The 72,089-nt window shown below is 41.1% G+C and overlaps 1 long non-coding RNA gene across 1 annotated transcript; it reads right to left on the bottom strand.

The window, feature by feature from the left end:
- Positions 1-24,912: 24,912 nt before the first annotated feature.
- LOC149803747 (uncharacterized) lies at positions 24,913-44,455 on the bottom strand. Its single transcript, XR_016419979.1, has 2 exons — positions 44,300-44,455; positions 24,913-25,294 (listed from the first exon to the last, which is right to left on the bottom strand). It is a non-coding gene; the product is annotated as an uncharacterized LOC149803747 (long non-coding RNA).
- Between the last annotated feature and the right edge of the window lie 27,634 nt (positions 44,456-72,089).

Raw genomic sequence — 72,089 nt, 5'->3', positions numbered from 1 at the left:
TGCAACATTAGTTAATAGGGGTATTTGACTATTTGTGTATACTTTGTAGGACTATAATGTGTAAGGATATCTCAGCGCATGGATATGTGGATATCTGTGTCCACTTTGTAGAAGTGTAATGTACAGAAATGCGTCTGATTATGTGATATTGTTCCGTATAATAAGATTGAGAATCTATATATACCCATGTAATGAAATCTATTGATATATGCATAATAAGCAGTTGATACCGTGCATACCATACCAAAAAGTATGGGTATTTCGATGTGCACGAATGCGTGACCAAAGAAGGTAATGGCTTATCTGATCATATATTGTTGTTCACTGTGAGACTAGATAGCTAGAGGAATATACTAATGTCCTTGTGTGTGTTCGGACAGGAAGCTTTTAGGGACCGGAGGAGTTGTAGGAGACAGAGAAGGGAAATACCCTGGTATCAGTTGGTCCCTAGTCTCTGGGAGACAAGAAAAGGAGAGAACGGAAGTGGAGGAAGTGGAAGGGTGAAGGACGTGGGTGTTGGACCGAAGGGGTACTGGGTACCAGTCAAGAAATACTACAGCTGAGTAGATACACAGGACAGGAGGAAAATCTATCACACTAAGTCAGATGATGAAATAGGCCGTCACTTGGTCGAGTGAAAGACGTGTGATAGGGTTTTGAATATTGAATTTCATTTGAGGAAGGACTATCTGTTTCGAATGGCATTAAATTTGTTGTTTATTTGAATTCCACCTTTTGTGTATTCAGTAATTTAGCTGTCGGCATCGCTGACTGGGGGCTCGAAGCTTTGCATCTCTATCACTACTTCAATTTCTAACCAAAACGAGCCAGGGTGGGTCTTCTGTAATAATTAAAGATAATACTGGGAGCACCCCACCCCAACCTAAGGTAGTCTACGAGACCTTTACACAAATATCGAATTTCCATACTCCAGGAGGTTCGGACACTGCTCCAAAAAGTAAAATTTTTTTCATAAATTTCACCATTTATCCAGTCTAACTAAAATTCGGAAGGAAGGAAATGATTTGTTAAAAATAGCTATCTGACATAAACCATTCTTTGAAATAATCACAATGATGGGTTTAAACGAAGTTCAAATGCTCACTTTAGAAAAAAGAGGTTTCACCCCTTAATTCAGTCACTAAAATCGCTCGTAATTCCGTTCTCTAAAAGCAGTCATGTGATACATTCAACGACTTCACGTTAGTGACTAATCTAATGACAACAACATTCGCATGTGCGCACAGATTGATTTGAGAGGGAAGGAAGAGACCATGTCTGCTAAAGTCTGCAAAAGGACTGAAATCCCACCAATAAAACAGCGTTTCTATTTTGTTTCAGTGACAACTAGGATAAGCTCTCAAAAGGATTCTTTTTATTAAATTTTACTTTCGTTATCAACCAATCCCGGCCAGCCAAACCCATATAAACACTATTTTTATGTTCACTCGTTTCTAGATTGGTTCCTATTCTTCATATCTTTAGTACTGCGAGTCCAGTAGCATCGTCATATGAAAAGGGTAACGTATCAAGGTTTGGTGGAATACAATATTTCGCCTACGGAAGGAGCATTGATGAAATGACTATCTGCCAACGCGGATAATATAGGAATTATAACACACCAGGTTACCAACTTAAGGCATACAGTAGTAATATATACAAGTTTCAGTTGAATAAATAACCATAGTGGCTCAACCATTAGCGTGCTGGACCCGTAATAAGAAGGAAGGGGTTCGAATCATGCGCATGTCATTGCTCTAATTGCCTCGACACAGTATAACCGTTGATGTGACGCTAAACATCAATCAGAGAATATAATTTATTTTAATAAAGCAACTTATATGCATTTGACATGACATTCAAAACCACTAATCCAGGTTCTTGACACTGACGCCTCCGCCAAGTAATAGATTCGTCTCTATCTGCCGAGCCACACTGTAAAACTGGACAGTCTGTTTCTGTGGATACGTGACAAAAGGTTCAATAGTCAGACGTGCCTGAAAGTTCTTGAATATCAATCATCGTTGTGTAGAAATGAGCTTTTATCAGGGTAACCACATCAGTTTATGTATTGTGTGTGTGTGTGTGTGTGTGTGATACGCTAAGTGAACAATGAGTGGGAAGTAACTGCCCTAAAGCATTCGTACTGTGCCCTTTAGATAACTCTCTGAAATTCCATTTGTCTAGTTTGCAAAAATGTTATTTTGAATACCAATGAAACAAGGATGAAAATTAAGTATATTTCAAGGAAATAAACATGATCCTGAATTAAGAAGGGCGAAAATGTGTGATTATATTCAAGACATATCTCCTGACGAAAAATTCTGCAGGTTGCGGAAGATCTGTAGGTGGTGGGGTCAGCCTTAAGGCTTATGAACGAAACATATTGAACTTAAGTTTCGCTGCACCTAATTTCCACGTCGAATTTACCTTACTCTTTATCTTCATTCAATTTTGATAAATATTTCATATAATGTATACGTGGGACCTAGCGAATTGGACTACTTTTCATGACTTTACCATTTTGGCGACAAAACTAAGGCGATACGGATTGCTGCTTGCATGTGTAAATGCGTGTAAGAATATACATATGACGATTTAATGCTTAAAAAAAGTTCTGGATATTTCTCCTCACTAAAATGAAAATCTGCAATGCAAACGTGTACTATTTTTCTCTGATTTATTCTTACACGTGGTGCTATAATAAAGATTAGGTACACTCTTGTTATGTACACTGTATTGTAATACATTTTCTGTGCACCGTCTTGTTACTTACGTAGTGTTGTAATAGATTTCATGTACATTCACACACAAATTATATATATATATATATATATATATATATATATATATATATATATATATAGAGAGAGAGAGAGAGAGAGAGAGAGAGAGAGAGAGAATTATAAATAAACACCAGACAGAACGGAAAGTTCTAACCTTGGATTCTGTAGAAGAATATTTGATAATAGCAGGCAGAATTTATATTTAATACAAATATTACTATCATACAGGTCAGATAAATTTTTTAATTTGTACTCTACGGACCCAGGCCCGCGGGTAAACGGCACTCATCTATTCTATCTTCTGCAAGCATTGTTTTTACTTCCTTGTTACTACATGTCATAAACAGAATAAGTGCTTTATTGTGTTCCGGGGAAAACACAGTTTTACCCAGGTCTCAACCCTTATTGTAGGAACCTGGATTGTGTAGATCAACAGGTCACACGAACAATTGTTGTTTTGGGTTTAATTCTATTCTCAGATCAATAAATGGCAGCAAATAAAACTGCTGGAGAAAGAACCCTGGAAAACCATGGTACCAACCACCCACGGGATGATGCTAGCATTTTTTTCCTCACAAAACCCACATTGGCCGAGCCCGAGACTCGAACTAGCGCGGACAGAGGTGATTTGGCAGTGATGGACAAAATAGATCTCTTTAGACCACCACCAGCCATTTTATTTGGAATATCTGATGCATTCAAAGGTCTGTTGTAGGTTACCAGTGTATGTTATTACGTTATTGTTTACAATCTGGGATAATACTGCGTATAGTTTATTTTTACCGATGGTTCTGTTGCAGCAAAGCTGTTCCAACATTTTTAAAGGTATTGAACTGTTTTCACTAAACTGCTTTTTTGAAAATTCAGTTAATTAGTCAAGTTATTAAGGGCTAGACCGAATTTGGAAATTTGTGTGTCACTATCTCAAACGATAAATAATTTGATGTATTTCTCTGAACTTGCAAAGCGTTTAATACTTGCAAGTAGATGAACCTATCGGATATTCTGATTATTTTGATTTTATTTTTCTTGTGGTAGAGTTTTTATAAAATATAATTATATTTTCACTGGGTATACACGTGTCTGGTCCCTGGCGATACATTTACGTTATTAAGTTGCATATCACAATGCATGAACTGCTAATGTCTAAAGGAGGACTATATCTACCTTGGCACCTGTTCTCGAGAAGTTTAATTATGTCCTTGTGTGGGAATCTCAGGCATCGTGATTCCTATCTTATCGCAACACGGGTGTTGATATACGGCTCAAGTACAACTTAGACACGAAATTTAGCTATTATCTAGGTATGTATTAACTAATATTTATAGAACACCAAAGCCATCTTAAGTGATCCGTTTTGAATACACGCTATTCAGATTACATCACATGATGTGCGTTCCTTATTATGTTCACTGCATTTATTATTAAACGTTGAACGTTGTTTATTATACAATACGCATTTATTATTAAACCTTGAACATCGTTTATTATACGATGCGTATTTATTATTAAACGTTGAACGTTGTTTATTATACAATGCGCATTTATTATGAAATGTTGAACGTTGTGTATTTATACAATGCGCATTTATTATTAAATGTTGAACGTTGTTTATTATACAATGCGCATTTGTTAAGTGTTGAACGTTGTTTATTATACAATGCACATTTATTATTAAACGTTGAACATTGTTTATTATACGATACTTATTTATTATGAAATGTTGAACGTTGTTTATTATACAATGCACATTTATTAGTAAACGTTGAACGTTGTTTATTATACAATGCACATTTATTATTAAACGTTGAACGTTGTTTATTATACAATGCACATTTATTAGTAACCGTTGAACGTTGTTTATTATACAATGCACATTTATTATTAAACGTTGAACGTTGTTTATTATACAATGCACATTTATTATTAAACGTTGAACATTGTTTATTATACGATACTTATTTATTATGAAATGTTGAACGTTGTTTATTATACAATGCACATTTATTAGTAAACGTTGAACGTTGTTTATTATACAATGCACATTTATTATTAAACGTTGAACGTTGTTTATTATACAATGCACATTTATTATTAAATGTTGAACGTTGTTTATTATACAATGCTGATTTATTATGAAATGTTGAACGTTGTTTATTATACAATGCTTATTTATTATGAAATGTTGAACGTTGTTTATTATACAATGCATATTTATTATTAAACGTTGAACGTTGTTTATTATACAGTGCGCATTTATTATTAAATGCTGTTTGTGTTTTACCATTTGAATATATAATGTGTAATTATTATATGCCGTACATTTGATATTATATGATGTGCATTTCTAATTATGTGATGTGTAATTTTAATTATATGTAATATTTTCATTAATATTCGGTCTGCATTATTTACCATATGATGTGGCAAAAGAAAATAGCTGTTCAGACTGTATTATGTGATGTGGATGTTTTATTATAAGCCGTGCACATTTTTATTATGAGTGAGTGATGGGTGTGAGGTGAACGTGTTTGCATGTGGCAACATGAATGCTGGCACACCTTAATGTTACTTCATGTACTGTGGCTGAAATTTCTTTTGATATTGTACTTTTGGACAACCACACAGCTGACCAAAACGGTTTCTCCAATATGCTAGTTGAAAGTACACTATTATTAACAGTTATTAAATTAGGGAAAACGAATGCTGCCAAACTAGACAATACAACTTTCAGAAAGTGCAATCATTGAATTACAAAGTATATAAAAGTTAAAGAAGTTATCAGACTCTTTTTTACAATTTATTTCTTAAATCCAGGAAGTATAAAAGATCAAGCCGATCTTGCAGTTTTTTTTTATATGTGCACATCTGAAGTAAGGCCAATCTGTATACTCTATATCCATATTACACCCATCAATCAAACATCAAATCAAAGAGATTAAAAGTTATTTTAACAATAACCAAAATGTACGAATAAACAAATAGCCAGTATAACATGTGACGAAAATCTGGGAAACTCTTTCTCTTTAAAAATCTAAACCCATGCAAAATTCAAAACCGTAGAGCGCCACTTTAAGGGGTGCTATTAGATACTACGTACTTCTGAGAGAATACCAGGTGTAAGGTGAGTGTGTGTGATCTGGATTTGTTTATACATAGCTTTAACAATTTTTAAGTCAGATCTCTACTATGCCTGCAGTGTGGCAATTTATTGTGATGCACTGGGGCATCATACCGCAGACACGTATAATCATGTCCCACCCAGTCACATTATCCTGTCACCAGGCTGAGTCTTAATACAAACCTCTTAGGGCTTAGCGAAGAAGCTGTTTGAACCATTTTTATAAGACTCTGGTATGGCTCGATCGGGGCTCGAACCCGCGACCTCCCGCATCCGAGGCGGACGCTCTAACCACTAAGCCACCGGAGTGGTCGGTGTAAGGTGTAGTTGTTTGCATATGCAATATGCACAAGGACAGAAAGTTGGCATTTTTCAAAGCTACTTTCAATTACTTTTGCTGAAATTGTTAACGTAGTGTACTTGTGAAAATTGTCAAAGAAGTAAGCATACAGCTGACTAAAATGGCCGCTAATATATGCTCGAAAAATCAGCCTGAGTTAGTCCAAGTTACACTAGCCGTAACAGGTTTTAGAATAGTGAAAATGGATTTGATAGCATATGCAATAACAACTTCTGAAAGTACAATCTGTGATTTATAAATATCAAAATGATCAAAACGGAGCTTGTATGTTTATTTTCTTCACAGGTGTATATCTGAAGTAAGGCCATACTGTATAACCCATATTACACCCATTAATTATGCACCAACATAAAGGTAATTCAAAGTTCTATTAAAATATCTAAGATATACGATATATTTTTAAATAGCCAGGATGACTAGTAAGAAGCATCTGGGAAATTATTTTTCTTAAGATATCAAGCTCTGTGCAAAATATGAACGTTTGGAGCGCCACCTTAACTTGTGCATTGCATCCCTTTTAGGCTGTATTGTAGTCTACGTTTTAAAACAATTTTCACGTCTGCCAAGGTTCGAATCGCATACTTTAGTATCCGTAATTCCTTGATATAGCTTTGTGTGGGTGGGGTGGGTGGGTGGTGGATATATATTTTTTGTTTGCTTGCGAATTGTCTTATGGTTCGACGCTGGCTGATATAAAAACAGATTAAACAATTAACTTTTATTTTGACATACTTCAGCCTGATTGGTCAACTAACTGTTAGAGTAGTTGATATATTGAGAAAGCTGGAATTTTAAATTTCTGCAAATTTCTCCATGTGTTTATTTATTTACGAACTGACAGTAGTAAGATGGGCCACTTTACGTACAATGGAAATTAGCATTACAGAGACCCCTGGGCCACTTTACGTACAATGGAAATTTAACATGGAGAAAAATCGTATACCACTTTACGTACAAGGGGAATTAACATGGGAATAAATTGTGGGTCATTTTACGTACAAGGGGAATTTAACATGGGAATAAATCGTGGGTCTGTTTAGCGACAAGGGAAATTAACATGGGGGAATAGAGTTTGGGCTTATCTAGGGACAATGGGAATTGAACATGGGGAATAGAGTTTGGGCTTGTCTAGGGACAAGGGGAATGGAACAGGGGACTATAGTGTGGGTCTGTCTAGGGACAATGGGAATTTAACATGGGGAATAGATCGTGGGACTGTCTAGGGACAATGGGAAATTTAACATGGGGAATAGATCGTGGGACTGTCTAGGGACAATGGGAAATTTAACATTACGGAAACCCCTGGGGGATATAGCCTCAAGGGAATTTAACATATGGAAATTGAACATGGTGGATCTGTATAGCGTCAAGGGGAATTGAACATGGTGGGACTGTCTAGGGACAATGATGGTAGAGGGTCAAACACAACAGAGACAGAAACATACATACACTAGTACAAGCGTGAGATTTATATATAAAGCATTACCAAGACCTGAAATCTTGCTGGGGTGTTCAAAAATTTGCATAATTGTAATGATGCTATAAATAGCTATAATCAAGGAAATGCTCAACGACAAAATGGATGTGACTAAAAGTAACGTTAAAATGACGAAATTGTCCCAGAATTTAAAGAAAAATAAACATATCCCCGAAAATTAAGTTACAATGGTTTAGACTAAAATGGATAAAATTAGTAACTACTTACAATATCAACTTCTGTGACGATCGTGGATATATACCTATGTATCTATAATCAGCTGAAATTCCTATGAAATCCCACTATCTATTTATAGCTCCAACTTGTGGGTTTTTCCTTTGGAAAATCCCACTATCTTTTTATAGCCTCAGCTTGAGTGACGTTCCTGTTTATGAATTCTAGTATATATGTATAGCTACAAAATGTGGAAATCCCCAAGTCGATATTTATAGTCTCAAAATTTCCAGCGTCAGTGACGTCAGTGTACTGAACACTAGGGGATAAATGGCAACAGTGTTGCAAGTGGCTGACCTGAATACGCGCTACTGTAGGTAGGTTGGTAGAGTGTATCTGATAGGGATAAAGTGAGTTTTATAGGGACAAACAGAGACCAATACACACAACATACGCGCGCAGACACACGCACACACACACACAGAGGGAAGAGGAAAAAACAAAATACTAATATACTATCAACACAGAGGGGAGATAATACAAACCCCAAATAAACTATCCACACAAACGTACGCGAACGCATACTAACCCCAAATATACTATCCACACAAGGTCGCTAACGCATACAAACCCCAAATATACTATCCACACTCGGGAGGAAGACATAAACAACCAAATATACGATCTACACAACGTACGCTAACACACACACACACCGCACACACACACACACACACACACACACACACAAACACACACACACACACACACGCACACCACAGAGGGAAGAAGAAGAAAACCATTATACACTATCCACACGGAGTGAAGAAATAACCCTTTATATATACTATCAACAGAGAGTGAAGAAAATAACCCATTATATTCCATCAACACAGAGTGAAGAAGAAAAAAGTTTTTTGAAAGCACCTAAGCCCTCACCTGCAATGACCAACTCTGCCAAACACCTACACCCCACCCCACCCCCACTCCCAACACTACAAAACCCATTTAACCCGTTATTTTATGGCATCAGTGTGTGCTTTAGGAAACATCAAGACACAAAAATGATGGATGAATAGACTGACTATTGTTTACGGACTTGCATGCCTAAAGAGCGTGCGTGAAGGAAAACATCCTTCCATTTCAATTCTAACTAAAACATGATCCTGAGGGATAGAGAGAGGTGAAAGAGCACAATTTCATAAAGTGTGAGTAAAAACAAAACACGCCATCCTTATTATACAATGTCAAGACCAAGAGACACTTGCGTTTTCTTTCTGGTCTATTCTCTTTTAGAAGGTAGTATGAAATTTCACATCAGGGCCAACGCATCGGCTCACATTGTCAATTTTTCCATTTCCATGTCTTTACTGGCACAAGTTCTTCATCATCTTCAATTTCTTCTTCTTCTTCTTCTGAATCCCTCTTCTCTGTTTCGCCTTGTTTTTTTTTTCTTCTCTTTTCTCGTAGGGCACTCTGAAGTCCAGTGTCCTTTCCCCTGACAACGATATTAGGTATCTTGACTTTTGTCTCTCTTTCTTAGACGAAGCAGGTATTTTGGAGACAAATACCCATTTACCTTTGCAGATATAGCAAACTTCATTAGCACACACTTTCGTATGACTCTCATCAAATCAACGACCAAAAGAGTAAGTTTTGTTGCCACTTTCGCCTGTGAATTATGCTTTCGTATGACTTTTAGCAAATATTTGACCAGCAGGTCGATCTGTGCTGACTCTTCCATCTTCGTGATCGTTTGAGAGCGGAATGAATACTCTGACGCTAAGACACTCTCCTTATATACAGGGACCTGCTGCGTATGAAACCTAGTCAAATGTAATTTTGCAATAAGATGAAACGATTTCATTGAAGAAGTAAAAGGCAATGATGTACCGTATCGCCTCACACAAAACCTGAAGTGTCAGCTCAGACCCGTGTCAGCAATTTCGAAGACGACATAACTGAGCTTTAATCAATGCTCTCCATTTATGCCACAAAACCACGAGTCCTGATTCACGCCAAAAGAAATTTCGTTCGGTCCATAAAAAATAGTATCACATCTGAGAAACGCAAAAACGAACTTCCAGAAAACTGAGAACGACGGCTTACACCTACAACGTAAATGTATGAGTTCAAGTAGTGCGTAAAACTTAGTCAAATTAAATTTTTATAGTCAAGAGGAAACGATCTCTTTTCGAACAAGAAAGCAGACACCAAGCGACAATGGCAATCCGTGTCACACAACACTTTTCAAAATGTATATTATCAGAGGTTTGTTCTAGCGATCTGCACGGTTAAATTAAATGTTGATGTATTTTGCAATAAGACGGACACAATTTCCATGGGATCGCCCATGGTAAGATTGTTCGTGCATTAGTTTAATTTTTAAAAATATTTTTTATATAAATCGCCTATAGGATAGACCCAGTAAAGCATGGCCATTCTCGTCACTGTCTGAATAGCTACTCAAGTCAATTTGAAGTGAACGCGGTAAGAAAATAAGTATAGCCAATGAAATGGCTTACAACGGGTGATGCATTGTTTTGTTCTAGGACTGTGTGGCATAATAATCCCTATGTTCTTGCGTTGTTACCATTACAGTGCAGACAGACTGAAATGTGAACTTACAAGCCCTCTTTGTCTGTGTTGTACCATTTCTTCTTACCACATCAAAATACTGAGCGTCACAGTATTGGTTCGCGTTTTCAAGCTGACCATTTTTTTTATATCTCACTTAAACATTTTTACATAAACACTCACACTCACATCGGTAGAGTCAGAACAGATGTGTTACAGTATTGAGGGGCATGTTATCTTTTTTTTTCAAACTAATAAATTTGGGGTTTGTATGAAGTAAAGAACCGAAAGTACAGTGAAACTCAAGGATGATGACCCAATCTGTCTGTCTATTGATGCGTGTATTTACTTAAGAAGAAATATGACCTCTAAAACACAAAGAGATACGGCAAGCATGATTAGAATGAACATAACGATGTTTTCCTTCACGCCCGTGTAATTTAGAGCTTCAATCCTCTTTGAAGACAAACTTGGTCTCCTTTTGTAGGGCTTGAAATAATAAAAAAACCTGAAAAAATCTTAAGCACTTTGCTATAGATAATTTCATCAACAGACTAAACAACATAAATACCGTTACAACACTAGAAAGCCTTAAATCTTCTATCAAAAAGAAATGCATCAAAAAATTAAAGATTAAGGATAACTAACCAATGAAACCGAATTTAACAAAGGCAGTGACATGTGAAGAAATGGCTCTCACTTTGGAAAGGTAGGCGAATGTACTCTGTCATGCACCATCAACTTGAAAAAAATTATAAACAGAGAGAAACCTGAATTCAAAATTCAGTTGTTTTTTCTTCAAAATTATTTCGTTTCTTTTTTACTTTTTTGGAACAAATCTAAGCACTAACATAGAGTGGAAAAGGGAAAATGCACATACAAGCTTTGATATTTCTGAAAAAATGAGGGGATATTCCTAACGTTCATAACCACCTATATATGCTTGGACTTGTCTGTGACTTATCCACAAAACAAGATGTACATATTTCTGGTCAAGCTGCAAGTGTGTGCGTGTTTTTGAAAATGGTAAAAATTGGATATACAATTTTCTCGTGACACTTATAAAGTGAAGAGTCTGTGCAAGTGTCAAAAGCCAAAGTCATATAAGTTTTGTATTTTGTACGGCTTGTAAAGATTTCCACTTTCGAAAATGTGAAGTATCACAAGTTATTATCACAAACAGAAGTGGAACATAGGGGCTTGCAAGAAAGAAAATAACCCAGACAGTTGGTGTCATCAAGAGTGCTAGAGACGGTACCCGAACTTGCTTGCTTGCTTACTTGAATTAAAGTGATTTTCGCTCTAATGGAGCATATATCACTGGTTTAATAACGCACCGGGTGATTTTTAATTACTCCTGGGGAAGGAAAGAGAGCCTCATCCCCCAGGCTTTTATGTACTCACAGACTACTTTTAAATTTAGCCACTCAGGTGTAGGACTAACTAGTCCTTAACAACCTGACTGAAAGGCTTTAAACATGAGTGGGAATAGTCTCACCACACACTCATTTTTCTGTCCGAGCGTGGTAAAGGAGGGAAAAGGTGCTCAGCAAGACAGCCATGGGTGTTAAGTACTCAACAAAACGCTAGCCCGTACTTATTTCAAATCAAGTCCCGTTTTTGCTAATGGACAGTAAAAAGTACCAATAATGTGTTAACCACTTGTGCAATTAGTTCAAATCTAACGATTCTGTTAAATTTCCTACTTCCTAACATATCTATCTAATATTAGTACTTAGTGTACATAAAAATAGCCATACTGATCTTATTTAAATTATTATGTCTAAGCGACATATACCAGTCTGGTCACTGTTAGGTTTAAAAAGTTAAGTTTGTTGCGGTGTTCCAATGGGTCAAGTTTGTTTCGAGAATAGTTTAGTCAAGGAGGGATACCAAGCCAAATATGGTTCCCTAGTTAATAAAAAGCAATCTTTTGGAGCCCTACAAAAGGCTGTTTTTTTCTGTTAGAAGGTAACACGTCTCTCTTTTGCTTTCACGTTCTTTCCCGCACTCCTAGTCTCATGATTCTTGATATCAGGAAATGCGTAGCCATGATGGGCGGCAATGTAAGCAGCGGCTTCTACCAGTTGACTGAGGGGGTATCCAGTGTAGGTTTGTCTGTAGAATTGGGGAAGAACTCTGACCCTAATCCCCATTGAGAAGGTCTTGGTTTAAAGGTGTCTAGAGATTTGTAGGCAACGTATTGTATGGCTCTAATAAACTACCCTGCTTTGTTGACGTCATACAATGCTTGATCTAGTCCCATTTCGGTGTACTTCTCAACGAGTGTCAGCGTCCCCCTCCTCCTCCTCCTCAACCGCCTCAATTTCCTCTTCTGGTTCTGATACTAATTCTTTAGTTGAGGTAGATAGTTTCAAATCCGCTGTTATGGTGTCTGTCGCTGTTATTGCTGCTGTGGTTGTTCTTTCAGCTGAGATTGCCTGTAGTATCGGAGTGAGAAAAGAACGTTGTTGTTGTTGTAGGGTTTAACGCCATTTTTCAGCACGCGATAGGCTATACATGGCGGCCAGTATTAATGGTGGAGGAAGAACCCGGGAAAAACCCGGAAAGAACCACCGACCCACGAGAAGCTACTGGCAAGCTTTCTCACATACCCACATTAGCCGAATCCGAGACTCGAACCCACGCAGACAAAGGTGAGATAACAGTGATCCGTAACGGAGAGCGCTTTAGACCACTCGGCCACTCGGGGCCCCAGAAAAGAACGTAGTGCCTCCAATAATTACATTTGAGTTTGCCATACCGTTTGTCTAACATAATTGGCCCTTTGTTTTGCCACCACTCTTTCCGGGGCAGGTTGTTTGTTAGGTATAGTCGGATGTTGACTAGATGTTATTTGTGTTCTCGAGGTGGGTGGAGTGCTAACTGGCTAGGTCTGCATTTCTTGCTCCCGCTACTGTTGCGTATATTTCTTCCCTCCACACCGAGTTCTGGGCCTAATTCTTTTAATTTCGTTGTACCCGAACTTACATTATCCATATTATCACCAACAAAAAAAAACGCACAAACCTAAAAGAAACACTCACTCACTTTTTTACAGAACGTTACTATTTTTAAAATTTTGATAAGCGACGGAAACGAAGGACTTAGAGTCGCACTTTCTAACCAAGATAAAGAAATCATGTGCTGATAGACTCACTTCTGTATTTTTTCTTCTAACTGACTAACATATCATAGGCAATGGAATGTTATTTCTTTTCGAGAGTATGGGGTAGCCCTGAATATTTTTTTTGGAACTTGAAGCTATGGCGGTCGCTTAGGTTATAAGATGGCGACCTTCTCTGACGACAGGCTTTCTCACAGGATAAGGTCTGCTTCTGCGGAAAAGAGAAGAAGAACTCTTTGGTGTCGATACAACTGTTGACAAAGCCTCTGTCATGTTCATGCTGCTGCTGTTGCTGCTCTCTCTGCTGTTTATGAAGTCTGTACTTCTCCATCCATTCTTCTTTCTCCTTCTTGAATTCCTCCTTGAAGAGCTCTTCTTTCAGGTGTTCAGTGACTTTTAGCATTCTCACATTTTCTATCTCTTCTGGCTTCGGTATCAGACTGTGTCTGACCCTATGCAAATTCACGTAGGCTTCGTTTAGCTTAGCTAGTTTGGAGCACATCTTCGTAGGAGGATGAGTTAACAATGGATGGGCAGACTGGAAACTTCCCCGGTTCTTAAAGTCAAAGCGCGAACGTAAAGGAAAACTTTACTACACGGTTTTCTAGCCGGAACGTTCAAATAGTGTTATGGGAGGGATAGAGAGAAGTCAAAGAGCATGAATCAACATTCCTATAGCCAAACAAACCACAAAGGCATTTTTTTCTTCAAAACACAACATTTTTTTATTCATACTAACAAACAACTCTAACATTTTTTAACAATTATCCAACACTATAACATCAAACATTTTTTTTAAATACCAAACATTTTTTTAAATTCACACTTTACTTCAAACAGGGCTGACAACGTTGTGAATGAAATTGTGATTTCCACTGTTGGAAGTCATTAGGCCATTGATGGACACTACGTTTCCTAGTTAGAGACAAAAGATAAGCATACTGGTCACAAAACCATCGATCTACTTTCACATCGTTTCTAGAAGAATGACGAGGATCAAAATGAGTCACTAAATGTTCTAAAGAATAGCCCAGGCTGTAATGATGCAGAAAATACACACAGTACTGTCCACACACCAAGGAATCTGTGCCTTGTTATTTCACATTATTGAATCGTGTGGTCTGAGCATTTCTTCTCATAAAGTCAATGATATCGTCTTCCAAAGGGGGCAGTCCATATGAATCAAAATATTCCACACATCCTTCTTGAGGAAAGTAGACGGCTACCCAGTGGGTTCCTGGGAGATGACTGTCGTCCGTGTTGATCACATAAGCTTGATGGTTTTGAGGTGTGCAATGAGGGAGTTCATCTTTAGCACAGACGACAGGATTCCAAGAAGCAGTGTACAATCTGTGGTTGAAAAGGTAATAAAGTTCTCAGGTATCCATTTTTTGTTTTTTTTTCTTCTTCACAGGTAATGATAAGTCATCAATTCGATCCTGATTTTTGCTTGAAAATGTCTGACAAATAACCGTTTCTTCACCTTGTCTCCTCACTCTGATCCAACAGAGCTTCGATGCGATGGATCTCTTGAGTTGTTAATGGAGGACAATAATGTTCACGCAAGCCTTTATACCACTGTTGTAACACGTCTTCTTCCGAGATGAGACTCCAAGCTTCGTCCAGATATTCGTCCAATTTTTCTTCTTGACTCAGCATCAGGCATTTATCGTGTTGAATTTCACTGGGATGATCGTTATGACATCCATAGCAATCTTTCTTGATCAATTCCTTAATTTTTTTTTCTGTCAAGACTATAGCATAACAGGAAACTAAATGTGATTCTTCTTCTGGCCATCTAGACTTCATCATGATGACTTCTTCGTCTTTGTCTTGGGGTTCTCCTTCCTCAGGATCTTCACATTCCATGTCCAAAGAATCCCTACTATACAAACATTGATAAAAGTCTTCCATGACTTCTAATAGTCTGGAATGACTTCTCTCAAACTGTTGGTTTATATCGTATTGTCCAATTCAGCATACAGGATGACGTTCACCGTATTATCTGCGCGTAGATTTTCTGCAAACTGAAATTCCACACGCATCTGGCCGGATTTTATAGGGTGAAAATGTCCCTCTTCGCTGTCTTGACTTACAATTCGTTAGAGAACCGTTTTCGAAAATGGAGTTTCACTGTAACTTTCCCTTTGGAGAATGGAATATTTTGTCCCAGATCTCCTTTTATAGCAATGTTGACAGTGTCTAAATACGACTTACTGACGGGCAAATAGTGAGGATGTACAAATTCACGGTGTACGTGATATGTGTTTGCACCTTCCTGGTCATTGTTTGTGGTACTATCCACTTTGAAAGGAATGACACGCAGTAACGGAATAGAGGTGTGTCCCACCACGTTGTACTCCACCACATCGGAATACACAAAGATCAAATTAAGTCCTTGGTTCAGTTCTACCGGGTTTCCAAAAGCTCTGTAAAAATCCATATTACTTTTGATCTTGGGGCTCATATTGTTTGCGACCATTTCTGCATGTCCACCCAAAATTTCAAACAAACTACCATTGAACCTGAGGGACAATGTGTTCGTATCTTGAAATTTGATCACGAGACGATGAGCCACTTTATGGTACTCAATCTTCACACTTTTTTGGGCTCTGTTCAGTGCTTTGCCAAAGGCTAAGTTGAACCTGTCCGCAATAGTGTCCACCAAATGTTCACCACTAAAATAATAACCTGAAGGAATTTTCAAGGTGTAGATAATGAAGGCTGGATTGCTGGCTGGTCTTGTGTCCCCTAAAAACCCGATTTTGTTGATTTCTTCCTCCAATTGGGCATTCAGGATTTCCACCTCGAAAGTGTTTTGCTTTTCGGTGATGTTTTTGATTTGTGTTGGGTGAATGATTTCCACTAAAGCCACTTCCCAAAGGGCTTCGTGATCTAACTGGATGGTCTGAGGTAATTTGACCGTGTAACAGCACAACGTGTTCTTGGGAAACACCTCCATGGAACTGTCACTGGGTAAGGTTAAGTAAAATTGGTTTTTATTGCTCATAATTCCAGAGTTTTGTGGCTCTCCGAGGCGATACTGGAAGTTAGAGGAGTGTCTCCGCCCAAAATGGGGTTGTTGTTGTTGTTGTGGTTGTTGTTGTTCGACTGGTGACTGGCACTGGCACTGGACACTAGGTTCCCGTGATTATTGTTAAAAAATGTTAGAGTTGTTTGTTAGTATGAATAAAAAAATGTTGTGTTTTGAAGAAAAAAATGCCTTTGTGGTTTGTTTGGCTATAGGAATGTTGATTCATGCTCTTTGACTTCTCTCTATCCCTCCCATAACACTATTTGAACGTTCCGGCTAGAAAACCGTGTAGTAAAGTTTTCCTTCACGTTCGCGCTTTGACTTTAAGAACCGGGGAAGTTTCCAGTCTGCCCATCCATTGTTAACTCATCCTCCTACGAAGATGTGCTCCAAACTAGCTAAGCTAAACGAAGCCTACGTGAATTTGCATAGGGTCAGACACAGTCTGATACCGAAGCCAGAAGAGATAGAAAATGTGAGAATGCTAAAAGTCACTGAACACCTGAAAGAAGAGCTCTTCAAGGAGGAATTCAAGAAGGAGAAAGAAGAATGGATGGAGAAGTACAGACTTCATAAACAGCAGAGAGAGCAGCAACAGCAGCAGCATGAACATGACAGAGGCTTTGTCAACAGTTGTATCGACACCAAAGAGTTCTTCTTCTCTTTTCCGAAGAAGCAGACCTTATCCTGTGAGAAAGCCTGTCGTCAGAGAAGGTCGCCATCTTATAACCTAAGCGACCGCCATAGCTTCAAGTTCCAAAAAAAATATTCAGGGCTACCCCATACTCTCGAAAAGAAATAACATTCCATTGCCTATGATATGTTAGTCAGTTAGAAGAAAAAATACAGAAGTGAGTCTATCAGCACATGATTTCTTTATCTTGGTTAGAAAGTGCGACTCTAAGTCCTTCGTTTCCGTCGCTTATCAAAATTTTAAAAATAGTAATGTTCTGTAAAAAAGTGAGTGAGTGTTTCTTTTAGGTTTGTGCGTTTTTTTTGTTGGTGATAATATGGATAATGTAAGTTCGGGTACAACGAAATTAAAAGAATTAGGCCCAGAACTCGGTGTGGAGGGAAGAAATATACGCAACAGTAGCGGGAGCAAGAAATGCAGACCTAGCCAGTTAGCACTCCACCCACCTCGAGAACACAAATAACATCTAGTCAACATCCGACTATACCTAACAAACAACCTGCCCCGGAAAGAGTGGTGGCAAAACAAAGGGCCAATTATGTTAGACAAACGGTATGGCAAACTCAAATGTAATTATCGGAGGCACTACGTTCTTTTCTGGGGCCCCGAGTGGCCGAGTGGTCTAAAGCGCTCTCCGTTACGGATCACTGTTATCTCACCTTTGTCTGCGTGGGTTCGAGTCTCGGATTCGGCTAATGTGGGTATGTGAGAAAGCTTGCCAGTAGCTTCTCGTGGGTCGGTGGTTCTTTCCGGGTTTTTCCCGGGTTCTTCCTCCACCATTAATACTGGCCGCCATGTATAGCCTATCGCGTGCTGAAAAATGGCGTTAAACCCTACAACAACAACAACGTTCTTTTCTCACTCCGATACTACAGGCAATCTCAGCTGAAAGAACAACCACAGCAGCAATAACAGCGACAGACACCATAACAGCGGATTTGAAACTATCTACCTCAACTAAAGAATTAGTATCAGAACCAGAAGAGGAAATTGAGGCGGTTGAGGAGGAGGAGGAGGGGGACGCTGACACTCGTTGAGAAGTACACCGAAATGGGACTAGATCAAGCATTGTATGACGTCAACAAAGCAGGGTAGTTTATTAGAGCCATACAATACGTTGCCTACAAATCTCTAGACACCTTTAAACCAAGACCTTCTCAATGGGGATTAGGGTCAGAGTTCTTCCCCAATTCTACAGACAAACCTACACTGGATACCCCCTCAGTCAACTGGTAGAAGCCGCTGCTTACATTGCCGCCCATCATGGCTACGCATTTCCTGATATCAAGAATCATGAGACTAGGAGTGCGGGAAAGAACGTGAAAGCAAAAGAGAGACGTGTTACCTTCTAACAGAAAAAAACAGCCTTTTGTAGGGCTCCAAAAGATTGCTTTTTATTAACTAGGGAACCATATTTGGCTTGGTATCCCTCCTTGACTAAACTATTCTCGAAACAAACTTGACCCATTGGAACACCGCAACAAACTTAACTTTTTAAACCTAACAGTGACCAGACTGGTATATGTCGCTTAGACATAATAATTTAAATAAGATCAGTATGGCTATTTTTATGTACACTAAGTACTAATATTAGATAGATATGTTAGGAAGTAGGAAATTTAACAGAATCGTTAGATTTGAACTAATTGCACAAGTGGTTAACACATTATTGGTACTTTTTACTGTCCATTAGCAAAAACGGGACTTGATTTGAAATAAGTACGGGCTAGCGTTTTGTTGAGTACTTAACACCCATGGCTGTCTTGCTGAGCACCTTTTCCCTCCTTTACCACGCTCGGACAGAAAAATGAGTGTGTGGTGAGACTATTCCCACTCATGTTTAAAGCCTTTCAGTCAGGTTGTTAAGGACTAGTTAGTCCTACACCTGAGTGGCTAAATTTAAAAGTAGTCTGTGAGTACATAAAAGCCTGGGGGATGAGGCTCTCTTTCCTTCCCCAGGAGTAATTAAAAATCACCCGGTGCGTTATTAAACCAGTGATATATGCTCCATTAGAGCGAAAATCACTTTAATTCAAGTAAGCAAGCAAGCAAGTTCGGGTACCGTCTCTAGCACTCTTGATGACACCAACTGTCTGGGTTATTTTCTTTCTTGCAAGCCCCTATGTTCCACTTCTGTTTGTGATAATAACTTGTGATACTTCACATTTTCGAAAGTGGAAATCTTTACAAGCCGTACAAAATACAAAACTTATATGACTTTGGCTTTTGACACTTGCACAGACTCTTCACTTTATAAGTGTCACGAGAAAATTGTATATCCAATTTTTACCATTTTCAAAAACACGCACACACTTGCAGCTTGACCAGAAATATGTACATCTTGTTTTGTGGATAAGTCACAGACAAGTCCAAGCATATATAGGTGGTTATGAACGTTAGGAATATCCCCTCATTTTTTCAGAAATATCAAAGCTTGTATGTGCATTTTCCCTTTTCCACTCTATGTTAGTGCTTAGATTTGTTCCAAAAAAGTAAAAAAGAAACGAAATAATTTTGAAGAAAAAACAACTGAATTTTGAATTCAGGTTTCTCTCTGTTTATAATTTTTTTCAAGTTGATGGTGCATGACAGAGTACATTCGCCTACCTTTCCAAAGTGAGAGCCATTTCTTCACATGTCACTGCCTTTGTTAAATTCGGTTTCATTGGTTAGTTATCCTTAATCTTTAATTTTTTGATGCATTTCTTTTTGATAGAAGATTTAAGGCTTTCTAGTGTTGTAACGGTATTTATGTTGTTTAGTCTGTTGATGAAATTATCTATAGCAAAGTGCTTAAGATTTTTTCAGGTTTTTTATTATTTCAAGCCCTACAAAAGGAGACCAAGTTTGTCTTCAAAGAGGATTGAAGCTCTAAATTACACGGGCGTGAAGGAAAACATCGTTATGTTCGTTCTAATCATGCTTGCCGTATCTCTTTGTGTTTTAGAGGTCATATTTCTTCTTAAGTAAATACACGCATCAATAGACAGACAGATTGGGTCATCATCCTTGAGTTTCACTGTACTTTCGGATCTTTACTTCATACAAACCCCAAATTTATTAGTTTGAAAAAAAAAGATAACATGCCCCTCAATACTGTAACACATCTGTTCTGACTCTACCGATGTGAGTGTGAGTGTTTATGTAAAAATGTTTAAGTGAGATATAAAAAAAATGGTCAGCTTGAAAACGCGAACCAATACTGTGACGCTCGGTATTTTGATGTGGTAAGAAGAAATGGTACAACACAGACAAAGAGGGCTTGTAAGTTCACATTTCAGTCTGTCTGCACTGTAATGGTAACAACGCAAGAACATAGGGATTATTATGCCACACAGTCCTAGAACAAAACAATGCATCACCCGTTGTAAGCCATTTCATTGGCTATACTTATTTTCTTACCGCGTTCACTTCAAATTGACTTGAGTAGCTATTCAGACAGTGACGAGAATGGCCATGCTTTACTGGGTCTATCCTATAGGCGATTTATATAAAAAATATTTTTAAAAATTAAACTAATGCACGAACAATCGTACCATGGGCGATCCCATGGAAATTGTGTCCGTCTTATTGCAAAATACATCAACATTTAATTTAACCGTGCAGATCGCTAGAACAAACCTCTGATAATATACATTTTGAAAAGTGTTGTGTGACACGGATTGCCATTGTCGCTTGGTGTCTGCTTTCTTGTTCGAAAAGAGATCGTTTCCTCTTGACTATAAAAATTTAATTTGACTAAGTTTTACGCACTACTTGAACTCATACATTTACGTTGTAGGTGTAAGCCGTCGTTCTCAGTTTTCTGGAAGTTCGTTTTTGCGTTTCTCAGATGTGATACTATTTTTTATGGACCGAACGAAATTTCTTTTGGCGTGAATCAGGACTCGTGGTTTTGTGGCATAAATGGAGAGCATTGATTAAAGCTCAGTTATGTCGTCTTCGAAATTGCTGACACGGGTCTGAGCTGACACTTCAGGTTTTGTGTGAGGCGATACGGTACATCATTGCCTTTTACTTCTTCAATGAAATCGTTTCATCTTATTGCAAAATTACATTTGACTAGGTTTCATACGCAGCAGGTCCCTGTATATAAGGAGAGTGTCTTAGCGTCAGAGTATTCATTCCGCTCTCAAACGATCACGAAGATGGAAGAGTCAGCACAGATCGACCTGCTGGTCAAATATTTGCTAAAAGTCATACGAAAGCATAATTCACAGGCGAAAGTGGCAACAAAACTTACTCTTTTGGTCGTTGATTTGATGAGAGTCATACGAAAGTGTGTGCTAATGAAGTTTGCTATATCTGCAAAGGTAAATGGGTATTTGTCTCCAAAATACCTGCTTCGTCTAAGAAAGAGAGACAAAAGTCAAGATACCTAATATCGTTGTCAGGGGAAAGGACACTGGACTTCAGAGTGCCCTACGAGAAAAGAGAAGAAAAAAAAAACAAGGCGAAACAGAGAAGAGGGATTCAGAAGAAGAAGAAGAAGAAATTGAAGATGATGAAGAACTTGTGCCAGTAAAGACATGGAAATGGAAAAATTGACAATGTGAGCCGATGCGTTGGCCCTGATGTGAAATTTCATACTACCTTCTAAAAGAGAATAGACCAGAAAGAAAACGCAAGTGTCTCTTGGTCTTGACATTGTATAATAAGGATGGCGTGTTTTGTTTTTACTCACACTTTATGAAATTGTGCTCTTTCACCTCTCTCTATCCCTCAGGATCATGTTTTAGTTAGAATTGAAATGGAAGGATGTTTTCCTTCACGCACGCTCTTTAGGCATGCAAGTCCGTAAACAATAGTCAGTCTATTCATCCATCATTTTTGTGTCTTGATGTTTCCTAAAGCACACACTGATGCCATAAAATAACGGGTTAAATGGGTTTTGTAGTGTTGGGAGTGGGGGTGGGGTGGGGTGTAGGTGTTTGGCAGAGTTGGTCATTGCAGGTGAGGGCTTAGGTGCTTTCAAAAAACTTTTTTCTTCTTCACTCTGTGTTGATGGAATATAATGGGTTATTTTCTTCACTCTCTGTTGATAGTATATATAAAGGGTTATTTCTTCACTCCGTGTGGATAGTGTATAATGGTTTTCTTCTTCTTCCCTCTGTGGTGTGCGCGCGTGTGTGTTTGTGTGTGTGTGTGTGTGTGTGTGTGGTGTGTGTGTGTGTGTGTTAGCGTACGTTGTGTAGATCGTATATTTGGTTGTTTTTGTCTTCCTCCCGAGTGTGGATAGTATATTTGGGGTTTGTATGCGTTAGCGACCTTGTGTGGATAGTATATTTGGGGTTAGTATGCGTTCGCGTACGTTTGTGTGGATAGTTTATTTGGGGTTTGTATTATCTCCCCTCTGTGTTGATAGTATATTAGTGGTTTGTTTTTTCCTCTTCCCTCTGTATGTGTGTGTGCGTGTGTCTGCGCGCGTATGTTGTGTGTATTGGTCTCTGTTTGTCCCTATAAAACTCACTTTATCCCTATCAGATACACTCTACCTACCTACCTACAGTAGCGCGTATTCAGGTCAGCCACTTGCAACACTGTTGCCATTTATCCCCTAGTGTTCAGTACAGTGACGTCACTGACGCTGAAAATTTTGAGACTATAAATATCGACTTGGGGATTTCCACATTTTGTAGCTATACATATATACTAGAATTCATAAACAGGAACGTCACTCAAGCTGAGGCTATAAAAAGATAGTGGGATTTTCCAAAGGAAAAACCCACAAGTTGGAGCTATAAATAGATAGTGGGATTTCATAGGAATTTCAGCTGATTATAGATACATAGGTATATATCCACGATCGTCACAGAAGTTGATATTGTAAGTAGTTACTAATTTTATCCATTTTAGTCTAAACCATTGTAACTTAATTTTCGGGGATATGTTTATTTTCCTTTAAATTCTGGGACAATTTCGTCATTTTAACGTTACTTTTAGTCACATCCATTTTGTCGTTGAGCATTTCCTTGATTATAGCTATTTATAGCATCATTACAATTATGCAAATTTTTGAACACCCCAGCAAGATTTCAGGTCTTGGTAATGCTTTATATATAAATCTCACGCTTGTACTAGTGTATGTATGTTTCTGTCTCTGTTGTGTTTGACCCTCTACCATCATTGTCCCTAGACAGTCCCACCATGTTCAATTCCCCTTGACGCTATACAGATCCACCATGTTCAATTTCCATATGTTAAATTCCCTTGAGGCTATATCCCCCAGGGGTTTCCGTAATGTTAAATTTCCCATTGTCCCTAGACAGTCCCACGATCTATTCCCCATGTTAAATTTCCCATTGTCCCTAGACAGTCCCACGATCTATTCCCCATGTTAAATTCCCATTGTCCCTAGACAGACCCACACTATAGTCCCCTGTTCCATTCCCCTTGTCCCTAGACAAGCCCAAACTCTATTCCCCATGTTCAATTCCCATTGTCCCTAGATAAGCCCAAACTCTATTCCCCCATGTTAATTTCCCTTGTCGCTAAACAGACCCACGATTTATTCCCATGTTAAATTCCCCTTGTACGTAAAATGACCCACAATTTATTCCCATGTTAATTCCCCTTGTACGTAAAGTGGTATACGATTTTTCTCCATGTTAAATTTCCATTGTACGTAAAGTGGCCCAGGGGTCTCTGTAATGCTAATTTCCATTGTACGTAAAGTGGCCCATCTTACTACTACTGACGAAGTCCATGCAAACTATCTCATTCTTGTTTAAATTTAATACGGTCAGTTCTATCAATGTATCAACTACTAGATTTTACCTATCACCTTTGTAAACAATTGAAATATCCTCTGCCTTTTCCGCAAAGTCGAAAAAGAAACATCGGATGTAATTGCCGTCCTTAAAGACTATATTCCAAACCACATGGCATGATATGGACTCAGGTCACATTTAAGTTTCCTTTCCGCTGTGTCCAAAGTTGTGGGTAGTAATAATTGTGGCCCGAGTCCTATCAGGCCAAATTAATTTATAGCCAGTTTTAATCGAACTTTTGTATTTGTAATGCAATACCTGTCTCAACGTTAGACACGATGTCTGTTTAAATTTTATAGCAAACAAGGTGTGTGACATCTGCCAGAAGGTGTCTAGTGCTGGTGTTTGCATAGGGCGCAAGTTTTGGGTAAAATGCTTATGAGAATCCAAAACTAAATTTGATATATCCTCCTTAATTATAGGAATTTTTCAATGTAGTAAATACTTACTTGTAATACAAGATAAATTCTATCTGAAAACGCGTTTGAAATATAAAACATTGATAAATTAAATATAATAAAAATTTCAATAAACATTTAAACTTAGAAAGCAAAATTTTAATGAAACATTAAACTTTCATGCATGCTTTAAAATTCAAACTGACAAATTTTAGACAGCAAAGTTCACTAATGAATCATATTCAAAACAAGTGGTAGCTTGGGTCTGTACAACTTATAACTTTTTTTGTACGGGGGTAGTGAAGCAAGATAGATCACAATGATTTTTGCAGCAAATTGCAATATGCCTGTTCAAATGCACATAGGTGTAAACACTAAACAAACAATGACAGGTGCTATGTTCCACATTTATTGTACCAGGTACTCAACCAGTTGTTAATATAAATAATAGTACACTCAAAGTTCTCATTTTAATGTGACCAGTATCGTGTTTTATGGTAAAAATGCATCGTGTTTTAATGTCAATAACCACAAAAGGCAACAATATAATAGGAAGATACAGCTCCAGGGAGGCTTACAATGGTGCTGATCTTATGAATACCTAAGCCATGTCGATGTGGTTATATATATAAGTGGGGTAATACGAAACTTTCCGGGTCACTTATGACAGGTACATCGGATATGTCTTAATGAAGCCTTGGTATTACCATCTAACTACTGGAGAGTTTCCAAACTAATCCAACTCTTCCACCGTATTCCTGATGCCAGGTTAGACCTGAAAAGATATAATATATTTTACTTAATCTTATAGATCAGTAAGATGTAGGTAAACGAAGTTAAATGTACTAGATAAGCAGATTTCAAAATCACACTAAGGGTACAAGCACATGGAAAAGGCCTATTAAACTTGACTCACTGACACTCAGAAATGTGAAGCAATATGGCGTGTATTAAAGGGACTATTCTTCCCAAAAATATGAATTTCTAAAAGTATGTTTATCAGATATTACCACAAGTAAGCATATTCATGATGGAAATACCAATTTTGGATATTGCAAGTGAAAACAGCCAATTGTGTGCCTTACATATCGACTATAGGTACCAATAGATCCTACATAATCAGTTAAATGTGAAATTCTGATCACCAAAACATGCAGAAGGGATTGATATTTGCATATGTGGGCCATGTACCATGTACTTATTAAGGTCAAATATGGACATTTGCTCGTGTGGGATATACAACAATGTTGTACAAAGTTAAATTCAAATAATCTGTTTAAACATTTCTGGTGTAATGTTTGGAGTTTCAATTTGTACGAAAGTAGTAAGGTGGGGTACATTAGCGACAATGGGAATTAGCATTACAGAGACCCCTGGGTCAGATTAGCGACAAGGGAAATTTAACATGGCGAAAAATCGTGGGTCAGATTAGCGACAAGGGAAATTAACATGGAGAAAAATCGTGGGTCACTCTAGCGACAAAGGGAATTTAACATGGAACTATAGTGTGGGTCTGTCTAGCGACAAGGGGAAATTAACATGGGGAATAGAGTTTGGGCTTTTGGGATTTTTTTTTTAAAAATTTTTTTAAATTTAAATTTAAATTTAAATTTTAAAAAAGGGTAGGCAATGGAAAGGCTATCTCTTTTCGAGAAATATGGCTGGCCCTGAAAAGGGCCTTTGGGTTTTCTTCTTCTTCTGCTTCTAATTTCTTCTTTTTCTCCACCAAGTTCTTATTTTATCTCCAACACTCTTTCTCTTCTTCTCTTTCTTTTTCTCCTGCTCTTCTTTCTTCTTCTTCTCTTCCTCCTCTTCTTTCTTCCTCTTCTCATTTTCTTCTTCTTTTTCAATCTTTTCGTTCCATTTGCTTATTCTTATTCTTTCCTCTTCATCCTCCTTCTCCTCCTTTATCTCTTTCATGACACCACTAATCTTGTCCTTTACCTTTTTTAAGTTATTAATTTCCATCTTTACACGATGGGGACTATAGGAATAATGGTCTTCAACCAGTCTTATTAACATCTGCTCCATCATTCCTAAGTTGTCTAAAACGTCTTGTAATGTTTGTATTTTGTCCATTTGGTTAGAAGCCATCTTCTTTTTTTATTCTTTGCAGAATGGTTTGAACGACGAATACTGTGGGTTCTTATACGTAAAGCGCGTACGTGAAGGAAAACATCCCCCTAAAACGTAAAATTGATCTTACCTAGATCATGACCAAACAACGCGCGAACGTGAAGGAAAACATCCCCCTACTTTTTCATTTCATATAATAAAACCCAAACTATACTTTCTCATTTCATATAATAAAAACCCAAACTATACTCTCCACATACGCTAAGAAACAATAAACAAAATCCATAATCTACTATCCACACAATCTTACGTGAGCGCTTACAAAACCCTAACTATACTCTTCACATACGCTAAGAACAATAAACAAATCCATAATCTACTATTCACACAATCGTACGTGAGCGGGTACAAACACAAACACACAAACACAAACACACAAACACATACGCTAAGAAACAATAAACAAATCCATAATCTACTATCCACACAATCGTACGTGAGCGGTTACAAAACCCAAACTATACTCTCCACATACGCTAAGAACAATAAACAAATCCATAATCTACTATTCACACAATCGTACGTGAGCGGGTACAAACACAAACACACAAACACAAACACACAAACACATACTCTAAGAAACAATAAACAAATCCATAATCTACTATCCACACAATCGTACGTGAGCGGTTACAAAACCCAAACTATACTCTCCACATACGCTAAGAACAATAAACTAATCCATAATCTACTATCCACACAATCGTACGTGAGCGCTTATAGAACCCTAACTATACTCCTCACCTACGCTAAGAAACAATAAAGAAACCCATAATCTACTATTCCCACAAACATACCTTAGCTCTTACAAGCACCAACACACAAACACATACCCTCACACTATCTTAAAAAAGAGTTAGTGTTTATAATCACACTACTCTACCTAGACACATTGGCAAATCGATCGTTATTTCTTTTCTAGAGTATTGGGTAGCCCTGAAAAGGGCTGTTTTTTTGGAACTTCATGGACACCTGGTTAATGGTGGCACCTTCCAGGCCTGGCGCCACATACACATCTTGTCCCCCAGTTACTTTTTACCTTTTTGGGGGAGAGAGCAGAGGCAGGATATGTCGCTTCAGAATCCCAATTTTCGCTCTCTGGGATTCTGAAATTTCTTCTTCTTCTCTCCTTTTCCTCCTCCTCCTCTTCTTTGTATCTTCTCTCCTCCTCTTTGTATCTTCTTTCCTCTTCTTCTTTATATCTTCTCTCCTCCTCTTCTTTGTTTCTTCTTTCCTCCTCCTCTCTTATCCTTCCCTCCTCCACAATGGCTTCCGCGGCCAGTTCATTTAATATGCGCCTGGCATATTCCAGATGCACATGAAGTTCCAACAGTTTCTCCAGTCTCGTGTTCATTTTTGGCGTTGATCAATCAACAAGGGTAGCTGGACTGCCGAACGAGTTTCAATTTATAGTGAAAGCGCGGACGTGAAGGAAAACATCCCCTAAAAACATAAAATTGATCTTACCTACATCATGACCAAAAAACAACAACGCGCGGACCTAAAAGAAACACTCACTCACTTTTTATGCTACCCATCACTATTTTAAAATTTTTTATAAATCACTTCAATAGACTATCCACATACGCAAAGCAATCCAATCTAACCCCAAATTTACACCTCAAACACCAAAAAAAGGACATTATTTTAATCTACTATCCATACCAACTTACTTAACCACTTACAAACACAAACACACAAACACATACACTCTCACTATCAATAAAGAGTTAGTGTTTATTTTCACACTACTCTACCTACACACATTGGCAAATCGATTGTTATTTCTTTTCTAGAGTATTGGGTAGCCCTGAAAAGGGCTGTTTTTTTTTTGTTTGCTATGGCATTTTTTTAGTTTCTAAGAATGCGATGTCCTCTGAGAATAGACTTTCTGGCGATAGGTCTGCTTCTTCGGAAAGAGAAGAAGAACTCTTTGGTGTCGATACGACAATCGACAAAGCCTCTGTCAGCTTCAGGTTGCTGCTGCTGCTCTTGTTGTTGTTGTTGCTGCTGTCTCTGAAGTCTGTACTTCTCTGTCCATTCTTCTTTTTCCCTGTTCATTTCTTCTCTGAAGAGCTCTTCTATCAGGTCTTCAGTGACTTTTAACATTCTCACATTCTCTGTTTCTTCTGGCTTCGGTATCAGACTGTGTCTGACCCTATGCAAATTCACGTAGGCTTCGTTGAGTTTAGATAGTTTGGAGCACATCTTCTTAGGAGGATGAGTCGACAATGGATGGTTAGACTGGAAACAACCCGGTTCTTAAAGTCAAAGCGCGGACGTGAAGGAAAACATCCCCCACACGGTTTTTGAGTCGCAACGTTTAGTGAGTGTCATGAGAGGGATAGTAAGAAATGAAAGAGCATCAATCCAACATTCTTATAGCTAAACAAAAGACAAAGGCATTTTTTTCAAAACACAACATTTTTTTATTCAAAAATCACTTAACACTAAACAACAACTCTAACATTTTTAACAATAATCCAACAATATAACATCAAACAATTTTTTCAAAACACAACATTTTTTATTCAAAAATCACTTAACACTAAACAACAACAACTCTAACATTTTTTAACAACAATCCAACACTAAAAGTTTCTCCACCAGGTAAAGAGGGATAACAGTCTTCCATGGTTTCTAGTAATCTAGGATGACTTCTCTCAAACTGTTGATTTCTATGGTATTATCGAATTCTGCATACAGGATGACGTTCACCGTTTCATCAGGGTCTCGGTCTTTAAACTGAATTTCCACACGAATCTGGCCGGATTTTATAGGGTGGAAATGTCCCTCGTCGCTGCCTTGGTCTGGAGTGAAATCGAAAGCCCACAAAGCGTAGCCTCCTGCATAATCCTCGTACGTAATACCGTGACTGGTATTGGTTCCTAACTGTCCGGTGGCTTCGTACAGGGACAAGTACGATCTCAAGTAATTCTTCTTTTTAAAGTCAGGTTCGAAAGGTCGGGTACACAAGGTCTTGCCATCGCGACTGACTTCGATTTTGGACACACCAAAGTGTTGAAAGTAGAAAGGATTTTTTTCTGCAGCTCCGTTGAAGGCTGTATTCTCGACGATACCAACGATCAAACGTTTGGGTAACTGTCCTTGGAACAGATGATCTTCGATCATGGATCGCTGTCCCTTGGGAATGGTGAAGGTTTTCACTTCCACGCGTCGTATGGGATACTTGGCGGTCGTTCTGCTCAACGTCTGACTGATGTCGTTTCCCACTTTAGGTAACACTCCCACACGGCGTACGTAGAGTCTGGCTTCAAGGATTTTGGTTTTGTAACCGTCACTATCAGCCATCAAATGGAAAGCGGCACTGCTACGATTCAGTCTCAGGCGGACATCCACTCCGTTCAGCAAATACTTTTCTTGCAACCACATGTCCAAATGCAAACGATCCATCAGTTCTAAACTTGTGTCGGCTCCCGTGATTCTCTTTCTTCGTTCTACAAATCCATCATTGTTGTCTTTCTTTTCATCAGTTTCCAATATTTCAAACTTGGTAGGTTCGTCAGCTTCCCATACCACACAGGCATTGAGATGAGTGTTCTTGGCATCTATTCCGTACGTCAAGAGATTTTCCAGGTAGGCACGATAAGGGTAAGTATCCATGCTGCTACTGACCAGTTTGTTATTCAAATACAAGTCCACTCCACTGAACAAGGAATGCATGAAATTGTTGACGGGAGCTACTGCTTCATCGTCTATAGCACCTCCAGTCTTATCTAGAATTTTGAATTTCAGGTACAAGTAACTGCTATTCAGATCGATGTAATCTTCGGGCTGTCCTTTGATTTCAAACTCGATGGGAGCGGAATCGGTCAGTGAGGAGACGGGGTGAAATTCCACCCACTGGGATTCTTGCATCGTCATCATCGTTGGGGGCATGGCAAACAGATCCAGTTCCGTCTTGGAACAAGCGCAAGATTCTCGGTGCATCATTTTTTTTGTCTCTTTTCTCAATAATCGAAAACGTCTAAGTCTCGAACGGTTCTTCTTTTCTTGGCCTTTCTCGCTTGAAGTCTGGTGAAAGGGTGTTTTCTTCGTCGTCTCTTTCTGCCTTGTCCTTGCTGAATGCCTGACTCGGTAGCGTGCAGGGCATTTATAGGTGCTTCTCGTTGGCCTAAAATGTCTTTGCCCGTTTGCAGCAAGACATTTTTGCCTGCCCTCATGAAGGCTTCTTTAGGGTTTTGTTTGTCGATGATGACATTTTGGAGAAATTCTTTGCCTTGCGTCAGTGCCGCATCTTTCAAGGCGTGCAATCCGCGTGTCACCATCGGTTTCAACACCGGGGCCACCGAACGAAAGGCCGATTTTAACATATCTCCTAAGCCGTGTCCTCGCTGTCGAGCAACCCCTCGGTACACTGGATACATGACTTAAGAGTCGTGAGAGAACCGTTTTCGAAAATGGAGTTTCACCGTGACTTTTCCTTTGGTGAATGGAATATTTTGTCCCAGATCTCCTTTTATAGCAATGTTGACCGTGTCCAAATACGACTTACTGACAGGCAAATAGTGAGGATGGACAAATTCGCGGTGGACGTGGTAAGTGTTTCCACCTTCCTCGTCAGTGTTCGTGGCAGAATCCACTTTGAAAGGAATGACACGCAGTAACGGTACGGAGGTGTGTCCCACCACGTTGTACTCCACCACATCGGAATACACGAACATCAAATTCAGTCCTTGGTTCAGTTCTACCGGGGCACGAAATAACTTGCTAAAAGACTCGTTGTCGTAAACGATGGGTAATTCGTTTTTCTTCATCATGGTCTTTCTCATGTCCATGTCTCCGCCCAACATGTCAAACAATTCAGGACAAAATAAAATGGACATGATTTTACTCCGTTCAAATTTCATCAAGAAGCGACGAGCTGCTTTGTGGTACTCCATGGTGACATTTTTGTTGACATGCTCCAAAGCTTTCAGAAACACGACATTAAACCTGGAGGTTATGGTGCTGACCAAATGTTGACCACTAAAATAATAGCCTGGGGGAATGAACAAGTGATAGGTGGTGTACTTTTGTGTACGGGTTTTCTTGTCATATTTGACATTGCTATCCATCCACTGTTGCATTTGCTCGTCATGAACTTCCACATGAAAAAAATTTTGATTGGGAAGGACATTGAGGACTTGGGTCGGGTGAATCATTTCTACTAAAGCCACTTCCCAATGGGCTTCGTGATCTAACTGGATGGCCTGAGGTAATTTGGCCGTGTAACAGCACAACGTGTTCTTGGGAAACACCTCCATGGAACTGTCACTGGGTAAAGTTAAGTAAAATTGGTTTTGGTGACTCATAATTCCAGAGTTCTGTGGCTGTCCGAGGGGTTACTGGACGTCAGAGGCGTGTCTCCGTCTAAAATGGGGTTCTGGTTGTGATTGAAGTTGTGACTGGCACTGGCACTGGACACAAGGTTCCCGGGGTTCCCGTTCGAGGTGAATTTCAGGGAGGGATTAGGAAGCAGGTAACCGATGCAACTGCTCAATAAAATGGTCCACAATTGTTTGTCTCCTTGTTGCAAACTCAAATTGGCGATGGCTGCCCCGATGACACAATACACCACGAAGATTTGGCAGAAAAAGACGATTTGCGTTTTAGGCACACGTTCTCCACACCACACCCACAAGGGTTGTTTTTGTAAATCTTGCACAGAAGAACTAGGGGAAGGAGGAGTGGTCGACGTAGCTGCGTCTGCTGTGTGAAAAGGCATGATGGTCACTTCTTTTTATAGTCGATGACTTGCGAAGCGTCGATCCAAGAATCAAAACTGGGCGGATATCCTTTCCAACGTACTTTGACTTCTTTGACACGTCGTTTGCCCACTTTACGGGTTCTGCGTTCGAGAATGCTTTCGATGTCGTACACGTCGTCTTCTTTTTTGGTGACACGTTGTAACTCGGGCAAATAAAACGTTCCTTTGAGCACTTCTCCGTTCATGTCTTCCAATTTATAGACGGCAGGATGACGGCAATGCACTCGTCCAGTGACGCGAAACAATTCGGTGGTCCAGTTAGGTAAGTAACCTTTGTCGAAAGTGCGTTTGGTTTTGCCAATGCGCACCCAATCTCCTACGGCCAAGTCTCCACTTTTCTTGGGGACAGCCCTCGTCGGGGACGTACCAAACAGGCGCTCAAACACCAACACTTCGTTGTCGGGAGTCACGTCTTGCGGGGCACGTCCGATGCTTCGATGGTAAGATTGGTTGTACGCTTGCACCAGGTGCGGTAAGATGTCGATGTACTTCAGAGTGTGGTGATGCGTAAAATATTTCCACATGCGTTCTTTCAAAGTGCGTTGAAAACGTTCCACGATGCTGGCTTTGGTTTCGGGATTCTCGGTGGTAAAAAAATGAATGTCACGTTTCTTTAATTCTTTTTGGAAAGCTTGGTTCAGAAATTCGGTGCCTTTGTCCGTTTGCCATCGAAGAGGGTGACGACCGCTTTGTTTCAACACTCGTTGCAGGGCTCGCACTAACTCGCTGCTCGATTTGGAAGTCAAGGGCACGACCCAGACAAATTTGGAAAAGACGTCGATGACACAAAACAAATATTTGTAGCCACGATTGTAGCTGGCCAAATGAGAGACATCGGCTAAATCGGCTTGCCATTGATGATCGATGCCTTCCACTCGGGTGCGACTTCTGGCAAACTTGCGTCGAATGGGTTTGTGTAAAGTGTAGGTAGCTTGTTCTTGTAACCATCGTTGCACTTGAGGTAAACGGAGACTTTTCAGTCGCGTTTTGGCAGCACGATACAATTTTTGAACTCCTGCGTAACCTGCAGGATGGGAGGGATCGTAGTAAATGCTGGCTAAGACTTTTTCCATTTTTTTGTGTTGGTTGGTGTGTTAATAAGACACCCACTCTTGGAGGATGTTACTCTTTTTCTCTTGGGGTACTTTCTTGGATTGCAATGCTTTGCGTGTGCGACCGGCAATAGGTGTTGAAGAGGAGGAGGATGTCTGAGCGGGGGATATCGGTTCTTGTTTCACTTCTGTCTTCACTTCTGTCTTCACTTTCTTTTTCTCTTGTGATGAAGAAGGGGTGGCCATCATCTTTTTAATCCATCCAATTCTGGAGGTAGGTGGTGTTGTTAACTTGCGTACTTTTTCTGGTGGAGTTTGAAACCCTTCTTCTTCTTCTCCTTTTTCTGTCTTGGTCACTGGTACTGGTGGTACTGGTACTGGTACTGGTACTGGTGATGGTGCTGGACTTTTCATCAAGGTCTTAAAATCTTTCAGAGTGGGTAGAGCTGTTTCGTCTAAAGCTTTCTGGTGAAAGAGTTGCAGTCGTTGGAAGAGTTGACCGTACTTTTGCGATTTTTCTGTTTCGGACAAATCTTGGCGATCCATCAAGGACTGCAATTCGTGTTGTAACTGGGACATCTCGCTCAAATGGGGATTGGGAGGTAAATGCGGGGTGCGTTGTTCTTGCCACCGATGGTATTCCATCCATCGTTTGTAAGGCACTAAAGCTAGTTTTCGTGATTCCATGGGGTTGTCAGGGGTCGATTCTGAGATCTTGGAACTTCCGAGGCCTTTTTATCTTGCTACCACCAGTCCTCCCAACATGGTTCCCAAGACTCCTTTCAGTATGGGGCCTAACAAGAGAGGCAAAATACCTCCACGTTGCACTAACATCTTCTTTTTTTGACGAATGGGAATTTTCTTTTGAACCATTTGGCGAAGAACGTGACGATGTTTGCCTAAGCATTGTTTCTGGTGTTTGGACAAAGGGATCGTGCCTTTCAAAACGTTCAAACAACATTCGCACACGGTATCGATGACCTCTTTGGAGGCTGTTTGAATGAGTTTTTTTCGTAGGGGTGGAGAAGCTTTGGACAGGACAGATAACATGTCCCCATGTTTGGCTAAACGTGGTGGCAGTCCTTTCCTTTTCTTTCCTTGGGGTTTTCTGGAGGGTGACATCTTTGAGTCTTCAGGAGCACCAAAAAAACACTGATACCCGACTTGGTCACAGGCCTTTTTTATACTGGAACGCGTCGCCACTGATTGTCTTTACGTCGTATCAGTTTGAGGACAGGCATGACACGTCGTGCAGGGGTACGCAACGGAGTAAATCGAGCCAGTTCTTGCTTGGACAAATCCAGTAAACTTTGTAACATGCCCGATCTTTCTTGAACTTTGATTTTGGGAGAAGGTACTTTGTGAGCAGCAGCCACTGCCACTAAATTGGAAGGTCCTGCCACTGGGGAAGTTCTTTTGGGGGTCATCAACGGAGAAGTTCTTGGTGTGATCAACGTCTCCAAGTACTCTTCAGTTCTGGGTGTCATTAACGGAGAAGTGGACAAACGTGAAGCTGCCGGAGACGCAGTCACCGCTGTGACAGGTCGTGGTTTGCGAGTGTAAGGTTGCGTCCTGGCCGAAGTGCCTCTCTTGCGACTAGTTTTCTGTGGACTTTTCTTTTTCTGGGGGCTTCTTTTCTTTTTCCGGGGTGGTGTCTGGTCAGAGGAGGGTCCTGCCACTGGAGAAGTTCTCCTTGGGGACCTGGTCTTTTCTTCTTGGGGCTTCGTTGGACTTTTGTCATGGGTATAACTTTGGGGGCATTAGGATCCCATCTTAAGAGTGAGCGAATGATGACCCCTCCTAGAGTACCGCTCCCTCCAGGTTTCAAAATGATTTGTTTTTTGGTTTGAGTGTCGATGCGGGGATTGGCCAGTTGGACCAAAGCGACTTTGTTTCAATCGAAAAAGCGTTTGGTTTGATGAGGAATCTGAATGATTCCTTGGAGTAATTGACGTGCCGTCACCGTGAACCATCGTAAGACTTCTTTGAGACTAGCTTCTAAGACACGAGCTCGTGTTTGTGGATCTTTTTCTCGACTGATGCCATACAAGGCACGAATCAATTTGACGGGAAGATGCGACTGAAGGGACGTCATGTTCGCACTGAGAGTGAGACAGACGAAAAAGGGTCTGAGGTTTTTATAGATTTTTTTTATGGGGAGTGAAATGAAGTCAAGGACGGAGACGTGTACAGGACAGGCCCTCCGTCTTGGCACCAGTGGTGAAACAAGTGGGTACGAAATCGCAAATCCTCGGGGGTCGTAGGTTTCAAATCGACGAGTAAATAGGCGTGTGGAGTTTGAGTGGCATCGTCGTACGCCTGAGTCAGCCAAGGCGTTCCTAACTGTTTGGCTAAGACTTGCACTTGCGATTTATCTCGAGGGCTTTTAAACAAGACCACGTAATGCGCATTGAGACTGATGGTGCGATGGGCTTTACTTTGTTGAAACAAATTTTGGGTGATGTAAACGACACTGGCATTACGGTGATGCCCTTTGCGCGTGAACCACAGTTTAATTTCTTCTTCGTCTTCTCCTAACATGTCGTCAAAAATGACCAATTGGGTTAGACGGGAGTCAGAGACGATGCTATCGTCTTCTTTAGGAATGCCTTCCACAAACACGATGGAATCGCCTTGACTTTCTCGCAAGAGGCTGTACGCCGATTGCCACTCTTTGTAACACCACACGATTCGTTGAGGGGGTCGATCGATCAAATGATGTTTATGTTCGATCAAACGTTTGACGAATTCGGTTTTGCCTGAACCGCTAGGTCCAGCAATGAGCATGTTAAAGGGATGGCGAAGATACAAAGCCTCCCAACTGGCACGATCTAAGTGTTCGTCGATGGCTTTGACAGTAGAGGAAGAGGGAGCAGAGACAGCAGAGGTAGCCATGGTGTGAGAAATGTCACTTGTGACACGAAAAACAAATAAGACAAGAGTTTATATACTTTTTCAGAACACGTTTATTGAATGTTTTTTTTCAAACATGAATACGAAAGACAAAAATACATAAAAGCCAAAGGCTTAAGTACAAGAATAAAAGGCACATGATAACCATGAACGTGGAATAAACACAAGTGTCTGTACAACATGTTTTGGGTAAAGTTCTAACCAGTTCTATAGTAGGGGGTAAGGTCACACAAGTGTCCTCCCGAAAGGGTCTTTCAGGCCTGTCCACGACAGTCCTGTCCTGGGTGACGGGTTCTTCTGGCACCGTCACTAACACAGGTTGAAAAGTAACTTTTTTCCTTGAATAACTCTCGTGCATACTGGGCCACCTCTTGTGTCCAAGCCTCAAAACCCTGGTCTCGGTGATGTCCAGCATTTGACTCCTAACCAATCTGGTTTCTTCTTCGTCAACGACATGGTAAGTTACTTCAATGAACAATGAACTATCGATCTTGCCTAGGGTTCCTTTTCATATACAGACCAATACCGACGTGACCGTACGGTTAGGTGAAGTGATTGGGAAGTCGCACTCGCTTCTGGTATACAATTTGATAGACTTTTTCCAAGGGTCGACTGACGATGTGGTGAGTGGGTAAACGTACAATCTTGTTCGGTTGATAGGTGGTCACTTTAAAGTTTCCATCCTCTCCCGATTGCAAGGCTTCTTTCAATACCTCAAAGTTGACCACTCGACTGGTACGATGATTCAGAGTCAGTCCTTTCACTTTGCACGTCGTGTGCACTTCTCCTTGTTTGTCCCGGTATTCGTAGCCGTAATTTTTGGGACCACCACTGACGAAACTTAGAATCTTGTCGTCGGGATGCTCGTCTGTCCAGGCTCCTAAACGGTCTCCTTCGATGTCAGGGTGCTGTTGAATCGGGTGATGGATGTAAATGCAACTGTCCGTGTCAAAGTACAGGACGCGTTCTTCTAACAGTTCTAAAGCTTCGTACAATTTTAAGCGAGCATGAGCTGTCACGTAAGCCGCAATGATGACATTTCCAAAAGGGTCGTCTTGTACAAAGTCCAGATCTTCTTCGTAATTGACCAAGATCAAATTCTCTCGAACGACGTCCACGTGTTTCATGTATTTGGTTTTGTCGTGAATCATCTGGAAGTAGCGGGAAGGTTCTGTCAAATATTCCGTCTTGGGTAAACACGGTCGTTGTGCCATTTTACCCCACAAGCAATTTAACATCACTTTGGCAAACGATCGCCTGCCTTCGTTTTTTTCGATGTGGTCTAAAGAGATGCCTTCTTGTGCATAGTATTTCTCTTTGAATTGTATTTGGTCTTCGGGAGTGTGACACCAGGAAGGATAGCCGCTGACTTCTTGTTTCAGTTTCAAAAAGGCATCCACGTAGTCGGCGAAAATGCCTTTCTGAGTAGGGTCACCCTTGTGGTACTGTTGTGTCTTGGGAAAGTGGCAAATTTCGTACACTTCTAACAGTTGGTATCCCATGTCCAGAGCTTTGAACAATTCCACGCTGACCCAGGTTCCCGTCAAGGCACGTTCTTCCTGGCTGTGATGGCAAGGTTGGTCCTGGTTGCACGTTTCGGCACAAGTACGGCACAAGGGAAACATCAGTTTGCCTTGACAATGGTGAGGTAAGACGGGATGGTATAGGTTCGTGGGAGGCAAAACTTTGCACTTGATCAAGCCTTCGTATTGTCGAATGTTTTTCAGGTCGATGTGTTCCGTCAACAATTGCGGGTGCCCTACAGGAAAGCGACAATATTTGCACACGTAGGGATACAGCGAACACACGTCCAAGTATTTGATTTCTTCTCCTTTCTCTTCGTCGGCTTGGTACAGCAAACAGGTGGCATTGGTCCTTCCTCCGTATAAACTATCCCTCGGGTTCAGCGGGTCCATGAACTGGTAACTTTCCACGAGGCGTTTAAACTCGGGATCGGTTTTCAAACGGTGATCGTACTCGTGTTCGCACATTTCCACCACTTGGTATCCTTCCTGTTCTAACTTTAGGCGTCGCTGACAAGTGTCCTGGTACAAGTCTTCCATGGTTCGTTGCAAAAACTGATTTTTAGTGTCACGGTCAGGGTAGCAGACGGGACATCCGTGAAATAAGCAACCGTTAAACTCGTACACGATCTTGGGGTTTTCTAAGTCCCAGCCATCGACCGAATACGTTCCGATGGTCTTTTCGCCTCCTCCGTTGCGGGCATGCTGAATCGATTTGTCTTCCTTGTCGCACAAGTAATGTAACCAACGTAGGGCTTTGACCGAGTATTGACGCTTGACATAGTGGGTCGTTTGAGGACTGATGACAGCCACGGTGTTTTCAGGCATGAATCGTTGGCGGTACACTAAGGAACACGCTTTGGCAATGGTGCAAGCTTCTTTCAAAGGATCGACCCCTCCGTGTTCCATGAACAGTTCTCGAAATTTTCCACAGCAACGCGGTAAAATGTCCACGTCGGAACGACAATACTTTAACATTTCTTCCTGAAAGTCGAAGGGGTCAGAGGCATGAGCCTGGTACCAAGCGTAGAAAGCTTCTCGTTGTTCGGTACGCATGTTGTCGGGGTCGTAATAGTGAGCCTCATGCAAATGGGGTAGAACGGCATGTTGATTGGCTTCCGTATTGAAAAAGTGTGGAAAGTACCCTTTAGCCATTTCTGTCATTCCAAACGTTTTAGGCATTCGGCTCAAAGGCATGGCCAAGTAACTCATCGAATCTTTAAACTGTACTTGTCCCACTTGCATGAAAATGATTTTGGCTCCGTTCAAAGTCACTTTAGGACGTTCGGTGCCTTGTTCCGCATAGTACCTCAAAAGAAACTGTCCATCGTATCCGGAGAAATTGTGAGCCATCACCGTGGCATGACGATGACAATCTCCGTAACGTTCGATGTCCTCTTGGCTCCACGTGTTGTCGATGGGGTCTAAGACCCATTGGGCAAAATCGGCTAACGTGTTTGGTCCCCGAAAGATTTTTTCACGTCCTCCAGGAATCTTGCTGCAGTGAGGGCAATGACTGAAGATAGGTTCTTGAATGCACTTCTCGCACGCTCGATGAGCCACGCAGAAATTAGGAATGTGAATGCCGGTCTCTTGCATGCATTCGAAATCGAAAAAGATGAAATTGCCTTTCTTCTTGTGACCGTCCTCTTTCTCTGGTGGGGGTTGGTATTTTTGCACGTAGCATTGGTGTTCCAAGTCCACGATGTGGTGACAAATGTGACATTTTTTCTTTCCTCGACATACGTGTGCCTTGGCATTATTGGTAAGTATGCCTTGTCCACAGGTAGGGCACAATCTCAGGAGTTGACAAGCACATTTCTTCTGTGAACCTTGTGTTTTCAAATGTTGTTGGTAACAGGTAGGACTGACAAACGTGCGCAAACAAGTCGAACAAGGCACTGGTCCTTCGCTCAGACAGGGTGGAGAGGCCAAACATCCTGGGCATTTCATTCCACAATGCTTGTGTTGCTCTCAATTGTTATAACCATAGTCACATTTCTCACAATAATAACTGTATCCCAGGAATCCAGTGATACTGGTAATGGTATCGAAATGGTCATCGTGATGATAGACATAAATGTATTTTCCGTCCTTAAAATCTTGGCCTCGAAACAACAGAGTTCCACGCATTTCTTGAGGGTGCACTTTCAAGGTGTAGCGTGGAGCTAGGGCATCTTGCAATTTTTGCATCTCAGGAATGCCACAGGGTGTGTCTTTGGACAGTCCGGCTTGTTGCAACAGGAGTTCTGCTTCATTTCGTTGTTTGGCTCGATCGCATCGTTGAATAGTTTTCCAGGTTCTTTTCCATTCTACCGTGTCGTTCTTGTTGGCATAGGTTCGTCCCACCACGATGGCACGGGCTAAACACATCTGGTCTTGAGGGTTGTTAATTCGGACGAGACTCTTTTTGGTGTTGCGAAGGTCGTCCACCAATAACATCTTTTTGCATCCAGTTCCTTGAGGAGGAGAGACGTGGGCCATTTTCAGTGTGGCTTTACCATCGGTGATGTCAAACTGGTCATTAGATTGTTGCACCTGTTGTATCTTGTCCATGACTTTGGAAGTGGTCAGTTCTGCGGGTCTGCTAAACTCGATCCAAACAGGGGATTTCAAACCGTCGTGATCTATGGATAGTGTCAAGCGATCGTCTTCTTTGGCTTGACATTGTCGCTTGAGTGCGGTGAGCAAAGATTCCCACATCTCGGTGATAAACCCTTCTACTTTCTCCAATGGTACGTCGGCCTTGAAATCTTTAAACTTCACCGTGTAGGTGTAAGCCGTGGTTCTAAATTTTCTAGAGGAGCGCTTTTCCGTCTCTCGAATGGAATAGTACTTTTCAGGGTTGACTAAGGGTGGTGAACTTGGTTTAGAGGGTTCAGATTCTGGTTCACTCATGTCCTCTTCAAAATCACTGGCATGAATTTGTGCCAAGATTTCAGCCCTGGTACGAGGCGATAGATCACGTTTCTGCCTCTTACTTTCTTCTTCTTCTTTCTTCTCGAATGAATGGGATCGTTTCATCTTGAGTGCAAAACGTCAAATGACTCAAGTTTAAACACCATAGACTAATTTATAGTCTTGGCAAACCAGCGTATATAAAAAGGGTGTGTGTCTTGTCCTTTCACTATTCATTTCACTCTCAAGCCGAGCATAACAATGGAAGAGACTACCCAGATGGAACGTTTCGTCAGAGCTTTGCGAGGGGTCATTAGAAAATTCTCTTCAGACCAGCCGACGGACTACTCTCCTTCCTTTCGAGGTAAAAGTCAAGATACTTGCTATATCTGTCAGAAGAAAGGGCATTGGTCTTCAGAGTGTCCAGACCGTCAAAAAAGAAAAAAAACAGGGGCTAAAAAAGACAAAAGTCAAGATACCTGTTATTATTGTCAAGAAAAAGGACATTGGTCTCCAGATTGCCCAAAAAAGAAACAAGAGGAGTCAGAAGAAAAGAAGGATTCTTCAGAAGAAGAGAGGGATTCTTCGGAAGAAGAGAGGGATTCTTCGAAAGAAGAGAGGGATTCTTCAGAGGAAGAAGAGGAAGAAAGAAGACAATTCTATTTAAAAGAAGCAAAGAAACAGGAGAAGAAAAGAAGAAAGGAAGAAAATGAGGAAAAAACGGTGAAGAAATTAAAAAAAACAGAGAGGCTAAACAAGGAGAAAGAAGAAGTCAATGAACTTTTAATTAAAGTGTTCTGTGGTGAATTGTGAATTGGATTGTAAAAAAATGGATAAAAGAATACATGAATGATATAAGGTAAGTGTCTTTGAGTTTTGATTTTAAAATAAGAAGCTACACTCACGCACTCATACACAGACACGTACTATAAGGTAAAATGAGTGGGGTTTATTTTTGAGTTATTGGCAAATTGAAATTGTATTTCTTTTCGAGAAATGTGGGTGGCCCTGAAAAGGGCCTTTTTATTTTGGTGTAGGGGTGAGTTTAACCAATCAACTTTAACTGCCTTAAGCCTTTGCCACGGCCAAGGCCTACTTCTGATGATTGGGTTGAAATCACTAAGGGTGGTACGACAGGCTTAGTCACAGGGTTGGCGTGTTTAGCTCGGGAAGGTCGTATTCTCTTCGGTCGTGATAAAGAAGTCTGATACATTTGTTTCAGACTTCTTAACTCCGCTAAAATGTCCAACAGTACCGTAGCCGTTTGATTTTCACCCTCTTGTTTCTTTGCTGCTACTTCTTCTTGCTGTTGTTGCTGTTGTTTTTTTCTTACCTCTTCTTGTTGCTGTTGCTGTTGCTGTAGGAGAAAAGCTTGTTCCGCTTCCTTTTGTCGTTGTATAAATTTCTCCAATTCTTCTTTCTGTCTCTGTCTAAAATTCTCCACTTGCGGTAATGAAGAAGGTAACGAAGGTTCCGGAACAAATTCTTGCGAGGTAAGAAAATCCACAAAATCCCAATGTACCTCTTCTGAAAGTAAGTCCGGATTCCCTTGGGCAGTCTCCCCTGCTGGTGCACCCCAATGGATCGTTTTCTGAGTTTCCGTCATGTTGAATCACTGTCGCATAGATTGACTGCACACAAGCGCTAACGAATCTATATAGACCACGTGATGTCACAGACTGCTCTCTTCGGATTGGATGCGAGCTGACTGAATTTTGTAACGCGTGTTCGGATTGGTAAATGAATTCAATCCGTTTCAATCCTTCCTGTACCTATAAATAAGCGCAGTTCACTGCATTGATTCACTTGTTCTCGTCGCTTCAAGATGTGGACCGATGTGCAATCTTCTACGCTTGTGTCTTCCATGATGTTCCGGACGGACATGCTCATGTATGTCCGAGCCAAGTGGACCGTTGTCCACAGGACAAACACCAGCCTGTGGATATGTAGGATCTACGTTGAAAGACAAGGATGCCTGAAAAGAGTGCTGATTTACGGACCAACAGTGAGACGTAGCCTAAGGACAAGAAGAAGACCAATGCGGTACCATTTATGTTAATGAATACATTAACATAAACCCAAAGGCCCTTTTCAGGGCCAGCCATATTTCTCGAAAAGAGATAGCCTTTCCATTGCCTACCCTTTTTTAAAATTTAAATTTAAATTTAAATTTAAATTTAAAAAAATTAAAAAAAAAAAAATCCCCAAAGCCCAAACTCTATTCCCCATGTTAATTTCCCCTTGTCGCTAGACAGACCCACACTATAGTTCCATGTTAAATTCCCTTTGTCGCTAGAGTGACCCACGATTTTTCTCCATGTTAATTTCCCTTGTCGCTAATCTGACCCACGATTTTTCGCCATGTTAAATTTCCCTTATCGCTAATCTGACCCAGGGGTCTCTGTAATGCTAATTCCCATTGTCGCTAATGTACCCCACCTTACTACTTACGAAATTAAATTCAAATAATCTGTTTAAACATTACTGGTGTAATGTTTGGAGTTTCAGTTTTTACAAAGTTAATTTCAAATAATCTGTTTAAACATTTCGGGTGTAATTTTTGGAGTGTCAGTTAACAATTATTATTAATAATTAATAATGCATAAAGCAAAATGGTTCATTAAAATGGGATATCAGTTTATGTCAAAACGCATAACTTTTCAACCAATGTCTTAACCAAAAAAAGAATGCATTTTGTGTTAAACTTACTTCATTTTCCAGTTTTCTTACATCCAAGGGTACATATGCATAGGGAAGGTATATTTTATCCCCTTGACCTAGATTTCTTTGACATTTTCCATTCTCTGACAGTTTAAAATGGCTTGGTAGACAACCTGAGTACACTATGCTAAAGAGTTTTCATCTCCATTCTCTCATTAAGTACCATATAAATGTGTGTGTAAACAATTAGTGAAAGCCATACAGATTTGTGTCACTCATATAATAAATCCACTATAAACGCATAAATTAACTGCTTAGACTCAGAATAAATAGTATAAATTACTAAAAGTACAATATCAATTAGAAAGATGTCTTCACGTGTTTAGAATGAAGGCATCATTCTGACTTTGAAATATATTATCTTGCAGAATTTCATAAATATCCCCTATGGCAACTTGTGTAAGGTCAAAGAATACTTACATACTGATAATAAGGAGCATCAACCACACCGACTCTATACATGTGCAATTTTTATGCATAAATTTAAAATTAAGTTAAAAACATTTAAAAATTGTAAATTAATCTAATTAAATTTTTCATTGCATAGTTATATTTTTAAAGTCAGTATGTACAATATGTGAATATTTCATCTGTCTAGCTTTAATAATAAAGTTGTGATGGCATTTTAAACTTTTATGTACATGGCTCAAACAGGACTTGATCACAATTATTTTTCATATATGGTATTAACAATTGTTTCTTTGTTATTTGTACTGAATTTTTCACTGTGTCCAAATCCTAACCAATCATATGTTAATCTAAGATACCTTCAAAGATGAACTCAAGGCGAAGTTCTTGTCAAAGCATATCCGGCACTTTTTTTTCTTCTTTTTATAGATAAGCTGAACTGTAAACAAAGTACCGTGCAATAATTCACAGACGACTTCACTTCCAGATCAGCATCAATGACTCATCACCCACTGTGCACTGTCGTTGAAATAAACATAAATAACTACACTAAAATGCTCAGATTCTAAATAATAAATACTTACCGTTAATTCAGTACAAAGAATGCCTAAATCTAACTCTTGTATAACTACTAAAATCTGAGAGAGAAAAAAAATGCTCTAAATACAGACTAGGACTACATTTGTGGGAACTGAACCGGATGTAACAATTTTAACCCGATGCAAATTTCTCGATGCGTTTGTTTATTCATTTACACACTGACAAAGCACATGCCAAAAAATATCATTCTTGTTTAAATTTTGCTATGCTCCAGTTTTGTCAGTGTATCAACTACTTTTCAGCTAAGTCGAGAACAAACCTCGGATGTAATTTACCTTCATTAGGGACTATTTTCCGGACCACACGGCATAAAATGGCCGCAAAAGGCGACAAAATTCAGAATCGGAATACTATCGGCCTTTTTGGTCACTGCATATGTCGTGCAGTCCGCCAAGGCGAATCAACAAAGCCCATCTAATGTATGGTTACACGATAATGACAATTTAACTATCTTTAGGATGCTTACAGATATTAATAATTTGTACACGTCATAATTTTTCGACGCTTCGCTGAAACTGAGAACAGAACTTATCTTCGCATTCGTAAACTCTAATTTCCGCTTTAAAACAGTCAAGTGGGATTATAATAGTTCTTTCAACAAATACTGCCGAGTACATGCAAAACGGTGCTTAATAATACTGTATTGCAGGACCGTTTTATGTAGGTTATTCTAGTTTCTTAGGTTTGAATAAAGTGTACTGTGTATAGTGTGTAGTGTGCTTTTGTGTTTGTGTCGAGTGGTGCAGTACAGTGTTGTACAGACTAGTATAACGCAGTGCAGTGCATGATGGTGTAATGTAGCGTGGACTTAAACTGATAATAATTTTTTGTAGCCTCCAACCATTAGGCCCTTTAATTACAGTCTGCCTTTAACCGTTACATGAATCCTGAGTACTTCCTTTCGGCGTATCTAGGGTTGCAAGCACACCAATAATTATAAACAAGGCTTTCGATCGCTCGATCGAGAGTATATTTAGTTTAAATAAAAATAAAACAAATATGCTCGTGTAATCACCATCGGCTGAAACAATGAAACAAAGGCTGTTTTAATTCTGTAACTTTTCTTTTCAAAAGAAACAAGTGACTCTCTCTCTCGTACAAATACACGTATCCATTTTCAAGGTCTTATTCTTTAGCCCAATGCAAAAAAAGAATCCGAAGAAAATATTAACGTTTCATACCCGGAAATCTTTTTTTAAATAAAATTAATAACAATAAATCATCATTGATTTGATCCCACTACTTCAATTTATACAGAACGCTCCGGTGGCCTAGTGGTTAGGGCGTCCGACTCGGATGCAGGAGGTCGTGGGTTCGATCACCGGCCGAGTCATACCAAAGACTTATAAAAATGGTACTAAGATTTGCCTCGCTTGGCGCTCAGCATTAAGAGGTTGGTGTTAGGACTGATCGGCGTAGTGTCAGGATAATACTGAGTGGGACATCATGCTACATGTCTGCGGCATGATGGCCCAGTGCCAGGGCCGACTTAACAACATTGTAGGCTCTGGGCAAAGCAATGTACTGGGGCCCCCTACCGGCCCTACCCACCCACAGGAATTCCGCTAGATGTCACTATTTTTTAAAACTGGGAAACGTGTTTCCCACTGCACTTTTAAAGCAAATTAAATTGCCAAAAGATCATTCAATATTCATTAACAATATGAGCAGCACGATGCCCCTAGAAGCGTGAGGCCCTGGGCAACTGCTCAGTGTGCCCATGCCTTAAGACGGCACTGCCCAGTGCTAGACATAAACTATTAACTGTCACACTGCAGACATCGTAGCGATATGACTGAACAATTGTTAAAGAAGCTACGTTAAAATTCCAAATAACACTCACTCACATCAATTTATACAACTGTTACGTAACTAGCTGAGTTATTGTCGTCAATGTGCACTTGGGTCCCATTTTGTTCTATCTTAAATATTGATTAATAAACACGTGTTATCTTGAATCATATCAGAAATCCTTCACATAATTGGCAGTTTGCCAGCCATTTTCAGAAAACCAGCCCCGACTTAAATAAATAAGGACAGGTTATATTTATCCGTTTCAATACATTGTACTCGTCCCGCTGCATAGTTTCGGACTAGGTCACAATACCTTTGTTGAGGGTGTTGTTTAAAGCAGAAAAATATCGGCGTTGTACATGAACATAATTGTACTTAAAACGATCGATTGATAATGTAAGATACAACCACATACACGAGCGCGCACTCACACATGGCACAAAGTTAGATGTTAGTAGGCAATTGCAAATAATACACGTACATCGTATTTGATTAGGTAAATATATATGAACCACCAAAGCTATCTTTGATTAAACTCCCATTTGAACGGTTTAAAAATACTACGATATGCATTTCACGTGCTATTGATAGTAGTATACGCTATATTATTATTTATTATATCAGACGCTCCGAGCAACAACAAACACCCACCAAAAAAAAACAACAACCCAAAAACAAATAAACAACACAAGTAGCTTTTAATTCATTAATAATTTAATATGTTATATTTTTTGCAATCTTACGTGTTGTGACAGTTAATATAATTATGACTTCATATATCATGTTTGGTCAAAAGCATTAAAAGATTAAATAGTGTCACTCTGCAATATTTGTATATTTCACATTAGTCCGAGTTTCCTCTAACCCGTGTCACCCCATTTTTGATACTTGGACGTTTATCTTGGGGTGTAAGGTCAGAGTCCATTCTCTATCGAAAAGTTGGAAATCGCCGACACCATTTGGCATGGGGTAGCCGCTTACTAGCCGGCCCAGCAAACTTGAACGACCCTTCATCTAGATATACATGCATGAAATCGACACGTATATGATTTATTTTCTCAGAAAGTACGTCGTTGCTGAAACTTGACCTGGATCTGGGCATTTGCATTCCTAGTCACGTGACTACACAACTTTCGTAACCTACATGTCAATGACATGAGAGGTCATACAGTCACGTGATATCAACAATAAACAATTTCTAGTGTTGCTGTAGGAAAACAAATCGAACATATAAAGAAAGTCACGTAATTTTTATAGAAAAATGAAAAACATAAACATCTCAAAATGTAAATGTTGCAACAATTCGAAGAAAACCAGAATCACTACGCAGAGAGCACATGTCAATGTGGCAGTCACGTGACACCAATAAAAACATCGCTAACAAGTGCTCGGTACTTCTTGAAAATGGTTTTCTCCCCCTCAGAATAAATATGTTGAGAATTAAGTGTGCGTTATATTTATTTATAAACATTAAGTGACTTCTATATAATATGTCCAAATTCAATGTACAACAACTTTGGAAAGTTGTTTATTTCGATATCACGTGACTAAATGACCTCTGATGTCATTAGTAGTGAAGTGGGCCACCCTAGCGTCAATGGGAATTAGCATTACAGACCCCCCCCCCCGGGCCACTCTAGTGTCAAGGGAAAATTAACATGGAGAAAAATCGTGGGCCACTCTAGCGTCAAGGGGAATTTGACATGGAGAAAAACCCTGGGCCACTCTAGCGTCAAGGGGAATTGAATATGGAGAAAAATCGTGGGACTGTCTAGCGTCAAGGGAAATTGAATATGGGATTTTTTTTTTTTTAAAAAAAAAAATAAATTTTTTTTAAAAAAAAAGGGGGGTAGGCAATTGAAAGCCATTCTCTTTTCGAGAAATATGGGTGGCCCTGAAAAGGGCCTTTGGGTTTATGTTAATGTATCCATTAACATAAAGGGCATCTGCGGCATCTTCTTGTCCTCAAGCTGCGTCTTACTCGAGGGCCATAAATCAGTGTCCTCTTGAGGCAACCTTGTCTTTCTACGTACACTCTTCGTATCCACAGACTGGTGTCTGACTTGTCGACAACGGTCCACTTGGACCGGACATACATGAGCATGTCAGTAGTGAAAGGGGGTAGATTAGCGACAATGGGAATTAGCATTACAGAGACCCCTGGGTCAGATTAGCGACAAGGGAAATTTAACATGGAGAAAAATCGTGGGTCAGATTAGCGACAAGGGAAATTAACATGGAGAAAAAAAAATCGTGGGTCTGTCTAGCGACAAAAAGGAAATTAAACAGGGTGGGTCTTTATAGCGTGAAGGGAAATTGAACATGGGATTTTTTTTTTTTTTTTAAAAATTTTTTTTAAAAAAAAGGGGTAGGCAATGGAAAGGCTATCTCTTTTCGAGAAATATGGGGGCCCTGAAAAGGGCCTTTGGGTTTTTCTTCTTCTTCTTCTTTTAACTTCTTAACTTCTTCCACCATCCTCTTATTTTGTCCATCATTCCTTTCTTCTTTTTCTTTTCTGTTTCCGGCAGCCAGTCCGGGTGGCCCATGACCCGGAACTTCTCTTGGATTTTCATCCAGTTTGTGTTCAGTTTTTCGAATTCATCCTTTTTTTTCTATTTTCTTCTTCGTTTCTTTCCTTTGACCACTTTTCTTTGATCTTCTTGACCTCTTCGGTCAGCACATTCCTCATTAGTTCTTCAGCTTTCTTAAGTTTTTCTAACCCCCACTTCGCGAAACACCAATCTGTCCATTCTACAATGTCTTCTAGAAAGCACCTTGCACTCGTCACATGATCTATCGCTTCTTTTAACTTACCCACTTTGACATACGGTGGGTTAATTAAACCTCTGATTCTCTTCTCATCATCCTCTATCATTTCTTTTACAATATTTACGGATAAGTGGAGGCTGGTTACTTGTCTTGAGACGAAGTCTTTTGTCACTGCATACCTCCATTCCTGTTCAACCCTTTCTACTACACTCAATCCATCCACCATCCAATACCAACTTCCCATAAGATCGTTGTATAAAGCTGAAGCTGCTGGCATCTTCTTGTTTGCTTATTCCGTAGAATGGGTTCCAATGGCCAACACTGTTAGTTTTATACTGAAAGCGCGTACGTGAAGGAAAACATCCCCTAAAACATAAAATTGATCTTACCTAGATCATGACCCAACAACGCGCGGACGTGAAGGAAAGCATCCCCTACTTTCTCATTTCATATAATAAAACCCTAACTATACTCTTCACATACGCTAAGAAACAATAAATAAACCCATAATCTACTATTCACACAAACATACCTGAGCTCTTATAAACACTAACACACCAACACATACCCTCACACAATGAAAAAAGAGTTAGTGTTTATATTCACACTACTCTACCTTCACACATTGGCTAATTAATAGTTATTTCTTTTCTAGAGTATTGGGTAGCCCTGAAAAGGGCTGTTTGTTTTTTTTTGAACTCCAGATGCACCTATCGAATGGTTGCACCTTCCAGGCCTGGCGCCACACACGCATCTTTGACTCCAGTCTCTTTTTACTTTTTGTCTTGAGAGTGCAGAGGCGGGATGATTCGCTTCAGCACCCCAATCCTCTGTCTCGGGAATATTGTATGACATCCTCTCTCCTATTTTCTTTTCCTCTTCTTCCCTCTCTCTTCTCTCCTCCTCTTCCTTCTTTATTCTTGCTTCTTCTACGATAGCCTCCGCTGATAGTTCGTTTACTATGCGCCTGGCATATTCCAGGTGCATCTGGAGTTCTAACAGTTTCACAATTCTGGTGTTCATTCTTCTGGCGGTGTTGATCAATCAACAAGGGTAGCTGGACTGCCGAGCGAGTTTCAATTTATACTGAAAGCGCGGACGTGATGGAAAACATCCCCCTAAAAACATAAAATTGATCTTACCTAGATTATAACCCAGAACAACAACGCGCGGACCTAAAAGAAACACTCACTCACTTTTTTTATGCTACCCATCACTATTTTAAAATTTTTTATAAATCACTTCAATAGACTATTTACATACGCAAAGCAATCCAATCTAACCCCAAATATACACCTCTAACACCAAAAAACATGATTTTAATCTACTATCCACACCAACGTACGTGAGCACTTACAAACACACAAACACATACCCTCACTTTTTTAAAAAAGAGTTAGTGTTTATATTCACACTACTCTACCTACACACATTGCCAAATCGATCGTTATTTCTTTTCTAGAGTATTGGGGTAGCCCTGAAAAGGGCTGTTTTTTGTTTGCTATGGCATTCTTTTTTAGTTTCTAAGAATGCGATGTCCTCTGAGGATAGACTTTCTGGCGATAGGTCTGCTTCTTCGGAAAGAGAAGAAGAACTCTTTGGTGTCGATACGACAATCGACAAAGCCTCTGTCAGCTTCAGGTTGCTGCTGCTGCTGTTGTTGATGCTGCTGTTGCTGCTGTCTCTGAAGTCTGTACTTCTCTGTCCATTCTTCTTTTTCCTTGTTCATTTCTTCTCTGAAGAGCTCTTCTATCAGGTCTTCAGTGATTTTTAACATTCTCACATTCTCTATTTCTTCTGGCTTCGGTATCAGACTGTGTCTGACCCTATGCAAATTCACGTAGGCTTCGTTTAGCTTAGCTAGTTTGGAGCACATCTTCTTAGGAGGATGAGTCGACAATGGATGGTTAGACTGGAAACAACCCCGGTTCTTAAAGTCAAAGCGCGGACGTGAAGGAAAACATCCCCCACACGGTTTTCGAGCCGCAACGTTCATGAGAGGGATAGTAAGAAATGAAAGAGCATCAATCCAACATTCTTATAGCTAAACAAAAGACAAAGGCATTTTTTTCAAAACACAACATTTTTTATTCAAAAATCACTTAACACTAAACAACTCTAACATTTTTAACAATAATCCAACAATATAACATCAAACAAAATTTTTCAAATCACAAACATTTTCTTTCTCAATTGACAACCTACTTTGAACAGGGCTGACAACGTTGTGAATGAAATTGTGATTTCCACTGTTGGAAATCATTAGGCCATTGATGAACACTACGTTTCCTAGCTTGAGACAAAAGATAAGCATAATGGTCACAAAACCATCGATCTACTTTCACATCGTTTCTAGCAGAAGAACGAGGATCAAAATGAGTCACTAAATGTTCTAAGGAATAGCCCAGGCTGCGATGATGCAGAAAATACACACAGTACTGTCCACACACCAAGGAATCTGTGCCTTGTAATTTCACATTATTGAATCGGGTGGTTTGAGCATTTCTTCTCATAAAGTCGACGATATCGTCTTCCAAAGGGGGCAATCCGTACGAATCGAAATATTCCACACATCCTTCTTGAGGAAAGTAGACGGCTACCCAGTGGGTTCCTGGGAGATGACTGTCGTCCGTGTTGATCACGTAAGCTTGATGGTCTTTAGGTTTGCGATGAGGGAGTTCATCTTTAGCACAGACGACAGGATTCCAAGAAGACGTATACGAACTGTGGTTCAAAAGGTAATAAAGTTCCCAGGTATACATGTTTTTTTCTTTTTCACAGATAATAATAAGTCGTCAATTCGATCCTGACTTTTTGCTTGAAAATGTCTGACGAATAAACGGTTATTCGTTCTGTTTCCTCACTCTGATTCAGGAGAGCTTCGATACGATGGATCTCTTGAGTGGTTAATGGTGGACAAGAATGTTCAAGCAAGTCTTTATACCACTGATGCAACACGTCTTTGTCCGAGATGAGACTCCAAGCTTCGTCCAGATATTCGTCCAATTTTTTTTCTTGACTTAACATCAGGCATTTATCGTGTTGAATTTGACTGGGATGATCGTTTTGACATCCGTAACAATTTTTCTTGATCAATTCCGTCATTTTGTCGACCAAGTGTTTGGCAAAACAGGAGACTAAATGGGCTTCTTGTTCTGGCCATCTTGACTTCATCATGATCACTTCTTCTTCCACAGTTTCCTCACATTTCATGTCTAAAGTTTCTCCACTAGGTAAAGAGGGAGAACAGTCTTCCATGGCTTCTAGTAATCTAGAATGACTTCTCTCAAACTGTTGATTTCTATCGTATTATCGAATTCTGCATACAGGATGACGTTCACCGTTACATCAGGGTCTCGGTTTGCAAACTGAATTTCCACACGAATTTGGCCGGATTTTATAGGGTGGAAATGTCCCTCGTCGCTGCCTTGGTCTGGAGTGAAATCGAAAGCCCACAAAACGTAGCCTCCTGCGTAATCGTCGTACGTAATACCGTGACTGGTGTTGGTTCCTAACTGTCCGGTGGCTTCGTACAGGGACAAGTACGACCTCAAGTAATTCTTCTTCTCAAAGTTAGGTTCAAAGGGTCGGGTACACAAGGTCTTGCCATCGCGACTGACTTCGATTTTGGACACGCCAAAGTGTTGAAAGTAGAAAGGATTTTTAGCCAAAGCTCCGTTGAAGGCTTCATTTTCGACGATACCAACGATCAAACGTTTGGGTAGCTGTCCTTGGAACAGATGATCTTCGATCATGGATCGCTGTCCCTTGGGAATGGTGAAGGTTTTCACTTGCACGCGTCGTATGGGATACTTGGCGGTCGTTCTGCTCAATGTTTGACTGATGTCGTTACCCACTTTAGGTAACACTTCTACGCGTCGTACGTAGAGCCTGGCTTCCTCGATGACAGTTTTGCAAGCGTCAGTACCTATCAAATGGAAAGCGGCACTGCTACGATTCAGTCTCAGGCGAACATTCACCCCGTTCAGCAAATATTTCTCTTGCAACCACATGTCCAAATGCAAACGATCCATCAGTTCTAAACTTTTGTTGAGTCTGATGATTCTGTTTCTTCGTTCTGTAAATCCCTCATTGTATGGTTTATTTTTATCAGTTGTAATAATTTCGAATGTTTCAAATTCGTTAGCTTTGTCAGCTTCCCATAGCACACAGGCATTGAGATGAGTGTTCTTGGCGTCTATTCCGTACGTCAAGAGATTTTCCAGGTACGCTCGATAAGGGTAAGTATCCATTCTGCTGCTGACCAGTTTGTTGTTCAAGTACAAGTCCACTCCGCTAAACAAGGAATGCATGAAATTGTTGACGGGAGCTATTACCTCAGTGCCTTCTATGGGCGTATTGTCCTCATCGATAACTTTGACTTTCAAGTACAAGTAACTGCTATTCAGATCGATGTAATCTTCGGGCTGTCCTTTGATTTCAAACTCGATGGGAGCTGAGGCTGTCAATGAGGAGACGGGGTGAAATTCCACCCACTGGGATTCTTGCATCGTCATCATGGTGGGAGGCATGGCAAACATATCCAGTTCCGTCTTGGAACAGGCGCATGACTCTCGGTGCATCATTTTTTTTTTTTTTTGCTGCTGTGTCTCAATAATCTAAAACTTCTAAGTCTCGAACGGTTCTTCTTTTCTTGGCCTTTCTAGCTTGAAGTCTGGTGAAAGGGTGTTTTCTTCGTCGTCGTCTCTTTCTGCCTTGTCCTTGCTGAATGCCTGACTCGGTAGCGTGCAGGGCATTTATAGGTGTGTCTCGTCGGCCTAAAATGTCTTTGCCCGTTTGCAGCAAGACATTTTTGCCTGCCCTCATGAAGGCTTCTTTAGGGTTTTGTTTGTCGATGATGACATTTTGGAGAAATTCTTTGCCTTGTGTCAGTGCCGCATCTTTGAAGGCGTGCAATCCGCGTGTCACCATCGGTTTCAACACCGGGGCCACCGAACGAAAGGCCGATTTTAACATGTCTCCTAAACCGTGTCCTCGCTGTCGTGCAACCCCTTGGTACACTGGATACATGACTTACTTACGAATCGTGAGAGAACCGTTTCCGAAAATGGAGTTTCACCGTGACTTTTCCTTTGGTGAATGGAATATTTTGTCCCAAATCTCCTTTTATAGTAATGTTGACCGTGTCCAAATACGACTTGCTGACAGGTAAATAGTGAGGATTGACAAATTCGCGGTGGACGTGATAAGTGTTTCCACCTTCCTCGTCAGCGTTCGTGGCAGAATCCACTTTGAAAGGAATGAAACGCAGTAACGGCACGGAGGTGTGTCACACCACGTTGTACTCCACCACATCGGAATACACGAACATCAAATTCAGTCCTTGATTCAGTTCTACTGGGGTACGAAAGAACGTGCCAAAAGACTCGTTGTCGAAAATGACTGATAATTCGGGGCTTTTTTTTTGTTGTTCTACTTTCTTCCTCATCTCCATGTCACCACCCAACATGTCAAACAATCCATCACAAAAATAGAAAGACATGATTTTGGACCCCTCAGGAAATTTCATCAGAAAGCGACGAGCTGTTTTGTGGTACTCCAGGGTGATCTTTTTATTGATAAGATTCAAAGCTGTATGGAACACGCCATTAAACCTGGTGGCTATGGTGCTGACCAAATGTTGACCGCTGAAATAATAGCCTGCGGGAATCACCAAGTTGTAAGTCCACGTTTTAGTTTTGTCATCATAGGTTTTATTGGTATATGTGCCAATCTTATCCAACTCATGTTGCAATTGTAGGTCATGAATTTCCACCTTAAAATAATTTTGATTGGGAAGGACATTGAGGACTTGGGTCGGGTGAATCATTTCTACTAAAGCCACTTCCCAATGGGCTTCGTGATCTAAGGGGATGGCTTGAGGTAATTTGGCCGTGTAACAGCACAACGTGTTATTGGGAAACACCTCCATGGAACTGTCACTGGGTAAGGTTAAGTAAAATTGGTTTTGGTGACTCATAATTCCAGAGTTCTGTGGCTGTCCGAGGGGATATTACTGGACGTCAGAGGCGTGTCTCCGCCCAAAATGGGGTTCTGGTTGTGATTGGAGTGGTGATTGACACTGGCACTGGACACAAGGTTCCCGTTCGAGGAGAATTTCAGGGAGGGATTGGGAAGCAGGTAACCGATGCAACTGCTCAATAAAATGGTTCACAATTGTTTGTCTCCTTGTTGCAAACTCAAATTGGCGATGGCTGCCCCGATGACACAATACACCACGAAGATTTGGCAGAAAAAGACGATTTGCGTTTTAGGCACACGTTCTCCACACCACACCCACAAGGGTTGTTTTTGTAAATCTTGCACAGAAGAACTGGGTGAAGAAGGAGTGGTCGACGTAGCTGCGTCTGATGTGTGAAAGGGCATGATGGTCACTTCTTTTTATAGTCGATGACTTACGAAGCGTCGATCCAAGAATCGAAACTGGGTGGATACCCTTTCCAACGTACTTTGACTTCTTTGACACGTCGTTTGCCCACTTTACGGGTTCTGCGTTCGAGAATGCTTTCGATGTCATACACGTCGTCTTCTTTTTTGGTGACACGTTGTAACTCGGGCAAATAAAACGTTCATGTCTTCCAATTTATAGACGGCAGGATGACGGCCATGCACTCGTCCAGTGACGCGAAACAATTCGGTGGTCCAGTTAGGTAAGTAACCTTTGTCGAAAGTGCGTTTGGTTTTACCAATGCTCACCCAATCTCCTACGGCCAAGACTCCACTTTTCATGGGGACAGCCCTCGTCGGGGACGTACCGAACAGGCGCTCAAACACCAACACTTCGTTGTCGGGAGTCACGTCTTGCGGGGCACGTCCGATGCTTCGATGGTAAGATTGGTTGTACGCTTGCACCAGGTGCGGTAAGATGTCGATGTACTTCAGAGTGTGGTGATGCGTAAAATATTTCCACATGCGTTCTTTCAAAGTGCGTTGAAAACGTTCCACGATGCTGGCTTTGGTTTCGGGATTCTCGGTGGTAAAAAAGTGAATGTCACGTTTCTTTAATTCTTTTTGGAAAGCTTGGTTCAGAAATTCGGTGCCTTTGTCCGTTTGCCATTGAAGAGGGTGACGATCGCTTTGTTTCAACACCCGTTGCAGGGCTCGCACTAACTCGCTGCTCGATTTGGAAGTCAAGGGCACGACCCAGGCAAATTTGGAAAAGACGTCGATGACACAAAACAAATATTTGTAGCCACGATTGTAGCTGGCCAAATGAGAGACATCGGCTAAATCGGCTTGCCATTGATGATCGATGCCTTCCACTCGGGTGCGACTTCTGGCAAACTTGCGTCGAATGGGTTTGTGTAAAGTATAGGTAGCTTGTTCTTGTAACCATCGTTGCACTTGAGGTAAAAGGAGACTTTTCAGTCGCGTTTTGGCAGCACGATACAATTTTTGAACTCCTGCGTAACCTGCAGGATGGGAGGGATCGTAGTAAATGCTGGCTAAGACTTTTTCCATTTTTTTGTGTTGGTTGGTGTGTTAATAAGACACCCACTCTTGGAGCATGCTACTCTTTTTCTCTTGGGGTACTTTCTTGGATTGCAATGCTTTGCGTGTGCGGCCAGCAATAGGTGTCGAAGAGGAGAAGGATGTCTGAGCGGGGGATATCGGTTCTTGTTTCACTTCTGTCTTCACTTCTGTCTTCACTTTCTTTTTCTCTTGTGATGAAGAAGGGGTGGCCATCATCTTTTTAATCCATCCAATTCTGGAGGTAGGTGGTGTTGTTAACTTGCGTACTTTTTCTGGTGGAGTTTGAAACCCTTCCTCTTCTTCTCCTTTTTCTGTCTTGGTCACGGGTACTGGTGGTACTGGTACTGGTACTGGTGATAGTGCTGGACTTTTCATCAAGGTCTTAAAATCTTTCAGAGTGGGTAGAGTTGTTTCGTCTAAAGCTTTCTGGTGAAAGAGTTGCAGTCGTTGCAAGAGTTGACCGTACTTTTGCGATTTTTCTGTTTCGGACAAATCTTGGCGATCCATCAAGGACTGCAATTCGTGTTGTAACTGGGACATCTCGCTCAAATGGGGATTGGGAGGTAAATGCGGGGTGTGTTGTTCTTGCCACCGATGGTATTCCATCCATCGTTTGTAAGGCACTAAAGCTAGTTTTCGTCCTTCCATGGGGTTGTCAGGGGTCGATTCTGAGATCTTGGAACTTCCGAGGCCTTTTTATCTTGCTCCCACCAGTCCTCCCAACATGGTTCCCAAGACTCCTTTCAGTATGGGGCCTAACAAGAGAGGTAAAATACTTCCACGTTGCACTAACATCTTCTTTTTTTGACGAATGGGAATTTTCTTTTGAACCATTTTCCGAAGAACGTGACGATGTTTGCCTAAGCATTGTTTCTGGTGTTTGGACAAAGGGATCGTTCCCTTCAAAACGTTCAAACAACATTCGCACACGGTATCGATGACCTCTTTGGAGGCCGTTTGAATGAGTTTTTTTCGTAGGGGTGGAGAAGCTTTGGACAGGACAGATAACATGTCCCCATGTTTGACTAAACGTAGTGGCAGTCCTTTCCCTTTCTTTCCTTGGGGTTTTCTGGAGGGTGACATCTTTGAGTCTTCAGGAGCACCAAAAAACACTGATACCCGACTTGGTCACAGGCCTTTTTTTATACTGGAACGCGTCGCCTCTGATTGTCTTTACGTCGTATTAGTTTGAGGACAGGCATGACACGTCGTGCAGGGGTACGTAACGGACTAAATCGAGCCAGTTCTTGCTTGGACAAATCCAGTAAACTTTGTAACATGCCCGATCTTTCTTGAACTTTGATTTTGGGAGAAGGTACTTTGTGAGCAGCAGCCACTGCCACTAAATTGGAAGGTCCTGCCACTGGGGAAGTTCTTTTGGGGGTCATCAACGGAGAAGTTCTTGGTGTGATCAACGTCTCCAAGTACTCTTCAGTTCTGGGTGTCATTAACGGAGAAGTGGACAAACGTGAGGCTGCCGGAGACGCAGTCACCGCCGTGACAGATCGTGGTTTGCGAGTGTAAGGTTGCGTCCTGGCCGAAGTGCCTCTCTTGCGACTAGTTTTCTGTGGACTTTTCTTTTTCTGGGGACTTTTTCTCTGTTTCTTTTTCTGGGGGCTTCTTTTCTTTTTCCGGGGTGGTGGTGTCTGGTCAGAGGAGGGTCCTGCCACTGGAGAAGTTCTCCTTGGGGACCTGGTCTTTTTCTTCTTGGGGCTTCGTTGGACTTTTGTCTTGGGGATAACTTTGGGGGCATTAGGATCCCATCTTAAGAGAGAGCGAATGATGACCCCTCCTAGAGTACCGCTCCCTCCAGGTTTCAAAATGATTTGTTTTTTGGTTTGAGTGTCGATGCGGTGATCAGCTAGTTGGACCAAAGAGACTTTGTTTCGATCGAAAAAGCGTTTGGTTTGATGAGGAATCTGAATGATTCCTTGGAGTATTTGACGTGCCGTCACCGTGAACCATCGTAAGACTTCTTTGAGACTAGTTTCTAAGACACGAGCTCGTGTTTGTGGATTTTTTTCTCGACTGATGCCATACAAGGCACGAATCAATTTGACGGGAAGATGCGACTGAAGGGACGTCATGTTCGCACTGTGTGAGACAGACGAAAAAGGGTCTGAGGTTTTTATAGATTTTTTTTATGGGGAGTGAAATGAAGTCGAGGACGGAGACGTGTACAGGACAGGCCCTCCGTCTTGGCACCAGTGGTGAAACAAGTGGGTACGAAATCGCAAATCCTCGGGGGTCGTAGGTTTCAAATCGACGAGTAAATAGGCGTGTGGCGTTTGAGTGGCATCGTCGTACGCCTGAGTCAGCCAAGGCGTTCCTAACTGTTTGGCTAAGACTTGCACTTGCGATTTATCTCGAGGGCTTTTAAACAAGACCACGTAATGCGCATTGAGACTGATGGTGCGATGGGCTTTACTTTGTTGAAACAAATTTTGGGTGATGTAAACGACACTGGCATTACGGTGATGCCCTTTGCGCGTAAACCACAATTTAATTTCTTCTTCGTCTTCTCCTAACATGTCGTCGAAAATGACCAAATGGGTTTGACGGGAGTCAGAGACGATGCCGTCGTCTTCTTTAGGAATGCCTTCCACAAACACGATGGAATCGCCTTGACTTTCTCGCAAGAGGCCGTACGCCGATTGCCACTCTTTGTAACACCACACAATCCGTTGAGGGGGCCGATCGATCAAATGATGTTTATGTTCGATCAAACGTTTGACGAATTCGGTTTTGCCAGAACCGCTAGGTCCAGCAATGAGCATGTTAAAGGGATGGCGAAGATACAAAGCCTCCCAACTGGCACGATCTAAGTGTTCGTCGATGACTTTGACAGTAGAGGAAGAGGGAGCAGAGGCAGCAGAGGTAGCCATGGTGTGAGAAATGTCACTTGTGACACGAAAACAAACAAGACAAGAGTTTATATACTTTTTCAGAACACGTTTATTGAATGTTTTTTTTCCAAACATGAATACGAAAGACAAAAATACATAAAAGCCAAAGGCTTAAGTACAAGGATAAAAGGCACATGATAACGATGAACGTGGAATAAACACAAGTGTCTGTACAACATGTTTTGGGTAATGTTCTAACTAGTTCTATAGTAGGGGGTAAGGTCACACAAGTGTCCTCCCGAAAGGGTCTTTCAGGTCTGTCCACGACAGTCCTGTCCTGGGTGACGGGTTCTTCTGGCACCGTCACTAACACGGGTTGAAAAGTAACTTTTTTCCTTGAACAACTCTCGTGCATACTGGGCCACTTCTTGGGTCTAAGCCTCAAAACCCCATTCTTTCCAGGCACGGACATCTGTCCAATGGGGATGTAAGTCACAAGCTACACACACATCGTCATACACGTCTTGGGTAGCTAAAAGTTGACGAATCTTTTTTTCCTGTTGAGGTCGAGAAGTATCCAGATGAAAACGCAAGGCTTTGAGCAAAAGGAGTTTTTCGTGACCATTTAAGGCCATTGAGGTGGTAAGTACTGATCGTAAAGAGTCCACAAAGAATCGGCTGGTAAACGAAATCCCAAAAAACAAGTCACTAAGACACACACCACTTGTCGTCCCAAATTGAATGGATACAGTTCTTGTAATAATTGATGGTAATGATCCACGGTTTGAATATGGTCATTGAGTTCCTTCCACGGAATCTGTTGGATGACATGTGACATAAACCGTGGCATGGCAGCCTGTTTTTATATTCTCTTTTTTTTGGATGCAATACACGTACTTTCTAGCCAGAGATCTTCGTTCTCCAGTATGGAATCTAAATCTTGCATACTGTAACCGAAACGTCAGAGTTCGTTTAGAAGTTTCCTCTTCCGCTAAGTAGATTCCACGTAACAAATGCTGGAAATCCTTTACCTTGTCTTCCTCAATGTATTGCTGTAGGTGAATCTCGAAGTAACCATAATTATGAACATGTCGATCATTAGCGACCTCAAAGTGTTGAACAATGTCTGACCATTGAAACAATTTCTGACGAATCAGTTCTCTTATACCATTCAGGTACCAGTGGTTAAAGATCTGGTGACGTAACGGATGCAATTGTTCTTTACGTTTGACTTGTATTTTCACCAGCTCTCGGTAAATCCTTTCTCTCAACTCCACAGGCAAGCCCAAAATGTTCTCTTGTAAAGTATCCATAAGTATATACACTGTTTTTGGAATCCTTGGGTGGTGGCCAATAGCCTCGTTTAACTTTGTGCCTAATGTAATATCCACTCATAATCAGTCTTCTTGTACTTTGGAACAGAGCATAATTTAAAAACGGACGAATCACTTTGAGTTTGCGTTTCACTTGTATTTTGATCAGTTCTCGGTAAATGCGTTCTCTCAACTCCACAGGCAAAGCACGAATGTTCTCTAGCAAAGTATCCATGAATAGGTCATACTAAATCCTCTTTGGTCTGACACAAGACATGTACTCTTTGCACAAACATGGTTTTACTTCAGTGTCGAATTTAAATCGTTGAGTCACTAATCTACACATTACAATTCGTTCAGAAGTTTCCTCTTTCACTAAGTTGACATTGTGTTCAAGATGTTGGTAATTCGTTAACTCTTCCTCTGGAATTCGATGCAGTACGTTTACAATGATGTAGGTAGAATCGTCCATACCAAACCAATCCTTTTTAAAACTAGACGATCGTTGATCAATGTCTGTCCAATGAAACACTTTCAATTGAATCAATCCTTGTATAGCCTTCAGGTACCAGTGGTTCAAACACCGGTGACGTAACGGATGCAATTGTTCTTTACGTTTCACTTGTATTTTAACTAGTTCTCGATAAATGCGTTCTCTCAACTCCACAGGCAAAGCACGAATGTTCTCTTGTAAAGTATCCATGAACAGATTATTATGGTAAGAAGTTACTTCAATGTCTCGGTCCCACTAAGGGTAAGTAATGACAATTCGGTGACCATCGAGCATGTTCAACGTAGGCCGAATCTTGCGGTTCCCAGTGGTGAAGTGACACACCGCAACTGAAGCACTTGACTTTCTTCGGGGGTCGGTCCTCCCAGATACTTAGGCCATTTTCCTTTGAACGATTGAAGACGATTTTCAAAGTCGCAGTATTCCGACAAACGCACAGGAAACGAATATTCGTTTTTCACAGGTTCGTTTCGATGAGGGTTGGGTGACAGGAACAGGAGTTTGCTCAGGGCTGGATGACATCCGTAGGGAGGTAAACGTGAAGGTGAACATTCCCCTTTAAAACGAAACCCAGTAAAATGTCCAAGAGGACGAGCGGCATCACTTTCGCATCCCTCAGGTTTGACACGCACAGCATCACTTTCCATGATAGGGGTAGTGACACTAAAGTTCCCATGATGCTTTACGGCATCGCTCAGGTCACAACGTACAGCATCGGTCCCATCGCAAGGCTCACAATCGCACTCGTCTGCAAACTCCGTTACGCAATTACAATGGTAACCACATGGACAATCGCAGTTTCCTTCCGGACATTTTCCGTCGCAATGCATGGGTCTTATCCATCCAGTATTAGTCACACTAGAGGAAGATACAACTTTTTTACAATCCCCAAACTGGAACGATGTCTCTTTCAAAGTATTCATCTTGTTCGCTCGGTCTTGGTAGTCCCAATGAACTATCGATCTTGACCATAGCCCCCTTTTTATACTAGTCGCAATGCAGTATCCAGCTTGTACATCTTTCCTTTTTTACGTTTTTTATGTCCTGTTCTGGAAAGTACCGTCTCTAAGGTACCGTCAACATTGTACCGTAGTGTAATGGGTGGAAAGGCCATAGAAAGGTAAGGGCAGTGCGGAGACCATCGAGTATGTTCCAGAATAGCTGAATCTTTATAGATACATAGATCCATTCGTAACTTCAGTCCGCAAGCGAAACACTGTACCTCGTATCCCAATCCTGACTCAGGTCCCAAGTAGACAAATCCTGTTCTAGCTAAAACATGCGAAGAAGGTAATCCTTCCCTATCCGTAGGCCATTTCTGAAACGTGTCCAATCGACGAGCACAATCACAATAGTCAGGTAAGAAGACTGGAAAATGGTAGGGTTTGAACTTGGAGTTCTCATCGGGTTTCTCACTCGATTCTTGCTGTGGCGAAGTCATCTTTCTGGTGGGGTAACTATCCTCTTACAACCAATGTTTTATACCAACGTGTCCATACGGTAAGGTGAAATGATTGGGAAGTCGAACTCGCTTCTGGTACACGATTTGATAGACTTTTTCCAAGGGCCGACTGACGATGTGATGAGTGGGTAAACGTACAATCTTGTTCGGTTGATAGGTGGTCACTTTAAAGTTTCCATCCTCTCCCGATTGCAAGGCTTCTTTCAATACCCCAAAATTGACCACTCGACTGGTACGATAATTCAGAGTCAGTCCTTTCACTTTGCACGTCGTGTGCACTTCTCCTTGTTTGTCCCGGTATTCGTAGCCGTAATTTTTGGGACCGCCACTGACGAAACTTAGAATCTTGTCGTCGGGATGCTCGTCTGTCCAGGCTCCTAAACGGTCTCCTTCGATGGTAGGGTGATGTTGAATCGGGTGATGGATGTAAATGCAACTGTCCGTGTCAAAGTACAGGACGCGTTCCCCTAACAGTTCTAAAGCTTCGTACAATTTTAAGCGAGCATGGGCTGTCACGTAAGCTGCAATGATGACATTTCCAAAAGGGTCGTCTTGTACAAAGTCCAGATCTTCTTCGTAATTGACCAAGATCAAATTCTCTCGAACGACGTCCACGTGTTTCATGTATTTGGTTTTGTCGTGAATCATCTGGAAGTAGCGGGAAGGTTCTGTCAAATATTCCGTCTTGGGTAAACACGGTCGTTGTGCCATTTTACCCCACAAGCAATTTAACATCACTTTGGCAAACGATCGCCTGCCTTCGTTTTTCTCGATGTGGTCTAAAGTGATGCCTTCTTGTTCGTAGTATTTCTCTTTGAATTGTATTTGGTCTTCGGGAGTGTGACACCAGGAAGGATAGCCGCTGGCTTCTTGCTTCAGTTTCAAAAAGGCATCCACGTAGTCTGCGAAAATGCCTTTCTGAGTAGGGTCACCCTTGCGGTATTGTTGTGTCTTGGGAAAGTGACAAATTTCGTACACTTCTAACAGTTGGTATCCCATGTCCAGAGCTTTGAACAATTCTACGCTGACCCAGGTTCCCGTCAAGGTCCGTTCTTCCTGGCTGTGATGGCAAGGTTGGTCTTGGTTGCACGTTTCGGCACAAGTACGGCACAAGGGAAACATCAGTTTGCCTTGACAATGGTGAGGTAAGACGGGATGGTATAGGTTCGTGGGAGGCAAAACTTTGCACTTGATCAAGCCTTCGTATTGTCGAATGTTTTTCAGGTCGATGTGTTCCGTCAGCAATTGCGGGTGCCCTACAGGAAAGCGACAATATTTGCACACGTAGGGATACAGCGAACACACGTCCAAGTATTTGATTTCTTCTCCTTTCTCTTCGTCGGCTTGGTACAGCAAACAGGTGGCATTGGTCCTTCCTCCGTACAAACTATCCCTCGGGTTCAGCGGGTCCATGAACTGGTAACTTTCCACGAGGTGTTTAAACTCGGGATCGGTTTTCATACGGTGATCGTACTCGTGTTCCCACATTTCCACCACTTGGTATCCTTCCTGTTCTAACTTTAGGCGCCGCTGACAAGTGTCCTGGTACAAGTCTTCCATGGTTCGTTGCAAAAACTGATTTTTAGTGCCACGGTCAGGGTAACAGACGGGACATCCGTGAAATAAGCAACCGTTAAACTCGTACACGATCTTGGGGTTTTCTAAGTCCCAGCCATCGACCGAATACGTTCCGATGGTCTTTTCGCCCCCTCCGTTGCGGGCATGCTGAATCCACTTGTCTTCCTTGTCGCACAAGTAATGTAACCAACGTAGGGCTTTGACCGAGTATTGACGTTTGACATAGTGGGTCGTTTGAGGACTGATGACAGCCACGGTGTTTTCAGGCATGAATCGTTGTCGATACACTAAGGAACACGCTTTGGCAATGGTGCAAGCTTCTTTCAAAGGATCGACCCCTCCGTGTTCCATGAACAGTTCCCGAAATTTTCCACAGCAACGCCGTAAAATGTCCACGTCGGAACGACAATACTTTAGCATTTCTTCCTGAAAGTCGAAAGGGTCCGAGGCGTGAGCCTGGTACCAAGCGTAGAAAGCTTCTCGTCGTTCGGTACGCATGTTGTCGGGGTCGTAATAGTGAGCCTCAGGTAAATGGGGTAGAACGGCGTGTTGATTGGCTTCCGTATTGAAAAAGTGTGGAAAGTAACCTTTAGCCATTTCTGTCATTCCAAACGTTTTAGGCATTCGACTCAAAGGCATGGCCAAATAGCTCATCGAATCTTTAAACTGTACTTGTCCCACTTGCATGAAAATGATTTTGGCTCCGTTCAAAGTCACTTTAGGACGCTCGGTGCCTTGTTCCGCATAGTACCTCAAAAGAAACTGTCCATCGTATCCGGAGAAATTGTGAGCCATCACCGTGGCATGACGATGACAATCTCCGTAACGTTCGATGTCCTCTTGGCTCCACGTCTTGTCGATGGGGTCTAAGACCCATTGGGCAAAATCGGCTAACGTGTTCGGCCCCCGAAAGATTTTTTCACGCCCTCCAGGAATCTTGCTGCAGTGAGGGCAATGACTGAAGATAGGTTCTTGAATGCACTTCTCGCACGCTCGATGAGCCACGCAGAAATTAGGAATGTGAATGCCGGTTTCTTGCATGCATTCGAAATCGAAAAAGATGAAATTGCCTTTCTTCTTGTGACCGTCCTCTTTCTCTGGTGGGGGTTGGTATTTTTGCAGGTAACATTGGTGTTCCAAGTCCACGATGTGGTGACAAATGTGACATTTTTTCTTTCCTGAACATACGTGTGCCTTGACACTATTGGTACGTATGACTTGTTCACACGTAGAGCACAATCTCAGCAGTTGACAAGCGCATTTCTTCTGTGAACCTTGCGTTTTCAGATGTTGTTGGTAACAGGTAGGGCTGACAAACGTGCGCAGACAAGTTGAACAAGGCACTGGTTCTTCGCTCAGACAGGGTGAAGAGGCCAAACATCCTGGGCATTTCGATCCACAATGCTTGTTTTGCTCTCGATTGTTATAACCATGGTCACATTTCTCACAGTAATAACTGTATCCCAGGAATCCAGTGATACTGGTAATGGTATCGAAATGTTCATCGTGATAATAGACATGAATGTATTTTCCGTCCTTAAAGTCTTGGCCTCGAAACAACAGAGGTCCGCGCACTTCTTGAGGGTGCACTTTCAATGTGTAGCGTGGAGCTAGGGCATCTTTCAATTTTTGCATCTCAGGAATGCCACAGGGTGTGTCTTTGGACAGTCCGGCTTGTTGTAACAGGAGTTCTGCTTCATTTCGTTGTTTGGCTCGATCGGATCGTTGAATAGTTTTCCAGGTTCTTTTCCATTCTACCGTGTCGTTCTTGTTGGCATAGGTTCGTCCAACCACGATGGCTCGGGCTAAGCACATCTGGTCTTGAGAGTTGTGAATTTGGACGAGACTCTTTTTGGTGCTGCGAAGGTCGTTAACCAATAACATCTTTTTGAATCCAGTTCCTTGAGGAGGAGAGACGTGGGTCATGTCCAGTGTGGCTTTACCATCGGTGATGTCAAACTGATCATTAGATTGTTGTACGTGCTGAATCTTGTCCATGACTTTGGAAGCGGTCAATTCTGCAGGGGTGCTAAACTCGATCCAAACAGGGGATTTCAAACCGTCGTTTTGTATGGAAAGTCTCAAGCGGTCGTCTTCTTTGGGTTGACATTGTTGCTTGAGTGCAGTGAGCAAAGAATCCCACACCCCAGTGATGAACACTTCTGCTTTCTCTAACGGCACTTCAACCTTGAAATCTTTAAACTTCACCGTGTATTTGTAAGCCGTGGTTCTAAATTTTCTAGAGGAGCGCTTTTCCGTCTCTCGAATGGAATAGTATTTTTCAGGGTTGACTAAGGGTGGTGAACTTGGTTTAGAGGTTTCAAATTCTGGTTCACTCATGTCCTCTTCAAAATCACTGGCATGAATTTGTGCCAAGATTTCAGCCCTGGTACGAGGCGATAGATCACGTTTCTGCCTCTTACTTTCTTCTTCTTTCTTCTCGAATGAATAGGATCGTTTCATCTTGAGTGAAAAACGTCAAATGACTCAAGTGTAAACACCATAGACTAATTTATAGTCATGACAAACCAGCGTATATAAAAGGGTATGTGTCTTGTCCTTTCACTATTCATTTCACTCTCAAGCCGAACACAACGATGGAAGAGACTAACCAGATGGAACGTTTCGTCAGAGCTTTGCGAGGGGTCATTAGAAAATTCTCTTCAGACCAGCCTACGGACTACTCTCCTTCCTTTAGAGATAAAAGTCAAGATACTTGCTATATCTGTCAGAAGAAAGGGCATTGGTCTTCAGAATGTCCAGACCGTCAAAAAAGAAAAAAAACAGGGGCTAAAAAAGACAAAAGTCAAGATACCTGTTATTATTGTAAAGAAAAAGGACATTGGTCTCCAGATTGCCCAAAAAAGAAACAAGAGGAGTCAGAAGAAAAGAGGGATTCTTCAGAAGAAGAGAGGGATTCTTCGGAAGAAGAGAGGGATTCTTCAGAGGAAGAAGAGGAAGAAAGAAGACAATTCTATTTACAAGAGGCAAAGAAACAGGAGAAGAAGAAAAGAAGAAGGGAAGAAAAATGAGGAAAAGACGGTGAAGAAATTTAAAAAACAGAGAGACTAAACAAGGAGACAGAAGAAGTCAATGAACTTTTTTAAAATGTGTTGTGTTGTGAATTGTGAATTGGATTGTAAAAAATGGAGAAAAGAATAAATTAATGATATAAGGTAAGTGTCTTTGAGTTGTGATTTTAAAATAAGAACGTACACTCACGCACTCATACAAAAGACACGTACTATAGGGGTAAAATGGGTTGTTTTTTTTTTTTTGTTGTTGATTTATTGGCAAATTGAAAGGCTATCTCTTTTCGAGAAATGTGGGTGGCCCTGAAAAGGGCCTTTTTTTGGTGTAGGGGTGAGTTTAAGCAATCAACTTTAACTGCCTTAAGCCTTTGCCACGGCCAAGGCCTACTTCTGGACTGCGTAATGTTGATGATGATTGGGTTGAAATCACTAAGGGTGGTACGGTAGGCTTAGTCACAGGGTTGACGTGTTTAGCTCGGGAAGGTCGTCTTGATCTTGGTCAATTACGAAAAAGATCTGGACTTTGTACAAGACTTCCCTTTTGGAAATGTCATCATTGCGGCTTACGTGACAGCCCATGCTCGCTTAAAATTGTACGAAGCTTTAGAACTGTTAGGGGAACGTGTCCTGTACTTTGACACGGACAGTTGCATTTACATCGATCACCCTGACATCGAAGGAGACCGTTTAGGAGCCTGGACAGACGAGCATCCCGACGACAAGATTCTAAGTTTCGTCAGTGGCGGTCCCAAAAATTACGGCTACGAATACCGGGACAAACAAGGAGAAGTGCACACGACGTGCAAAGTGAAAGGACTGACTCTGAATTATCGTACCAGTCGTGTGGTGAACTTTGGGGTATTGAAAGAAGCCTTGCAATCGGGAGAGGATGAACACTTTAAAGTGACCACCTATCAACCGAACAAGATTGTACGTTTACCCACTCACCACATCGTCAGTCGGCCCTTGGAAAAAGTCTATCAAATCGTGTACCAGAAGCGAGTTCGACTTCCCAATCATTTCACCTTACCGTATGGACACGTTGGTATAAAACATTGGTTGTAAGAGGATAGTCACCCGCTAGAAGGATGACTTCGCCACAGCAAGAATCGAGTGAGAAACCCGATGAGAACTCTAAGTTCAAACCCTACCATTTTCCAGTCTTCTTACCTGACTATTGTGATTGTGCTCGTCGATTGGACACGTTTCAGAAATGGCCTACGGATAGGGAAGGATTACCTTCTTCGCATGTTTTAGCTAGAACAGGATTTGTCTACTTGGGACCTGAGTCAGGATTGGGATACGAGGTACAGTGTTTCGCTTGCGGACTGAAGTTACGAATGGATCTATGTATCTATAAAGATTCAGTTATTCTGGAACATACTCGATGGTCTCCGCACTGCCCTTACCTTTCTATGGCCTTTCCACGCACACTACGGTACAATTATGACGGTACCTTAGAGACGGTACCTTCCAGAACAAGACATAAAAAACATAAAAAAGGAAAGATGTACAAGCTGGAGACTGCATTGCGACTAGTATAAAAAGGGGTTATGGTCAAGATCGATAGTTCATTGTGACTACCAAGACCGAGCGAACAAGATGAATACTTTCAGAGAAACACAAAACAAGTTGTTTAGAAAGGCACAATTCAAGTGTGAGGCTTCGGAAGTGGAATGCGATTGTGAGCGTTGCGATGGGTACGATGCTGTACGTTGTGACCTTAGCGATGCCGTAAAGCATCATGGGAACTTTAGTGTCACTACCCCTATCATGGAAAGTGATGCTGTGCGTGTCAAACCTGAGGGATGCGAAAGTGATGCCGCTCGTCCTCTTGGACATTTTACTGGGTTTCGTTTTAAAGGGGAATGTTCACCTTCACGTCTACCCCCCTACGGATGTCATCCAGCCCTGAGCAAACTCCTGTTCATGTCACCCAACCCTCATCGAAACGAACCTGTGAAAGACGAATATTCGTTTCCTGTACTGCGACTTTGAAAATCGTCTTCAATCGTTCGAAGGAAAATGGCCTAAGTATCTGGGAGGACCGACCCCCGAAGAATTAGCCAGAGCCGGATTTTTCTACTTGGGCGAAGGAGATAAAGTCAAGTGCTTCAGTTGCGGTGTGTCACTTCACCACTGGGAACCGCAAGATTCGGCCTACGTAGAACATGCTCGATGGTCACCGAATTGTCATTACTTACCCTTAGTGGGACCGAGACATTGAAGTAACTTACCATAATCTGTTCATGGATACTTTACAAGAGAACATTCGTGCTTTGCCTGTGGAGTTGAGAGCACGCATTTACCGAGAGCTGGTCAAAATACAAGTGAAACGTAAAGAACAATTGCATCCGTTACGTCACCGGTGTTTGAACCACTGGTACCTGAAGGCTATACAAGGACTGATTCAATTGAAAGTGTTCCATTGGACAGACATTGATCAACGATCCCCTAGTTTTAAAAAGGATTGGTTTGTTATGGACGATTCTATCTACTACATCATTGTAAACTTACTGCATCGAATTCCAGAGGAAGAGTTAACGAATTACCAACATCTTGAACACAATGTCAACTTAGTGAAAGAGGAAACTTCTGAACGAATTGTAATGTGTAAATTAGTGACTAAGCGATTTAAATTCGACACTGAAGTAAAACCATGTTTGTGCAAAGAGTACATTTCTTGTGTCAGACCAAAGAGGATTTAGTATGACCTATTCATGGATACTTTGCTAGAGAACATTCGTGCTTTGCCTGTGGAGTTGAGAGAACGCATTTACCGAGAACTGACCAAAATACAAGTGAAACGCAAACGCAAAGTTATTCAACCGTTTTTAAATTATGCTCTGTTCCAAAGTACAAGAAGACTGATTATGAGTGGATATTACATTAGGCACAAAGGTAAACGAGGCTATTGGCCAGCACCAAAGGATTCCAAAAACAGTGTATATACTTATGGATACTTTACAAAAGAACATTCTGGGCTTGCCTGAGGAGTTGAGAGAAAGGATTTACCGAGAGCTGGTCAAAATACAAGTCAAACGTAAAGAACAATTGCATCCGTTACGTCACCAGATCTTTAACCACTGGTACCTGAATGGTATAAGAGGACTGATTCGTCAGAAATTGTTTCAGTGGTCAGACCTTGTTAGTGAGTTAGTGAATGAACGAAATGTTCATCATTTTGGTTACTTCGAGATTCACCTAGAGCAACGCATTGAGGAAGACGAGTTAAACGATTACCAACATATGTTACGTGGAATCTACTTAGTGGAAGAGAAAACTTCTGATCGAAGTTTGAACTGTAGGTTACAGTATTCTAGATTTCCTACTGGAGAACGAAGATGTCTGGGTAGAATGTACGTGTATTGCTTCCGAAAAAAAAGAGAGTACAAAAACAGGAATCCATGCCACGGCTTATGTCACAAGTGATTGAACAGATTCCGTGGAAGGAACTCATTGACTATATTCAAACCGTGGATCATTACCATCGATTATTACAAGAACTGTATCCATTCAATTTGGGTCGACAAGTGGTGTGTGTTTTAGTGACTTGTTTTCTGGGATTTCGTTTACCAGCCGATTCCTTGTGGACTCTTTACGATCAGTACTTACCATACCCCCATGGCCTTAAATGGTCACGAAAGACTCCTTTTGCTCAAAGCCTTGCGGTTTCATCTGGATACTTCTCGACCTCAACAGGAAAAAAAGATTCGTCAACTTTTAGCTACCCAAGACGTGTATGACGATGTGTGTGTAGCTTGTGACTTAAATCCCCATTGGACAGATGTCCGTGCCTGGAAAGAATGGGATTTTGAGGCTTGGACCCAAGAAGTGGCCCAGTATGCACGAGAGTTGTTCAAGGAAAAAAGTTACTTTTCAACCCGTGTTAGTGACGGTGCCAGAAGAACCCGTCACCCAGGACAGGACTGTCGTGGACAGGCCTGAAAGACCCTTTCGGGAGGACACTTGTGTGACCTTACCCCCTACTATAGAACTGGTTAGAACATTACCCAAAACATGTTGTACAGACACTTGTGTTTATTCCACGTTAATGGTTATCATGTGCCTTTTATCCTTGTACTTAAGCCTTTGGCTTTTATGTATTTTTGTCTTTCGTATTCATGTTTGAAACATTCAATAAACGTGTTCTGAAAAAAGTATATAAACTCTTGTCTTGTTTGTTTTCGTGTCACAATCGACATTTCTCACACTATGGCTACCTCTGCTGTCTCTGCTCCCTCTTCCTCTACTGTCAAAGTCATCGACGAACACTTAGATCGTGCCAGTTGGGAGGCTTTGTATCTTCGCCATCCCTTTAACATGCTCATTGCTGGACCTAGCGGTTCTGGCAAAACCGAATTCGTCAAACGTTTGATCGAACATAAACATCATTTGATCGATCGGCCACCTCAGCGGATCGTTTGGTGTTACAAAGAGTGGCAATCAGCGTACAGCCTCTTGCGAGAAAGTCAAGGCGATTCCATCGTGTTTGTGGAAGGCATTCCTAAAGAAGACGACGGCATCGTCTCTGACTCCCGTCAAACCCATTTGGTCATTTTCGACGACATGTTAGGAGAAGATGAAGAAGAAATTAAACTGTGGTTCACGCGCAAAGGGCATCACCGTAATGCCAGTGTCGTTTACATCACCCAAAATTTGTTTCAACAAAGTAAAGCCCACCGCACCATCAGTCTCAATGCGCATTACGTGGTCTTGTTTAAAAGCCCTCGAGATAAATCGCAAGTGC

Source organism: Sinohyriopsis cumingii, chromosome 3, assembly GCF_028554795.1.
Source record: "Sinohyriopsis cumingii isolate HCF-2022 chromosome 3, ASM2855479v2, whole genome shotgun sequence".
Taxonomy (NCBI): domain Eukaryota; kingdom Metazoa; phylum Mollusca; class Bivalvia; order Unionida; family Unionidae; genus Sinohyriopsis; species Sinohyriopsis cumingii.
Note: the sequence above shows the minus strand (reverse complement) of the source record. Positions and strands in the feature narration are given on the sequence as shown.